This window comes from Sebastes fasciatus, chromosome 2 (assembly GCF_043250625.1).
Source record: "Sebastes fasciatus isolate fSebFas1 chromosome 2, fSebFas1.pri, whole genome shotgun sequence".
Classification (NCBI taxonomy): Eukaryota; Metazoa; Chordata; class Actinopteri; order Perciformes; family Sebastidae; genus Sebastes; species Sebastes fasciatus.
In genome coordinates, this window is record NC_133796.1 from 11,106,325 (window position 1) to 11,176,160 (window position 69,836).

Below are 69,836 nucleotides of genomic sequence, written 5' to 3' on the forward strand. Positions count from 1 at the left end.
TAATCGGTGTTACGATTATGGGGGGTTCCTTGAAAAATGTTCTCCCATATAAGGGGTCCCTTGGCCCAAAAAGTTTGAGAACTCCTGGTGTTTTTTTTACTTCATGAAAGGGGACACCAGTTCCTAAAATGACTGACAGCACAAAATTAAAAGAAGTGAGAAGTTTGTTTTGTGGGTCTATTCAAAGATAAAGGAATAATAAAACTATACCATATTAAAAAGGAGGAAGGCGTAATACTTCAAGCTTATCAGAGTCAAAGGTGAAAACTGCAGTGTGTAAAAACGGACTGCTGGACGTGCTGGTGGGGAGAAAACTTTCTCAGTTTGGTACGAGTGAAGGTCATGCAGTGGGAGAGATGGATTCATCATGTCCTCGAGCTGAGAGATTGCAGCTTCGGTCCTTTGGGGCAGTGCCATGTTTGATGATGTAAACTTGCACCAAAAGCAGCAGAAGGTCATCCACCTAAATACTTGTGTGGGTTAGTAATCTTAACTGATGAAGGAGCTTTGATGCCTCTCCACCATGTGACTTGTCTCTAATTCTAAGAAAGAGTGGAGCAATTGGAGCCGTAAACGCGGCCTCTCCGCCAAAATACAACAACAACATGTTTTACATGCAATCCTACCTCCTCCTGCCATTCAGGGTCATACCATTTCACATGTCCAGATGCTGAACCTACACTTGCATAGACTTGTCTGAAAGAAGATACTTAAGAGATGAGGCTTCTAGAGAGGCTAATGTCTTCCACATACTCAACACAGATAGCATCATCAAGGCCTGTACTCCTAGAGCTAATGTAGGGCAAAAATAAGAAAGGAGACAACACTCATTCTTGAAGTACTCCTGTCATTTGAGTCCAGTCGGTGTGTTGTTGCTAAAAACTCATTGGGTGTTGCAATGAAGGCACTTGAAAGTCTGAGATTATATCACAAAAATGCTCTTACAAATGGCTTACTGTTGTATTTACCCAAGTTGAGTATGTCTGTTGGTAGACACAGTGGTGTTTAACATCTAAATAGATGTGATCTTATTTTCATTTAATGCACACTTTTCCAGGAGGTAGGAGAAACTGGTCTGAACTGATTTTTGTTGATTTTGCTTTTAGGTATAGATACCGCGTTGTAACGCTTCCTTATCATTAGAAGTTTGTCTTCTAATGGTGAAGATCTACTTGAAGTGAACAAATTGCACAACATCACCTCGATTCTGGCTTGTTGCTGTGGGTGTGTCAATGCTTGCAAGCTAAGGAGTAGTTTTTTTTTTTAACATTTGTGTAACAATAATATGGCTGTATATGTATGGATACAGCCATAAGGAACTGTATTATTAATGTAGACCTACTTTATTAATAAAAACCTTTGACTAATTTGGAAATCATTTGACAACAGTAGGCCTGTTAGACCAGTATGAAGATGACCAGCAGAGGAACGAGCTCTGAAAGTATGAAAGAAAGGCGTATTGGATATTCTTTATGGCTTTGAAAGTTCTGCTTGGACTTGGGTAAAGTTATCAGACTACGGTTTCCGACTGAGGAAACGGTGAGTAGCCTACATAATCCATTTTCCCGTCATTTGGACCTTTCAAATTAACGTGTTTTTTTTGCACAATTTATTATTGTACAAAATTTGTTGTTTTTTGTTTTTTGTATCAGTTGTGTTAATAAATATGTTAATTTTCAATTCATACATTTTTTCATTTCATGAACCCCCCTCCCCTCCATTTTTTCTCCTACCCCACAAACACATTTCAGGCATAGAAATTTTCCTTGCTTTAAAGGTGCAGTGTTTAGGATTTGCGGTGAAGTTGCAGATTGCATCCAACTGATATTTCTCGCGTGTGCGCGTGAGAGTGTAGGAGAACTACGGTGATCAACACAAAAACTTGAAAATGCAAATGGCCCTATCTAGAGCCAGTGTTTGGTTTGTCTGTTCTGGGCTACTGTAGAAACATGGCCGCCAGCTCCGTGAAAAGGACCCGCTCCATATGTAGATTTAAATAGATCATAACACGTTTCTTATTTTCAGGTGATACACTAAAGAAAACATACTTATTAATATTACATTCTATTTCTGCCAATGGGTCCCCCTAATTGTTACACATTGTTCCTTTAAGACCTGCATTATAAGCAACCTGGTCTTTCACTATCAATTTGTGTGACCTTATGCCAGGCAAATTTCACCCTCATCTTTTTTCATGCCACTGGTCAGTCCTGCGTCGCCTGGAATCCCATATAATACAATACATTGAAAAGCAATTCACTTGTGCCCCAGAGAAAATGAATAGGGGTGAAGGTTGTGCCACATTCGGTGGGTCTTCATAAGAAAGATTGTGTAAAGAAAGTACGTTTGGCAGAATGGTCTAGAAAATGGTTTCATTTCAACTGTCTCATCCTAATTAGTCCCAGTCATAATGAGTGCATTTCTGCTCAGTGTTTCAGTAACTGGCATGTGCAGATGCCTTCATCACAACAGTACAAACAGTGCATGTCTTGACGTAGAGGGAAATGTAGTTGTGACATTAGCTGATTAGTAGTAATTAGCTGATTAGTGTGCATGACAACATAATAATTCAGTTATATGTTTCAAGAAATGCTAAGTGGCAAACGCACTACAATATATTCACAGTGGCTAAAGGTGACGAGCAAGAAAGTGGTGCCCATTTTAAACCACAAGTTTCAAATCCCCTCTCCATTGGGAAGTTAAGGATAAACATCTTGGCTTTTATGTCTTCCACAATTGGGCAGTTTTATCCATGAATGACTAGAAGTTGGTTGCGATGGAGAATGCGGCCCCAGCCCTCAATGAAAAACACATTTCCTCCAGCCTGCTTATAAGCAGATAGACAAACACCAAATAAAAGCCACAACCAAAGTAAACCAAAGAAGGAGACTCTCCTTCGTGGGAACAAGAGAAACCGTGGCCTGTGTGGTCGTAATAATGATGCAGAGACTGCCATTTCAACAGCTGCCTTTCTCTGCGGTTCTTTTATAATGTTGCTTTATATATATTTTATGAATTCATTTGATTCTAGAGGGAACGGAGCCAAAGGAGACTGTTCAGTTTAATTTGATGTGCTAGACCAAGTTACCGTGTGCATGCATGTATACAATATGTGTGTAAGTGAGTGCATGTGTAGCTCTAACATGATTCATTTGTGGTGAATAAAACCAGCTGTTTCTATTGAACGGTGGCCAAGAACCCCATGCACCAGGGGGAATAGACGGTGTAAGAGACCACGGAGTACAGAGTTACCTAACATCGGCTGACCATCCACTGACCACTGCACCCTGCTTTCCACCGAGGTGACTATTGGTCAGTTCTGATCTCACAACGCCAGAATAACCCTTCATTTCTCTGAGTAATCATCAGAAAATCAAGTAATGCAACTGGCGACCAAGTCACCCTGAATAAAATATCATAATCAGGGACAACAACGTGTTTTCATTCACATAGGGACTTATGTTGTGTTTGATACTCAGTGTGAAATTATAATACCTTATCCTACTTTATGTCATTTAAAAAAAGAAATCTCATATGACATTATTAGTTCAATTAAAGCTGCAGTCGGTAGCTTTGAGCAAATACGATAAAAAGTTATTTTTATAAAAATGTCACTATATTCTGACAGTAGTGCACAAGACAGACAATCTGTGAAACAAGACTCGGTCAAAACCGAGTACATGGCTGGACCGTGTGTGGTCAGTCTGCGAATTTCTGGCTAAATCGTTACACAAATAGTCAGTGGTCATACCTATAATGTTCAATCCAGCGGTACATGTCCACCAGAGACTTTAGAACTAGATCGCCTAGTTTGACAGCTTGGTCCAACTTATTCCCGAGCCAAAAAATTAGGTTCCTCTGTGTCGTCCTAGCGCTCCTAACGACATTTGAAATATTCCACTGTGCCCGAATGAAAACAGCCAATCAGAGCAGAGCTGCGTTTGGGCAGCTGTCAATCACTGCTCACGGAACTTGCTAACCTGTCAAACTAGGCAGAGCTGATCAAATATGAATCAAGAAAGTTTGTGACCTGGCCGCCATGTTAAAAAAAGACGAGACAAAACCAAGCACCGCCCACCAGCCGGATCAAACTTTCTAATTTTACAGCTAAACAGTGCACTACAAGATGTTTCTGAAAACATTTGAGGAGAGATATAGGCATTAACGTAACAGAATATTGATTCATATTTGATCAGCGCTGCCTAGTTTGACAGTTTGATCGGAGTTCACGTGTTTCACAAGCAGTAATTGGCAGCTGCTTTAGAGACTCCTCGGCTCTGATTGGTTGTTTTTTTTCTGGCATGGTGAAATCTTGCAAATGCTATTAGGAGCACTAGGAGGAGGCAGATAACCCTGATTTTTTTCACAGATTACCTGTCTCATTCGCCACTGTCAGGATATAGTGACCGTTTTATATAAATAACTTTTTATCCATATTTGCTCAAAGTTACCTACTGCAGCTTTAATACACTTACAGTTGTGTAGGGATGTATGTGTAGTATGTCACTAAAATGTATTACAGGATTACTGTAGTTTTTTTCCACTAATAGGTTCTATAGGCAGTAAAGTTTGAGCGATAATGTGCAATTTGGCTCCGATTTCATTCGATTACTCATTTAGGGTAGGCTCTAATTTATATTAATGTTATTTTATATTAACCATATGTCAAGCAGAGGAATAAAGACACACCATCTTCTTAGCTGGCCAGTAGAGACATTTCACATTAATATGAAAGACCTGTGAAAGAAATGAAAAATATTCTTTTCAGCACTAATAAAAAGAAACTACCATGTACAGTCAACAGGACTCGCATGAGTTCATTAATGTCCTTAAGGTTGAGATGTTAATGTGCATATTGCAATTCATCATAATAATGTGAAAATACAAACTCTGTACATAGTGCTGGGTTAATCAGATAGCAGTACATGCAGTCCAACTTTCAACGACTAACTTACAGCTCAAGTAATCAGGCTGTGATTGCAAGCATGATTAAAAAAACACAAATAATGAGCGGGTTATTATTATGCAGAGAAAACTGACCTCTACATGGAGGCTATTTTTTCTTCTTCTATTTTTAAGTCCACCTCCCTTCGCCTTTAGCCTATTTTCCAAACCAAATGTGAAAGATAAGCATGTTAGTATAAGGTTTATCTTATTTATTTCACAACTTGCATTTTTGCAAGTCTTTGCTTTCAAAACTGGCAAAACAGAAAATACAGTCATGGAAACATTACACAAACTAATAGACTCATCAACAGTAACTTCAATGAGAAGTGCAGTCAAATCACAGAGAATATGTCTACTTATTTGTATAAAACTGTAATTTTTTGTATCTGATGTGCATGAAACCCTGATGCGATCTTGGATATTGTCGTTCCAAAAGCATTTTACAAGTGTAACCTACACCAAGATTTTTCTCATCTCGCCAAACATATTTGTTATCGTAACAACAGCCCGCTCTTTTCTAACTTTTGCAAAGATCAGAGACTGATTGTCCCAATCTTCCTCAAACATGGGACCTCAGAAATGAATTGCACTGTGGGTCTGTGGCTGCTAAGAACAATTCATTTTCATATCATAATTACGCCGATGACACTCACATTTATATTTACTGTGTCATAAAATGTGTATTGTCTCATAAATATGCCTGATTAAATGTGCTGATCAAATCAACAGGGCCCATAAAAATGGATAAAAGAAAAAGAAATGTTGGTGCCAAAGAAGAAAGACAGAGAGTCAGTACTCAACTTAACTCTGAATTATAATGGACTCAGATCTAAATTTAAACAGCTGTTCGTGTCTTTATTTTCTAAAATACTTGTAATGAGCTTTTCTCTCTGGAGTTTCTGAAAGAGCTCTCAGCAGCTCATCCATCAGGACCACATCACACCTGTCAAATATCTGCACTGACTGCTCCTTTATAAATCACTAAGTAGTTTGGAACCAAAATACATCTTGGCTCTCATCGACAGAGGTTGGCTAGAAGATCTGTGACTCGTTTCAACATTTTTTATATTTAAAGCAAAGCTAAAAGTGCATCTGTTTTCCGATGCTTTTTATTCAATTCTGGGCCAATTTTATATCTTTTCTTATTTCATTCTTATTGTATTTTCTTGACTATCTTTTATTTTTCATTTTGTTTGCAATTTGATTCTCTTTTGTCATGAAGTCGTTGTTTGAGTGTCAATGTATTATGTAAAGCACTTTATAATACATGTATGTGCTTTGATTTTGAGGTAAAATGTTATTGGTATATCCATAGAGTCTTTTTGTTATCCTATACATTTGTCATTAGTCAGCCCAGCTTATTTTTTTAATGATTCATTTTTATTCCACATTAAACATTTTTATCTCATTAACCCATGTCACAGGCTCCAATAGCGCCCCCTAATGCCTGAATCTCCTCCCTGCTCACTGTGATGTTGTGAAACTAAATTATGAAATGTGTATCTTTCATGAAATGTGTACTTGTGTGTACTCAAAATATCTGCATACAGTTGAAGGTAGCCTAATTTTGGTATTCAGGGCACTATTTAAAGGGACTGTTTGTAACTTTTTACACGTATAAATCTACGGGGTCGGGATCCCATGCGCGCGTGCTCGCATATGCGTGCTCGCGTGTGGCTACGCTGTTCAGACTGCTCCTCTGTCTGCTCCTCTGTCTGCTTGCCTTCACTCACATAACACGTGCATGCACTACACACTACACACTGCAGAAGAGTTAGTTTACCTCTGAGAATATCTAGTGAATACATCAGGAAAGTAATGGAATAATAGATGGCAGGTCATGGGACTTAAAAATTATTTTTACGCCATTAATTAAAAGGGATTGTTTGTAACTTCTTACACGTATAAATCAATATGGTTCGGTGTCCCATACGCGCTCGTGTGTGGCTACGCTGTTCAGACAAGACTCCAACACAAACTACACGGAAGCACCAAAACCGCAAAGTTATATCTAGTGAAGCCCGTCTTGCAAAACAGTGTTGGCCGCAGTCGGAGGACGCGAGGGAGACCGTAGCTTTGGTCTCGAGGGCCGGAGTCTCTGCTGTACTCTGCTCCTCTGCCTGCCTTCACTCACACACCGCGCTCATTCTCACTCGCTCAGCTCGCTCCACCTCACGTGCATGCACGCACACTACACACTGCAGAAGAGTTAGTTTAGCTCTGAGAATATCTAGTGAATGTACAGTGGACGTTTGTGCAGAAATAAATGCTGCAGCTCCTCCAGACCAAAAGAGGTTTTCCGTGTCTTGTGAAGTGACGGGGCTGCGCAGTGAGAAACGTTATCGTCTCCGACCAGGTGCCGGTGTCTTCCTCCGGCTGTGGTCGGAGAAGATAACGTTACTTGCTGCTGAGCCCCGCTGCTTCAGCCCCGCTGCTTCAGCCCGGGGCTGAAGCAGGAAAAGCCAGCACTAGGATCAGCATCGATTCATGGAGAGACCTTCGTCTGGTCAGCTAACATTACTGCCAAGCAGCTGAAATATAGAGTGATATTGTGGTTTAAGCTGACGTGTGTCGCCTCACTGTTTTGAGCGATGCTCGTTCATGACTATGTAGAGCGAGCAAGCGCGAGCCCGACGCTGACTTTCGTTGACTTAACGGCCACAGGTGTCGCTGTTAACAAGCATTTCTGAAAGTAACAAATAGTCCCTTTAACTGATTTTTTTTAATTTTTTTTTATTATTATTATTGACATTGTTGTTATTATTATCATCATTATCATGATTGATGCTATACGTCATCACCATCAATGGGCAGTGCGGGTGTATACTCAGTGTCTTCTTCTTTAAAGGCAGGAATGTAGATCCAGAGGGATTAGTGAGAACACACTGGGCTGTAAAACCTCCAGTAGCTCTCCAAGGGCTCTCTGCCTCAGTGCGTAAAGTTCTCCGGACGCACAACTCATCATCCAACAGGCTCCATGTGCGTCTCCTCTGCGGGATACTTCACAAGGATTTCTGATTCATTGGCGTTTTGCTGATGTGAAGGCGTGAAGGTTTTCCCCCCTTGAACACATCATCTGTCCCGGAGCGCAGAGAGGGGACATGGGTCAACTTTATGGTGCGACTCTTTTACCATTTGGTGCTATCTGCGTGGTTTTCCTGTGGGAATCTGGTGCCAGCTCTATCAGGACGACGCTCGCAGTCGACACCTCGAGGTAAGTCTCATGGACCTGATTAGAGGATCTTTATTCTGTGAATGAACGACAGTATGCTCATGTCAACCTCATCCATAATGAGTTTAATCAGGCATTAAGTGGTTACAAATGTTGGGTTTTTCCATCAAAGCCTCAAAAGGTTTCAGAAACAGCAATGCATTTGCAAGTTTTTCCAACTTGAACCACAACGTCTGAATAACAGTTTACTGATGTGGTTTTTAACGATGAATGTGAGATTGAAACTCTCTGTAAACGTCTTTGGGAACATTTGTTTCGGTTTTTAATTTATTTATTTTTTTATACTTTATGTTTTCCAAGGCTGTTTTCATATATGCAATCCACTGTTTGTAATTACAACAGTCTTTAAACCAACTTTTAAGTAGATGAGCTTACAGACAAACCCATCAAGTACACTTAGAGAAAACAACCTCAACATTCAAAACCAAAGCAAAACCAAGAAGAGAAATAACAATAATAATAATGACAAAAATAAAAAGTAGAGTTAAAAAAACAACACAACAAACCAAACAAAGAAAAACACACATAACAATATGGTTTTTAATTTAAACCTTTAAACTCAAGTACTTCCCTGTCAGATTAGCACATCGTGCCAAAAGCCATAATAGAGTTTAGTCTGTGTTTTATTGGGTTTCTGCTCTTTACTGCATACTGTGAGAGGAGCGGGCTGTCAAAGAGGAGACCCCTGGATGAACCAGGCTAATCTAATGTTCAAGGAAATGAAAAAAGGCAAAAGGGAAACTCCAAATGGTTGGAATCGGTCTCGGTGCTGAGAGCCAAATGTTACTTGTGCTGCAGACAAAACATGACAGATGCTATTAAGGTGCCCGGACACAGTGGGTCAGGAGGTGAGGAGAGGATGAGGAGAGGAACACATGCACCCAATATTCAGAGGAGGAGGAGAGGAAACCACTGAGAATCAAACCACTGGTTAAACCCCAGATAATAAGACAATAACTGTCATTTTTCTCGCCACATCATTTAAAATTACAAGGCATCACATACCTGCAGATTTATGCTTTAAAGGTTCAGTGGAAACTCACATTTTCTATAAATACTGATATTATTATTTTTTTAATTTATGTTAGGGCTGTCAATCGATTATAATATTTAATCGCAATTAATCAAATTTTTTATCTGTTCAAAATGTACCTTAAAGGGAGATTTATCAGGTATTGTATAGTATTGTATGTTTAGTTATGATGCCAGTATCGTCACTCTAGCTTTAAAACTGAGCCTGCTACAACCTCCGAAAGATTGATTGTGTTAATGCGTTAAAGAAATTAGTGGCTTTAAAACGATTTGCGTTAATGCGTTACTATTGTTAACTTTGACAGCGTTATTTTATTTATTTTATTGTTTATTTTTGCAGGAACAGCACACAGTTATTGCACCAGAATGAGCTAGAAGCTAATTTGCATATGTTGGCCCTGCAAAATTGATGGACCTCCTCCTGCTGAGTTACATTATTTAGTTTAGACTAAGTACAGACTTTGTATGACAACACTGTAATATTGACATCATCCCTGTAGAATGTCCCGTTTAGTATATCGTGGTCCCGATTTTTTAATAACCAAATTTAAGAAATCCTTTGGAAAATGTTTGTGTTTTAAGGCTACAACAACGATTTTTTTTATTATTGACTGTTCTGCCAATAATTTTCTTGATTAACTGAATAATCATTGGCTCATAAAATGTAGTGTTACAATTTTGCAGAGGCCGAGGTGAAGTCATCTGAACAAACAGCCCAAAACCCATATTCATTTTCTGATATTCAAAGTACAAAAAATATAAAAAACAAAGAAAAGCAGCAAATCAATATACTGTATTAGCCATATTAGCCTGGCAGCCATGTTGAGATCAGTTGAGGAAATACCAAGCTCCGCCCACCAGCCTGAGCAAACCTTCTCGTTTTACAGCTAAACATTACACTACAAGATGTTTCTGAAAACATTTGAGGCAAGAAATAGTCATTACAGTAACAGAATATTGATTCATATTTGATCAGCGCTGCCTGGTTTGACCGTTTGATCGGAGTTCGCGAGTGATTGACAGCTGCCTCCGTTGAATGAACAGCCAATAGGAACGCTCTCTCTCTGAAATGACCTGTGATTGGCCAAAGTCTCCCGTCACAAGCTAAATTAAGCTTGAAAACAGAGCAGTGAGGTGGTGTAGAAGTGTAGTTATCTCTCAGAATACTTGAAATACAATATGCTGAAAGGTTATTAGGGAATTTTTGGCCAATGATGTCGAAAAATTGTTGTTTAATGGATTTTGATATTTAAACGTGCAGTAGGCAGGTTTAAATATCAGTGTTGATGTCGGCCTCAAAACTCCAATGTCAGTCGTACTCTAGTATAATGCCATATCTGTATAATATCGTATAATGTAGCCATTCATGGACAGCTCCCAGGTGTAACTGTTTAAATCTATGAATATGGGGGAGCCCTGGTGGGGTTTAAGGCGCTGACCGTAAGACCATATGTCAATCCCCATCTCTTTCTGTCTCCCCCTGTTTCATGTATAGAGCTATTTGAGAATAGTGTAAAAAAGTGCCAGTCGATAACATTTGTTTCTAATGTGTCTCTTTTTTCTCAGAACGGACTGCCCAGATAACAAGATCTTGACCGTAGAGTATCCCTGTGTCAGAGCTGAGGGGAAGAACAGCACTTGTTTCAGGTAAGACTCCCAACTATAGCTGAGCTTTCCACTGGGTCTAATAAGCATGAGCCGCTGAGTGAAACAACAGGGAGTTACTGTACACTACACATTCATATTTTGGTATTCTGTCTTTCCCAGAACAGTGATTTGCTCAGTTTGACAGAACAAGTGGCTGCTGATGCCTGTAGGGAGGGTTTCTGGGGCTATGGAGCGGTTTCTGTAACCACTAACCCACCCGCTGTGTCATTTCCAGACCTCCACACAGTACATCCCTCTTTGGGAGGGAAAAAATAATAATTTCCTGATGATCATCACTCAGAGACTGAATGATGATCTTCACTGAAGATGACGTTTTTTAAAAAGTGTCGTAATTTCTCAACCAACAGCAGCAACCATTCAAGAAATCACAATGTTTTTTTTTTACTTGTATTCATCACTCTCTTTGATAACTAAACCACACTCTTAAATGTCTTACCAAACTTCATGTTGTAGTTTCTTAGAGTGACACTTTTTTTTGGAAAGAAGTGAATAACGTCAGCTGTGAAGAACATTATTACTTTCCTTGAACTGCAGTTTTACTTTGCTCTGGACCAGCTTGGCTTTGTGACAGTAACGCAGAATTTGAACTTGAACTTTCTCAGCTTGGGTCCAGAGCCAAAATATTTAGGGAAGGCATCCTCCTCGGGGAGTTAGTCCTGCATTATAACCTAAAAAGTAGAAAAAGTCTGGCAGAAGGGGATGTGATTAGCTATTTTTATTGCACGGCATCCATTCAGAGGAAGACAGGGACTGATTACCAAGCACCAAATTTGGTTTAACACTTGAATCATCAGTGGGTTTTTTTGTTCTTTAAACAAGGGCAAATAAAAGAAGGATGATGTAAGAGGGTAATACGGGGCAGTTTTTGAAAGATATGAAATATTTCTTGGAGAAATTGGTTCCTTTCTTGCTCTTCTTTCTCTACATACACTCTCCGGGGGTGTAATTTATGAAAATATCCTTTGATATCATATCGTATGAGCATCTTGGAACATATATGTTGAAGGAAATAAATCAGATCAATGCATACGCTGTGGCAGGTTGTAAGACTCTTAGCACGTGATACGTCATATACACAACAGGAGAAATTCAATGTAAATCGCTCATTTTGACGTTTAGATAACTTTCTTCTGAAGCCAAACTTTGGCTTGGATTTGGTCGTTGGCGTAAGAAGATCTTTTAATAAATGAGGCACCGGGTCTGGTGTGAGGCCAGACAATCTGATCTGTTCACTGTCAAGGTTAGACTGTAACAGGCTCTGCGTCTTGTTTAATTTCTGGCTCTACGAGAGATGTGTGGTGCTGGAGGAGGCGGATTAGATGAGGTTGTGTTTTCCTTGCCATGTTTCTCAAGGCGGTCCAGCACGGACCTGGATCAAATTGATCTTGCAAATAACTTCAGGGCCCACCAGATCGATCCATTGTGTCTGCTCATAAATATTACTTTTGATTCAATTTCAATGAGAGCAGTATGTTGTCCATACAGGGCTGATGAAGCAGCCATTGCATATTTCTCTCTTAGACAGACTGAAAGTTTGAGTTTTAGTTTGTCTGGATGGATGTTTTACTTCTGTAGGTCTGAGGCCAGTTTCACAAAGGAGGTTTACTGACTTGGATAACCCAGGCAGTGAAGAGCAGGCAGAAGTAGACAAAAGTATACTCCTCATTTCTAGTCGTCGACCAATTTCGGAGCTAAAATGATAACCGTTGAGGGAGGATTTTAGCTGCTGTATCTAGCTAGCTAGTTCACCTAATGTTAGCTTCAGTTTGAAAATGCGGACTCCAGCCAATTTGTTTGTTTAGGCCTAAAGCTAAAAACAAGTAAAAGAGGTCTTAAACATGCACTCGATGGCTGCATACATGATGTTATGCTAAAAGAAATTGAGGCTAAAGATAATTCCTCACCAAGAGCAGAACAGCCCTGCTAACGATAGCATAAACTCTGAACCATGACTGTATAAAAGGAGTGGACGCAGCCTCCGGGTCTGAAAAGTGAAGCCAATGCTGAAGTGCCTTAAACCTGCATTCTCTCTAATAGCCAGCAGGGGGCGACTCCTCTGGTTGCAAAAAAAAGAAGTCTGATTGTGTAGAAGTCTATGAGAAAACAAGCCTACTTCTCACTGGATTTATTACCTCAGTAAACATTGTAAACATGAGTTTATGGTTTCTAACATGGTATGCTACCTTGTGATTGATAAGTCGTTACCACGGTGACCTGTCAATCAAGATAGAGGCGTAGCAATGCGTATCCCTCCCCAGCTCCACCCTCTCGTCCAAATATGATAACTTCTAGCTCCAAAAAACTAAGATAAAAGGTAGTCCACAAATCAGTGGGTGACATCAAGGTAACTACATCCACTTCTTTTATACAGTCTATGCTCTGAACTCATCCATGGCCTGTGTCCACTCAGTGGGGAAATACTACACCGAGTATGTGCTTGTGGTGAACTAATGTGAATGATGTGCTCGTTGGCCTTGGAAGTAACTTTTGGTTAGTAGGTAGTAAGGTAGTTAGCTGGACATGCGAACACATGCATCTTATTTTAGAGCAGATAAACACACTGTTCAATCAATTTCTTTCACTTTTGCTCTTGTGTTTTTGGTTTCGGTGAGGTGATACTACTACAGCCCCACGCACACTGCAACGCATGTGGAGATATCCCAAGCTTGACACGCCTGCCGTGCTTAGTTACGGTTGCTCGGCTATGATTGGACAATTGATGTTTTTAAACTGCATTTGACCCAGACCTCCGTCAGTCTAACAGTCTAATCTCTACCCGTGGCTCTGCCGTGTTCAGACAGGCTGGACATTTTCCAATCATTTCTGGTTTTCTTCTCTTATTTCATCACCTGGCACAACTCTCTCGTATTAAAATAATCTGGGAAACAGCAATATTTCTAGAGTTTTGATTGAAGATGACATGTTAACCATTTGGAAAAATTCACACCTTTCCAAAGAAAATGGGCTTAGTTGCTATCAAAACAGTGAAGCAAATTATGGTACTTATGGTACTTAAATTATGGTAGCACTTAACATGAGGCATGACATTTTACAGTGATATTTAAGAAATATTGAACAATGTCTTATGATGATTTATTCATCCCAGTAGAAAAACGCCTGTATTAAATTTGTCCAACGTGTTGTCAGTGCACTTTGACTTTTTCTTCTTCTTGCATGTGGTCGCTTTAAATGTTGCCGATCTTCCCGGTCTCGACGTCGTCTTCTTCTGTGGATAATAAGATTGTTTGCCACATACCCAAAATATAAATGTAATGTCTCTTCAGAGGGTTTTGCGGTGTTGTGCAGGAGTAAACCCTCACTGCTCTAAACAAAGACCTTGCCGACCGCAGGTCTCCTCCTCCTCCGCTGTGGTTTTCACAGCGATGAGGGCGAATCAGCTCGATTTCTACATTTCTATTGTTTTGGCCGTTTCGTGTTCTTATTCTGTCTTCGCTGGAGGTCAGATTTCAGCCGTGCCAATCCAAATATACATGGTTCGTACCCATATTCTGAGTGATGTTGGACTGTGTGTGAGCTTGCATGTTTATGTATGAGTCTGTATGGATTGTCTCTGTATTGTCTGTGCTGGCAGTTACAGCAGGTTTTTGATGATGAGAGTTCATATTCTGCTGCTCTCTGAACCCCGTCTCTCTAAACACTCTCAGCTGTGCGGAGTCCAACTCTGACGGGACTGATGGGCTCCACTAAACTGTAAACCAGCCTTTCGGCTGATTGGCATGTTGTTCTGGTTTAAATACCCTGCATGGCGCATTACTGCAGCAGATAACACCCATAATACCACGTTACAGTATGTGAGCTCAGGCTCTTGCTCAGATTAAGTGAGGGATGATGAGAAAAGTCATATTGACATGATTGATTTTTATTGTTTCCATACTCTATGCTTCTTTTGTTGTTACAATGATCCATCTCTCCCAGTGGGATCGGTATAGTTTTGTGTTGTTCTGTATTGTGGGAGAAACGAGAAATGAGAAATGTCTGGAGCTGAAAAGTATTATTTACATCACCTGATGAGTCACCGAACAGCAGCGCTCACTGGGATTAGCAGCATCTCAAGTGTTCAATACTCAAAAAGTTAGAATTTTCAGTATACAAGTCACACATGGAAGTTTTATGTGGAATGTTTATGGTGAAATAGAGCCAAACAGGCTTAAAGAGGGCCTATTATGCTCATTTTCAGGTTTATACTTGTATTTTGGGTTTCTACTAGAACATGTTTACATGCTTTAATGTTAAAAAAAACACTTGTTTTTCTCATACCGACGGTGCTGCAGCACCTCTTTTCACCCTCTTTCTAAAAAAGCTACAAATGTGAGTTTCCCGTGCCTTTAGAGAATGCTGACATAATTGAGTATGTTTGCAGCCTTTGTAACTCTTTTTTACAGATGTTAGTTTTAACGTTGCATTTTTCATTAATCCATAATTGACTACAACAAACTTTAGCTAAAGTGGCCACAGTTCAGCAAAAGTTACATCGACTAGCTTTTAGTAAGAAAGCCAAACCTTAGTTCCAGCCTCTCGGTTGTGAGGATTTGCTGCTTTTCTTTGTCTTATATGATAGAAAACAGAATTACTTTGGGTTTTGGACTGATGGTGAGGCAAAACAAGTCATTTGAAAATGTCTCCATGGGCTTTAGGAAATTAAGATGGGCTCTCATCATTTTCTGACATTTTCTGAAAAGATTAATCGATTAAAGCTGCAGTGGATAGAACTGGAGCAAATATGATTAAGAAAAGTTATTTTTTTATAAAACGTCCATCTCTGAGCAGCTGTCAATCACTCGTGAACTCCGATCAAACAATCAAACTAGGCAGCGCTGATCAAATATGAATCAATATTCTGTTACTGTAATGTCTTTTTCTTGCCTATGTTTTCAGAAACATCTTGTAGTGTACTGTTTAACTGGAAAATTAGAAAGTCTGTGACCCGGCAGCCATGTTGAGATCAGTTGAGGAAATACCAAGCACTGCCCACCAGCCGGAGCACAGCCAATAGGAACGCTCTCTCTCTGAATTTACCTTTGATTGGTCAAAGTCTCCCGTCACGGGCTAGATTTTTTAAAGCCTGAAAACAGAGCTATGAGGAGGTGCAGACGTTTAGTTATCTCTCACAACACTTGAATTACAATATGCTGAAAGGTTATTATGGAATTTTTGCCCAATGATGCCAAAAACATTCTGCCTACTGCAGGTTTAAGCAAGACAATAATCGTCAGATTAATCGATGATGAAAATAATCGGCACTTGCAGCCCTAAAATGATTCACAGGTGTGATGACGCCAACTGTTTGGGCACATGATCTGTGCAAATAAGAAAAAGGTGCTGATCCAGGTGTAGAGCCATCATCAGAAACTGACATCACTTCAAATGATGCTTGAGAGAGGACGTCTTATAACTCATACAATAACTGTACCGATTCCTCTTTCCTCGCTTTTTTTCAAGTGCATCTCTTTGTTGTGCTTTAAGTGATCTAATCAAGCGAAAACAGTTACTGAAATAGGATCATTCCCATTTCTTCCCACTTCTCCCATTTGACTTTCTCTTTCTTGCTTTCCTCCACAAACACATGCCTACAGTACAACGGAGTGCAGAGTATGTGGTCGGATGAAAACAGTGCTGTATTTGAGAGAAAAAAGGAATGCTTACAATCAGTGCTTTCTTGCCGCCAGAAATATCTCAAGGCTGAGTCACACAGGCTTTGGTCATTTTGGCAGAATATTCGCCTCTGAAGCTTCTCTGCGGGGGTCTCTGATATCACTATTACACTGTTGGCCCTTTCCACACATTTTTGCTTTCAAATTCACCATTCATTTGTAATAGATGAAGTGCTCACACACTCACTTTCCTCACATACAGTACGCCGATACAGCAGTGCGTGACCTGACTACATCGTTATCAGCATCACTAAACATTAGGGTTCTTCATTGCTAACTACCTGCTTCTGATCTTTTGAGCCTACTCTGTATGAAAGAGCCCCACTGGTCAAATACATAATGCCAGCTTTACTACGATTTTAACCACAGCCACTTCCTGTCTTGACTCATTATACCACTCATGCTGGGTTTGCCTCTGCGAACGTGTGATTGCGTGCCGAGTGTTGAAGGCAGGAAGTTCTCTTTACAACTGGCATTCACATGTGTCTCATGTATGGATTGTGTCCATATCAGACAGCCTGTAGCTGCATTCCCTTTCCTTTTTCTGTTGCCAGAATACAGTTTGGACGAGTGTATCCTTGTGATTTCCAGCCTTTAAAACGATACACATGTATCCTGAAAATCCATGTTATTAAAGTATTGGTCTGTCCAAGTTGTTTTTATCCCTGTGTTTCCTGATTGAATGTGGGTGAAAGTTTGTTTCCATCTGTGTGGTTTAAAACCTCTTTCAATCCATCCAGAAATACAAAATTAACTTTTTAAATTTTACCCAATATCTTTAATAATTATGCAACAAAGGATCAAATTGGAAAAATGTGTGCAGTTGTTTCCACATAAAACATCAGAACCAAGCCAAGGCAGATCAAATCACAATTCAGCCAGAATAATCCAACTTTCTCTGCAACTAAACTGGTCTTCTCAGATAAAACTTCACTCCCAGACCGTGTATTGCCCCTAAACAACCTCCACAAAGCAAAAGTTCCTACAGTTATTTGGTGTTAGCCTTGCAAATTTTAAAACCTAAGTTTATTGCAAAAACATTTTTAAAAAATGCTGCAAACTGCATGCTAACTTTTAGTCAACCTCTTGGTTGGATTGCCAATATGATTTTGTAGGACAATGATAGCTCAAACCTACTGACTTGGGTGATCCCCTGACTTTTCCGGGTTTTGAGGTAAATATCTCCGCAACCTTTGGACAACATTCCCATTAGTCTCAGCTGTATTTTGTGTTTTGTGCTAAGAAGCAAATGTTTGCATTCTAACACGCTAAATTAAGATGGTGTACAAAGTACATGGTACTTGCTAAAATCAGTATATTAGTATGCCGACATTAGCATTTAGCTTAAAACGCTGCTGTGCCAAATAACAGTCTCACAGAGCTGGTAGCATTGCCGTAGACTTTTAGCCTTCAGTCATTTATAGTTCAACCAAACAGAGACTGACTCAATATGTTAACATTTTGCTGTCAGTTTAGCCATGTGTATCCAGCCCGTTCTCATTCCCAGGGTGTTAAATACTGAGACTTTGTCACGGCCGACAAGGCACCTTTTAGCGCCGGTATGAAATGCAGCGGGCATTACATTAACTATACTGTAAACCCATCCGCCGCAACAGTAAACGCTCATAGAAAGTGCGCCGGGAGTGTGGTGACGTAGTTTAAAGAGTGAAAAGACACACACTGGGCGGGTGGGAGTGGAAGTGGATGAGTCCAACAAACACAAGGCTTTCATCCAGGAGACCGCTGTTCGTGTCCCGTGCGTCACTTTAAAATAAGCCGTCCGTTCGTGTCCCATGTTCAACAACGTTCAGTTTAATTTTTACTGTACAAACGTATTAGCTTAAAGCCCAATGTAGTTCTTACCTAAACCTATACTATAACTATATACCTATAGTGGTTTTGTTTCCTAATGCTAAAGTGACGCTAAGGGTAACTACAGTGGTTTTGATGCCGAAAATAAAGTGACGCCAAGGAGCGTGACAAAGCGGTGCAGAGAACTTGTTGGTGTATCTGACCACCTGTAGGACTGATGAGTTGGATTGTGGTGTCCTCAGCATTGTGTGTTTCATTGATACCTGTAATTTACAGGTATGATTTATGTGTTTTATATAACAGTCTGATCGCCCACATAGGAGACGATATCAATATCTGAAGCTTGTAAAGTCTCAATGCAAACCCAGAAATGTCAAGCCATGACTTTGTAAAAGACGACATGAGCTTCATATTTGAACTTGGTTGCTTTTAGTCAGTGAATATTGTTGTTGGCTTGACTCAGCGAGTTCAGATCTTTGCTGGTTTTAGTTGTTGAACTGCACGGTTGGGGTTTGCTTGTTTCGCTCAGTGAACCACAGTGTGTGTCTTTGTTGAGCTGAGTTAGCTTTAGACTTTGGGTTTTATGTGATCCATATGACTTTCTTAAAGGGGTTACTGAAGGTTAGCTGTTTTGCTGATCCCGACACATCACTTGTTCCCTTTCTTCACTTAAGAGCTAAAGGTCTTTGCTCATTATATGCCAGCTCATGTAATCATATTCGGTCTTGGACATGAAAGCCCGTCACGACATGCGTGGAGAGTGGATACCAGTGGTTTTGAAGGTCATGCCACAGTGCATGTTTATAGCATCATTTGTCGTGCCAAACAAAAGCTCAGCATGTTTCTTTAGTTTTCTTTGTTATTTGTTCAGAAAGGACAAGGTGGAAATGTTAAAACCTTGTTAACATGTTTGGAAACTCTGAAAGTGGTCTATAAGTGGCATACATTCCCTCCCAAGCACCAAGTCCAAGTACAACCCCCCCACCCACAGTTGCCCTATGTGTCACCCAGAAACATTTAAAGTGTCCATTAATGAGACCCGACTGAGACCGACTCAGGTCCAGGTCTGGACTCCATCTCCGCTCTACAGCTTCTCTCTTTCTAGTTGGACTCAGATTCTCTGTTTTGCTCTGATAGAGACAGAAGCCAGGCCTGCGTCTAGTAGCCTAGTAGCGTATTAACGCCGGGGTTGAGGTCAGGTCAAATGAAACAAACAGCAAGTTTCATGCGTACATGCTAAGTGTTGTTTTGAAGTGCGCGTAATTACAGAACTCACTGACGGTTGTTTGAGCTTTATGCTAACCAGAGAAGGTCAGCGAGGTTAGTGTTGAGAAATTGATCCTGTCCTTGTCCTTGTCAAAAATGATCTGATCGTTTTAGGGCAAAAGAAAATATGACGGGAAACACTTTAGTCTGTCTTGAGTTGCTCTTTAATCTGACAACCAGCATCCTGTACTTGTGTGTCCTGTTTATTCCTCCTCTGAGGACAGTGGTGTCTTTGGATGGGGGGGGGGGTAAGAGGATGAGGCCACAGGGGAGCGTCTCTGGTGTCATGGTCCCACTGAGAGACGAGGATGTGTAGAGTTTCAGCAGTTGAAATAACACTGAGACGGGACACAGAGCCTGCTTACGGGGTGAATGATATCCTGACTTGATCCTGATTGACCTGTTTAACTGACCAATTTGCTGACTGACTGATTCACTTCCTGGGATGATTGATTAACATACTGACAGCTGTTGAGATACAAGCTTGTATGGCGTATAATACATGTGTGAGAGTGTGTGTGAACTTTGCTCCTTGACACCTTCATTGCAGGACTACAGATAAAGTAGCGTTATCTCAGAGTCTTAAGCCCCCTCTCATCTCCTTTGTTTCCTTCTTGTGATTAGACCTGGTTCTCACCTCAACTCTGGATCCCACATGGTCTCTGCACATACTTTCAGAGCTAGTAACCTTCCCACCATAAACACATACCAACACACATATATGTACTTGTGAAACTCAAGTGTTCTTAGTAGTAGTGATGCATCAGTAAGTTGCAAAACAGGCCAACTGGAAACAATACTCATTCAGCATAAAGTGCATAAACAAAAGAGCCATCAGCAGTTCAGAAAAGGGCAAGCAGATTAGATTTAAAATAAACGGAGGTAATGAGTTATCCAGCTAACCAGACACTGACATGACAGTCGTTGAGACTAACAAGACACATGCAGAGTAAACAGGTCAGATAAAGACATGACAGCCACATGAGAGACACAGCGACCCAGAAAATTAGGGATAACATGCTGCTCTAACAGCGTCCGTCACTCTCTAACATCATGGTGACTTCCATGCAGTCATCAGCTTACTGAATGAAACAGCTAAAAATGTGTTTTTTCACCTATTCAACACTTGACACTTCAAACATAGAAAAGAAAGTGTGGGAAGAGGAGGAGAGATGCATGAATAAAGAACTGTTTTAACACAGTCCTGCTCCCCAAAACTGGTTTCACTGCCCAGTTTTGGCCTGATGCTCAGCAAAGTTTTAAAAAAAACAAATCCATCTACTAAATGATGTTTCTCAATATCAGCATTGTTATTGTTTACTGTTGGTTGTACAATAGTGTATTAGGGCCATTGTAGATGCTCAAAATAATGACACTTTTCTTTATATATCACTTTTCTAAACAAAGTTACAAAGTGCTCAACTACGAAAGGGTATTAGGGCCATTGTAGATGGGGGAGGAGGTAATATTCAGAAAATTTTCTGAGATTAAAGTTGTAAATTTACAATAAATACTCACAAATTTGCAAGATTATAAAGTCATAAATTTACGAGAAAAACAAAATAGTTACGAAACAGTTGCTGGTGTTACCACGGCTTTACACTCCACTATTCCAAGTTTTTTTCTCACAAATTTATGATTTTATAATTTGCAAATTTGTGAGTTTTTATTGCAAATTTACCACTTTAATGTTACAGAATATCGAAGAATTTTTCTCGTAAATTTACAACTTTAATCTCAGAAAATTCTCTGAATATTACTCCCCCACCTACAATGGCCCTAATACCCCGTCGTCATTAAGCACTTTGTAACTACGTAACTAAGAAAAGTGTTATTTTGAGCACAAAACAACCCTAAATTTACTATTTGACATCTCTTTAATTGTCATGAGAACTTTGGGAGCTAAGAAAAGTTTGAGCAGTCCTGTATTATACAATCATCCCCCAGCAGGTGTTATTCTTGCTTTTCCATCTCTTTGATATTTTATTTGCTCGAAAGCACAAAAAAGGAAATGCAGACTTGTTTCTTTAAAGAGTCTGGCTGTGGAGAAATCAATATCATTCCATCTGATGCACTTTTGTGAGAAATGATCCAAAAGTTTTGTTGGCAGCTCCTGGACCACAGGCAAACAGCGTAGTGAGGATATAGAAGGCTGATATAAAAACATCATAAAAATCTGCAAAAATATGCACAGCAGGGAAAACTACAGGAAGGTGGCAGATGTAGAAAAGGGAAGAAAGTAAAGGAAAGGAGAGGGGGGGCTTTGGAAGCGGAGGTATTTGTTTGATCCAAACGAAATAAAGTTGCACCCTGGCAGGCCGAGCTGCGCACTCAGTGGGGGATGTGCCTGGAAAACCACGTAAAAGTCTTAAAAAAGAGCGAGAAGGGGAAATCAGAGCAGGGAGGGAAGCTGCTGAGTGTTTTTCTCTCTATTCTGTAAGTGGCTTCCCACCTCGATGAGGACATGTGGTGGGATGCTGACTGACAGACAGAACAGCAGCTCCGCTCAGTAGACATCGACATGATATTCATTTTATGCTCCCTCTTGGATCCCTGCTTGTCTTTTTGCATCCATTACAGTCACTTTCTCAGTTTTTCTCTTTTATCTCTTTCTCCTCTCATCTCATCTCCATCCATCCTGCCCATCTTTCTTCCTTTTTTCTCTGTATCCCTCTCTCCCTTTCTGTCTTATTCCAGTTCATACATCCTCTGTCGCTCACTCTGTGACTCGCTTTCACTCTTCTTTGTATGTCTTCTATTCCTCTCGCTATACCCCTCCTCTGTGTTTTCTTCTTTAGATCAGAAACCTCAGTGATCTAAGTACAAAAGTATATTTGGAATGTTTCCTGATCGATTGGTCACAGATGGCATGAAATGGAGAGCACCTGCTCCAAACACACACTAACTTTCCTCGTGTGTAACAATGCTGTTTAGTCTAACTAGCTGCCTTGTGTATAATCCGATATAACTGCACATGTATACAGTGCACATTGCACAGGAACAAGGGATATCTCCTCTCCCACAGTGCCTGAACTCACCATGGGTGATCACAGAGCAACATTCAGACAGGAGAGGAAAGAGAGGAAAGGATATTTGTGTTGTGCTGACTCAGATTTGAATATATCCACGCTGTCATTTTATCTTGACAACGACTTTTTTCACAGCAGACATTTTGACATGTCATTGCAGGGTAAACACAGGTGTAATTAATAACATTAATTATGGCCCTGTTCCATTTAGGTGGGCCAGGACCCTGGTATAGCGCATGCTGGCTCGCTGGAATGTCTGTGACACACTAAATACAATGTGACCATAATTCAGTTTACCTAGTGTAGTTGCACCCGGGTGAGAAAAGTCAAACGGCAGCTATTCCGCTATTTACACCCGGTAATAGTAGTAGTAAAATAAAAAGCAACAAACTATGATAAAGGTGCAGGTTGTGGTGGATGAATGGATACAGCTCAGGACTTTCACCCAGGAGGCTGGAGTTAGAGTCCTGTGAGAGGTTTAGCCTACTTTTACACTTAGTTTACTTATTATTTACTGTTTTTAAAATTATTATTTTCAGTTCTCAGTCGACAAAAGCTACTTGGTTAGGTTTAGGAAAAATATACATACAGTACATATACACATACAGTATCTAATGTGTGCTTCGGTCGGGTGCAAATAGCATTGTTGGCTATGGACACCTGGGAGCTTGTCTCCGCCATACTATATACACCCTGGTGTAAATAGTCACATTGGCTATTCCGCCCCGGGTGCAAATAGTATTATTGGCTGCTGATAGCATTTGCCTTAATTTTTTTATCAATTACACCCTGCTATGACATGTACATGGCTGCTGTCTAAAAGGGCCTATTGAGTCACTGTCACTGTCATGGCTTACTTAGACACTCCAATGGAGTCCAGCCATTTGTTAATTACATTATTATGTACACATGTGCTTTCCCTACTGACGAAACATGTTTGTGAAAACGTTTTTTTTAAGCTCTTGTCTGCCTGCGTTCTTCTGTCGGCAGCGAGTATGGAAGATCTACAGTGTGTTGTGTTAATAACATTACAAGGTTACACTAGCCAATGAATACTGAATGCAGATGGAGAGCAACCTACAGTAAGCAAGCTAACGTCAGCATGTAACATTAGTCAAGATGAACGCTCCTCTGAACAGAACGACGGGCACATTGTCAAAGACAAAAAGCTTAGGTTATTTTTGTCCAGCTGTATTTATCATACTGGTTAGCTCATATTTATGTGGATGACATGGACTTCTAACTGGCAGTTTCTCTTTCTCTCACTGTGTCTGAGAGACAGACGCAGAGAAAAATGAAGCAGAATGTATCACATCATTGAAGCGCTATTCATCTGTATCTGGTTGTAGAGACAGAGGGCTGCTTTCTGTAGCAGGTGATGAGAAGCAGACGTGTGTGTGTGTGTGTATATGTGTGTCCACATGTTTTCTCCTCTGTGTGCTGTATGTCAGTGTGTGTCTCGCACTGTACACTTCAGGGCCTGCTGGGAGTCAGAGGTCCCCTTCTTACAGGCCATAAAACAAGCTATTACTTTGCTGCTGTTGCTGAAAAAAAACATCCTGTCGTTTTTTTCTCACATGAATTAGAAAATGTGCATCCGTATTTTCCTCTTCCTTCCTAAGAAATGTGCTGTTTGTACATGTTATCTTGTCATCGCTCAATAAAACTCAAACACTTTTCATTTCACCGAGCAGCCCCAGTGGCTTCTCCTCCAGTGATAGGATCAATACAAAAACACACAAACATTAAACAGTGAAATCATGTGCTGAAGCCATTTGTGTCAAACAGCAGGAAACCTCAGACTGAAGAATGGAAGGAGATTATCTGATTTAGGCTTTAAACAGGTAACAAGAACCAGATGTGTGTTTCGTGTGTCTCTACATATGTTTATGAGTAGTACGTGAATATGTTTGTGCACGGGTGCATGTGCAGGTTGTTATGTTGCGTAGATGTCTGGATTGAATATCAGGACATTTGATATTTTTATGTGTGTTTGTGTCTGTCTGCGTGTGTGTGTGTGCACAGGTGCACATAAATGAGATCATCCTTTAGGCTTGTAAACGTGTGCACAAGGGTGGATGCAGTTTTACTTTGTGGATCTCTGGCGGTATGGATATTTGTTAAACCGTAAACACGTGTGTGCATGTATGGTATGTACAGTACATGTTACATGCGTGTGTGTGTTCTGGTGATTAAATTCCCTTTAACAGCAGTCTACTGTTTATCATCCAGAGGATTTTAATAAGGTACTGACAGCCCTGTCTTCAGCTCAGTCCTCATCATAAACATCAATGATAAAGTGACTTTTTTTGCCTCCAGCTAAACGTTAAAATACTTGGTGAAATCTCTGCTCTCATCAAGTGGAAACATCTCGCACATGAGGGCAACACATTCGGACTGAACACGATCCGTTTACGGATTGTTTGCACTGCATCCAGGAGTCCACAGGGGCATCCTATTCAAACTATCACTCTCTTTTCTCCCTTTGGCGTTTTCTCTCTGTATACTTTGGACGGCGATCAACAAACCCCGAGCTGTGGGAACAGCAACCTGTTCATTTGTTTCTCACACTTTGGAGTTGACACTAGATTCTTTCTTTGAGTTTTGCTGTTTCGTTACACCGAGAAGCACTTAACGCCGTCCTCCGTCTTCATTTTCTCAGAGAAAAACTTTTACAAGGCCTTCAAGTTACGCTTCCTGTGTAAGTCGGACCCCCCACAAAAAAACTCCAGTCATCATCTTCCATCTTTTTCTGATTAACGTGCACCTGAACGGCCCTCTGGACAAGCACAACGGCTGTTTTTTTTTAATTTTCTTTCTGTTTTGCGTGCAGTCTGCTCTCGATTAGCTCCTTTCACTCCCTTTATGGCTGCGCTGTCACTGTCGATACCTCAACAAAACAAATCGCCGGCCAATTGACAACAGACTGGAACGACATTGTTGTTGCAGTATTGTTTGAAGTCGGTAAGCCCAACGGGGTGCATGTTCCTGTAGGCACAGAGCTTTGTCTCATTTAACACAATTGAAAATGGAGAAGGTGTGGAGTGTAACAGCTGAGGAGATACAACTGAAAACAGTTATAACTCTCTCAATGCCTCCGGGAGTTTACAACATCAAGGCCATTTAGAAGACTCAGAGGACCTTCTTGCTCTTCTCCGTCCATTCACAGCAAACATTTCGAGGTAGAAAGAAAGTGTCTAAACCTAGACGTCGTCAGTGGGTTGAAAATTATAGCCAAAGTTGAATTGAAGTCAGGTCTCAATGTCCTCTGAATGTGCAGTCTTCAACTTTTAAAAATAATTAATTTTCTATATCCTGACATGCTTTGTGAATAACTGTCTTGCAAACACCTCTTATGTTGACATCAGGACTCAGCACAACCACTCAATATTCAAGAATCACTGCACCCGACATCTGTTCAGATAAACATTTTAATGTAAAATAATAACCAATTACATATTACATATATATTAATTATAATACACATGCAACTATATATGAATTAATCAAAAAGACTATCTCATAATGTCCAGTGTTACCGTCCAACTTCACTTTAACTGGTTGTTTCTTGACTCAGCCGCTGTGTGGAGAATGATGAGGCTTTTTTAGCACAGAGGTTAGCTAGGTTATAGAATGCATTGTGCCGTTATTTGAACATTTTAGCACTAAAAAACTACAGCAACCCACTTGTAACTTTCCATAAATCACGGAGCACATAATGTTCATACGGTGGACGTACGGACATTAATAGATACACAATATTTATACACAGCGCTGTGCTGACCTCCGCAACTCACCTCGGGCACGTCTCTCATTTACTGGCACCGTTTCAAAACTGCCACTTTTTATAACTCTGAGAGTTGCATGAACGCATAAAAGTAGTTTAATATTCTACATTAATAAATAACTTACCAATAAATGTGTAAAGAAGCCTTCTTCGTGTGCTGCTTGAGTTGGCTTCAGTGACAGGAGTTCTCTTCAAATGATGCAGGACATGCACAGTAGATTAACATTTGTACTTCATTTGTACAATAATTCTATGTAACTTTATATCGCTTATTATGCAATTGTAAAGTTCAGGTTGCATATAAAAGGTTGTGTGGTAGACCTGCAGTCAACCCCTGGATCGATGAAATGTTTGCTGGGTTACTTTGAGCCTCCAGTGGTATTTTTAGTCTGGCATAAAAACTCAACCAGACACATCATCATGAGCGATCTGTCGTTAGCCTGACCTCGCCGCTTAGCTGCTCTCACTCACCCTTATCTAGTGCTTACCCATCCCACTTTGGTCACTGTTTCCCTCATTGAGCTTTAAATGTATTTTATTGGCGTTGTACAAAAGATATTATCCAAGTAAAAGTAAGTGTTACTTTTGACAGCTTCTCTCTCTGTCACACACACATCTGGTGACTGACGTGATGCATTCTACCAGTCCACAGCTGGTTGGTTATAATCCACTTATTTTTTTTTTTAATGCCAATATTTGATGCCAAAAATGATACAATGGAAACACATTGGCCTGGTAAATAAGCGATATCGCAATATTTCCTGCGGCTTCCCAGAAACATTCACAATGCGGGCAGCCAGGAGGCATTAACATCTGGTATCAGCAGGCCAGTCAGTAAATCAAAGCCTTTTTTGGCCTAAAACATTACAGATGTTACATACATTAAAAAGCCATCTGTAGAATATTTGTCAATCCGACAGAGAGAAATGTGTTTAGCTGACATGTAAGATCAATAATGATCAATACATAAACTTGATTACACAGGACAGGAAGGCCTTGATTTCAGTCATTCTGATGGAGACTAGCCTAATTTACCTTTTATTTAAGGCGTCATTTTAAACATTTGCTCCCATTTGTCTGCATTGAAATGTAGCTGGGAACAGCTTGTCTGTGAATCTCTCCACATGTCCTCCCCCACGTGTTCTCCGACCGCTACAGCAGGATACCAGACCTCTATTATCAGTGTAGACAGAGCAGATTGCGTGTTCGTCTGTCACAGGAAGCAGCTCAGAGGGTCAGAGATGCCATATTCCTGTCCATATTCTGTCTCAGAGGCCAGAGGCGACTGGGAGAGCCCAAGACATCACAAAATCCTTCCTTTAAACAAGTGAAAATCAGGCAACAATAAACATGTTGCCCTATAAACGTTGGAGTCTCTTGATGGCAGAGCACTTACAAACCAAAACCGTAGCACTTATGGGCCAATTTGGAAATCTGGCAAGCAAGTGTGAAAATGAATCATTCGCCTACGTTTCATTAAAGTCATGGTCAGTGGTTTTGTGGGGAAATCATGTCTGAAGAATGTGGGGTAATTTACAAAATGTCACAATGAGGTGGTGAGATTCTGCATCATACTCAATCATTTAGGAAATCTGGTCTGTGGTATGTGAGGTTTTGTTTATAACGGAACAGCGAACAGGAAGAAAGGGGTCTGGTCTCACACACTTTAAATAAAACAGTTTTATGATTACACTCATTTTCTTTGCTACTCATCATATGGATGTCACTGGCTATTAGAGAAATGGTTCATTATTTTTGGGGTAATTGGGACATGTTTAGCTAACAGCTTTGCTGTGTCCAAAGTGAAGAAAAGGCCCATTAGCACCCCCAAAACTCACTGATTAACACATTTTTATCTTGTTGGTTTAATCCGTACATAAACCCACATGTAAAAATGGCAGTTTGTGCTTATAGGGAGAATTATGTGCTGTGAACAACAGTTGTGGGCAGTGACTATGTGCAGCATCCTGAACTTGTCATCACATGAGGTTGCCAGGTTTAGTGCCATTATACCTGTACAGAAACCTATAACAAAACTGTACCTGGCAACCCAAGCTATAGGCAGAGATGCTGCTCGGAATTGCTGAACACATGGAAAAACTCTTGTTTGCCAAAAATATCTACAGCTACAGCATGAAACTCCCTGTAAAATAAGCAGATTTCCCAAAATGAGCTAGCTAAACAAGCTACAATACACAGGATGAGAAGAAAAATAATTCCTCTTGGCCAATAGGGATAGTCTAAAAGTTTTAAAGGTGCAGTGTGTAGGAGTTGGTGGCATCTTGGGGTGAGGTTGCAGATTGCAACCAGTGGGCGACCTCCGGGTCTGAGAAGTGATGCCAATGTAGAAGTGCCTTAAACTTAAACAAAGTCTGATTGTATAGAAGTCTATGAGAAAATGAGCCTACTTCTCTCTTGATTTATTACCTTAGTAAACATTGTAAACATGAGTTTATGGTCTCAATCTCTAGTTTCAAGTCTTCTTCAATACAGCATGATGTTCATTTAGTAAATTATGGTCCCATTTAGAGTCAAATAGACCATAAAGCAGGGGATGCTTTAGGGCAGGAGTTCTCAACCTTTTGCAACTGAAGGCACACTTGTGATTGTCAAAACATTTCCGAGGCACACCTCACAATATCCCAGAGAGGGATATTGGTTCTCAACCAATGTTGAGAGCCAGTGTGCGCTGCGGCACACTGGTTGAGAACCACTGCTTTAGGCCGTAGCTACCTTGTGACTGACAGGTCGCTACCACGGCGTTGTCCGGTCTGGGAGTTGTCCGTGTTTTCGTCTTAGAACTTTAATCCCTTCACAGTCTGTTTTCAGTTCATGAAAGTTAATTATAACCTTTTTGATCACCTGAAAATATCCACGTTCGGTTGTATTTAGCTGCACCTTCCCTTCACTTCTGGTTGCAAGAAAACAATATGGCGACGGCCAAAATGCCGAACTCGAGGCTTCAAAATGTCAGTCCACAAACCAATCGGTGACGTCACGGAGACTATGTCCACTTCTACAGTCTATGGATATAACACAGGATCCTGAGGTTAAGGTGTTTCTGACAAACCAACCATTTTCTTAAAATTTTAAAATTCAACCCTTCACCAGATAATGCCAGTGGAGACATGACAGGAAATGAGGGAGTGGGAGATGCAACAAAGGTCCCCAGCCGGACCTCGAATCAGGGATGCCGTGGCCCATGGTCGCCGTTTCAACCCCCCCAAGCCATGGGGGCCATATCTAATAATTAATATTTGATATGATGAAACTTGTTTCTCACATCTGGAAGGAATAGTTTGACATTTCAGGAAATACACTTATTTGCTTTCTTGCTAATAGTTGACAACTGCTTGTTGTAATTTTGGAATTTCCATTGCTTGTCTGATTATATTTCTGTGGTCCTGCAATATTGACAGCGGGTAAATTAGAGTAGGCAATGAAAGGTTAAAGGGTGTTTTTAAAGAGGGGGTCCGATGGGAGAAATGATGGAAAGATGAGGCGAGTGGGGAGAGGTGAGGCATAACAGAGGGAAGAAGGAGGAGGAGGAGGAGGAGGAGGAGGAGAGCAGGTCAGGCTGTCTTCTGGTGGAAGTGGTTCAGACCTCCTGTGCTCCCAGTCAAAGCTTCCTCTGTTAGACCAGAGCTCTGATGTTTCCCCCGAGGCCCGGGTCCTGGAAGTGGGCTGGCAGTTCATATAAACAGAGAGGAGGTGCTCACGCTCGCCACACTAACACCTTCACATATGTATACTCACAAGAGTTTCAAAAAGAATACACACACACACACGCAACACTAAAAGAGCTGTACATGTGGCTGTGCGCGCAACACCTTCACACCTTTAGGAGGGTGGTGATGTAGAGGCTGGTTTTGTTTAATTTGGAGACCGAACCTCCGAGATCACGAGAGGATTTGGGGGAGTTTAGGACATTTTTAATATAAACATTTGAGACAAATTGGTGGAAAAGTACAAATTAGTTCAGCCTTCTTATAAAGTAGTATAAACGTGCTTTCACGGGGGATTTAAGAAACACACAAATGGCTTACACAACACCCTATAAAGAAATCCCTTAAAATCCCACCTTGAAGAGACAAAAACAAAAAAAGCTCAACATCCGAAATGACTCCCAAAAGACTATATATATATAAAGAAAGGACTTGGCACTCCTCCACAGATGTGTTTTATTGTTGGTCTCATCATGCTAATGTGTTTCAGCGTGATCCATCATCACACCATCACACATAACACGACCGGCCAAATCTCTGAACTGCTCGCTGCTGCGTGGGTTTGCAGAGCAAATAAATCAATTACAGCACAGTTGATGAATACAGCATGCTGTAATTGTAACACGTATAAGCCACATCAGTAAGAGGCATCCATCAAACTGACAGGACACACGTATACACACACATGGCCGGTCTCCTGTCCTGGCGTGTCAAGAGGCCATTGACCTCCACTGAGCTCCACTTCCTGAATTCCTCCCAACCGGAGTCCCAAGAGGGAAACTCGAAGCTGACAACAACCTTCATCCCTGTCTTTTAACCATCCTCCTCCTCCTGTCAATGTCCTCCTCCCTCATTTTCTTACTCATTTCCTCCCCCGTTATCTTAACATCCAGATCATCCCACATTTTTTCAATCTGAGGCGATACACAGGTGATTTATTTCAGAAGACATCAGAGGAGATGGATACTGAAGCATAATCTCCCTCGCATGTAGAAACTCTACCTACAAACTAAGAGAACGACACTCTGTAATGGGTGTTGGACTCATAATGCATAGTGACGGCATCGTCTATGGAGAGCATCATCCATACTGTACCCTGCTCTCAGGACCCCTGCACTATCTGGGCTGGGGACTTGGGGAGGTAGTGGGGTTTTCTCAGGGTGCTATAATGAATATCCTGTCTTTGTAGCGCATTCCTGCCTGCGAATGCACAAATAAATCACAGTAACTCAGGATGGGAAACCATAACAGCGAGCGTTCCCCCCCTGGAAGGAGACCCCTCGCTAAAGTACATAATCTTCAGTGTAAAGTGATCCAGGCCCAGGCCTACCTCTGGATCCTGTCTCGGTGTTTCTTCCACTGCTGCCGTGCTGATTTTGGCAGCGGCTGCCGCAGCAGACTGGGATCGTGCCTGCATCCCTCACTGGGAAGGTAGCTGCTGGGTCAGCCACCACCAACACAGGGGGGGACTGATGAGAGAAAGTTGGTACCCAAAGACTAAAGAGGAGGATGGACAGGGGTGGAGTTTGGGATGCTTTGAATTGGCTCAGGCCAGTGTGGCATGCGGACTCAATATGGAGTCGTAATCATATGCTAGAGGTTGCATTAGCCACCAGCAAGACACACAGTCGGGCCATGTCAGAGGCCTGTCAGGGGTGGCTAATATGTTTTTATCCTGCTCCCAAACATCAGGAAGAATAATGTCACTGCTCACTAGAGATTTTCTCCCTCTGCAAGATCTGCATCAGAGCCAATCAAGGCCTTTCTTATGGCTTGGTATGAGTTATGTTATGTCCATTATAGTTCCAGTTCTTTGTTTATTGTAACTTATCGCGCTCTGGGTACACAAGCTGTCAAAAACAGCAGCCAGCAGTCACAGTTAATGATATCCACATTGACAGTGTGTCAGCAAAAGCCAAGACAGGATGTCCAAATCCTCTCCAAACCTTTCTGTCATCCAAGTTTTTTTCTTAATGCAGAGCAAAGCAGCTGTGAAACATATGCAGATTGCTACTAATTTTTAATATGGGCTTACAAAGCCAGAAGAGTCAATACTGCAGGTCAGCCTATACAAGGCAGTAGATACAAGCTACAGGACCATAAACTGACATAAGTACAATACAGAACAGATAGACTGTCAACAACACCTCCTTACTAACAATATTATGTTTCATGTCCACCATTTAGTACAAGGCTTTCAATTCAGTCCCTCATGTGGCCATATACTGCTTTGTGGAGAGTTGTGCTGGTTGGCTAACCCTGTACTCCAACCTCAGAGATAAATAGTTAGATAGAATCAATTTCACGCAGAAACAAATTCATGTAAACTACAAGCTCAAAGGTTTTCTTGTAAACAAACAAATGTCATGATTACATTCATTGTTTTGCACAAAAACTCATCGTGTGTCACATAAAACATTGGCAAAGCTGATTTTTCTTTGTCTGAATGTTTGTTACATAGACTGTATATAAGAAGTGGACGTAGTGTATGTTTTGAAGCCTCGAGTTCGGCATAGGCTATTGGCCGTCACCATGTTGTTTTTTTGCAACCAGAAGTGACATGAGAGGGTTGAGCTAAGTACAAACGAAAGCTAGGTGCCCAAAATGTTCCAATTAACTTTCGTGAACTGAAAACACACTGTTTCCGTGGTAGCAGCCTGTCAATCACAAAGTAGCCACGCCCTAAAGCATACCCTGCTTTATGGTCTATTTGACTCTAAATGGGATCATAATTTACTAAATGAACATCATGCTGTATTGAAAAAGACTTGAAACTAGCGATTGATGTTTACAATGTTTACACAGGTAATAAATCAAGTGAGAAGTAGGCTTGTTTTCTCATAGACTTCTATACAATCAGACTTCTTTTTGCAACCAGAGGAGTCGCCCCCTGCTGGCTATTAGAAAGAATGACAGTTTAGGGCACTTCTGCATTGGCTTCACTTTTCAGAGCCGGAGGTTGCTGCCTGGTTTATTAGCTAGCAGTCTTCTTATTCCCTGCCTTTGCTTACACATTGATGCGCATCTTAGCACATTACTGCCACCTCTACGTCAGTGGAATAGTGTTACACCATTGGCAGACTGTGTATTATTTACATTGACGACAATGAAGGCTGCAGACCTCATGTATGCAGTGTTACGGTAGCATTTTGGAGTGTTGTAATCTTGGTAAAGAAAACCGTGTGAAGAGTCTTGAAAATGTGAACTCAGTATAGAGAAACGCATGTAACCAATTGTAAAAAAAACTATCAGACAGATTTTAAAAGTGCCTGTTAAAGGCTTTGAACAATCCTCCTGGCCTCACCAAGCCTTGCAGGGGACAGAAAATACTCCTCTGAATGTAATAAAGATGGAAAAGGCATACACCTCATCAGGTTTCATGGACAGAGGGAGGCCAACAACATGTCAGTCTGAGGAGAAGAGAAGAGAGAGACAGAGATTATATCAACAACTAGTGAACCAGTGGAGAGCACCGTGAAACAAGAGGCCTGAATATAAATCGACATGTTTCAAATCACAGACTCAATGTAGCGCGAGTGAAGCAAAGTGCACCGAGAGGACATGAAGAAGGAGAGAGGAGGAGAGGGAGCTTGCTAGCGTCATAGATCGCTCTCACTAATAAACCCTGACTGACATTAAAGGGCTGTACCCAATTACTGGATGATATCCCAGCCCTCACACACACATGTTGTATGTGCAGATGTGAACACACACACACCGTTAGATTGTTGAGGGTTTTTGAAGGTAGGTTACTGATATTTTTTAATAAAGGCTGCTATTATTTTGCCAATATTTTGTGCTCATATTCAATTTTTGTCCATTTTCATACCAAAATAAAACTACTACAATTTATATATACTGATAAAAGAAACACGCTCGTATTCCCAGCAGATAAACTTCTACACACATGTACACATGAGTCAGATTCCACTGAGTGTAATGTGGTGTTTTAGATGTCATGTCATGTTGACCGGGCCTGTTGCCTGTCTGACCGACATACTTCCACATTCCAAAACAAAAACACACGGGTCACCTCTCCCCTCTGCCCTCTTCTGCTTGTCCAGAGGCCCCGTCCTCCCCGTCCTGTCCATCACAAACACTCAGGGGAGAGCTGCTGAGGCTGCTGCGTTTCTGACTGACAGACGGCCTGTCCATGTATGTGCATGTGTGGTGTGTTGCGATGAGATCACTTGGCTTTCGCTGCTCTGTGGCTCTTTGATACGAGTTGTTTTTCTGCTCTTTGCCACCGTCTTGAGTCTGTCTCTGGCTTTCACGTCTTTATCTTTCCTGTTTACTCTGCAAGATTCAGTTGGTTTGTTTTGGCTTGTTTGACCAATGTGCAAATTTGTGATGCTTTACCACTAACATTAGGATGAGAGGGAGCTTAAGACTCTGAGATAAAGCTACTTTATCCTGCAATGAAGGAAGAGCAAAGCTCACATATACTCACACACACATATGCATCACATAGGCTTACACACGCCACAAGCTCGGATGGTGTTAGCATGCTGATGTCAGCATTTAGCTCAAAGAACTGCCGTGTCTCAGTCAAGCGACAACCTCCGGTGCAGAAAAATGACGCCAGTTCAACCATTCACGCTCACATTCACACCTACGGGCAGTTTAGAGTCAACAATTAACCTGCATGTCTTTGGACTGTGGAAGGAAGCCGGAGAACCCGGAGAAAACCCACGCTAACACGGGGAGAACACGCAAACCCCACACAGAAGGGCCCCAAGCCGGGTTTGAACCCTCTTGCTGTGCACCGTGCCGCCCAATACAATATATAAGAATTAATAAAGCATAGTAAAAACATAAATGGCAAGAACATAGGTACAACCAGAAAAAAATCAGAGCTTAGGGAAAAGTTTGATCTAAGAGGAAGTGGTTCCAAAGTTTAGGAGCCGTGACCTCAAAGGCGTGATCACCTCTGGATCTGTAGTTTCGTCGTGGGATGACCAGGAGGAACGGAGAGCTCTAGGAGTTGAGTGGGGGCTGAGGAGGAGGGATGTGTAGGGGGCCGCTAAGCCGTTGAGAGCTTTAAAAACAAACAGCAGGATCTAAAAATGAATTCGGTAGTGAACTGGAAGCCAGTGCAGGGTGGCCAGGATGGGGGTGATGTGGGCTCTTATTCTGGTTCCAGTGAGCAGACTAGCAGCGGCGCTCTGAATGAGTTGCAGGTGGGACATGGATGTCTGGGAGATACCAGAGTAGAGGGAGTTGCAGTAGACGATCCGTGAGGATATGAAGGCATGGATAACTATTAAGGCCATACACACCAAGCCGACATCAAAGAATTAGCGGCAATGATGGCCGACTGTCATTTGAACGCACTGCAAAGATGACAGCCGACGGCCAGTTAGCACGTATGTTCTACGCCTGCGTGACAGGAAATAACTCAGGCGGTGATAATCTGTATTTGTCATTCAAAAAGGGAAACCAGAAGACCGAGGACTGCAGATATACAAGCCGTTGTTATGATACGTACATGAAACAAAGCAGCGTTTTCCGACCATTATCACACCACTCTCACTCACCACTTAGCTTCACTCCAGATGGTAATGTCGTTGTGAAAATATCCGTGTATTGGAATGATCAGAAGAGATTAAGAGGAAAATTAAGAAGAGGCTTATGTGTTTGCCATCTAAGGTTGACAGTCTGTGTTTGAATAGAAATGGTAACTTTTTGTGTCACATCAGAACCTGATCGACTTGAAATAAACTTTTTAGTGGCAAACTTGCATCTGCAATGCATTATCCCAACCGAGATGACTGATTGATGAGTGACATCTCAGCTTTCACTCTCCTGTCTCCACCTCAGCTCCGTGCCCGGCCTTATCCATCCCTCTCAACACTCCCAGCTACAAGCTGCAGATTAAAGCTGCTCTCATCTGGATCTCATCAGTTTAGGCCGGCCTCGCCGTTTTATAGGTTATTTTTCATTTAGGAGAAGGAGGAGGGAGAGGGGGGGATCTCAGAGTGATTTAGGGTTACACTGCATGGAGGCTGGAGGAGAATAAAAGCAACTTGTTGTCTTGAGGGGGCCGTGAATGAGGCAGCATGCTAACTCCCCTCCAGTAACAGCATGCAGTTTTTAGGAGTCGTGTATTCTTTCTCCTTTTTCTCCAAGCATGTGTGTGTGTGCTGTATTTGTTGCGTGGCTGTGCTGCTCCAGTTTCTGAGCCATTTCCTCTCTGTTTTTCCAACTGTAATGTCTGTAACATGTGGTGGATTGTTGCGGGATGGCTGGACACTGTGTCATTGCCAAACACGGTAAATCAATTCCGGGAGAAATCGTTTCCCAATATTCATTGCACAATGCTGTATTTCAAAATTACGGCATCTACTGAACTGTTACGAGCTTACATCACAAAAGCAATGACTGTAAAAGGAGTTATACGCTTGAGTTTCGGTAACAGTTTGTAGTTTAGTTTGGTCAGGGTTCAAGTACTGGTCAAGGAGCAGGAAGAGAAATAGAGCTAAATCAGAAAAAGTAGGGCCTAAACTTCAGCTACTCTTCCACTTATATTTACATGTATCAGTGGACTTTTTTTACTGTGTGAAAACGAGCAGAAGCCTTCAGACAGCTGGAGTGACAATCTGCTTTTAAGTATTTGCAGTAACTCTACTGTATATAATCTGGCTGCGGTGCTACAGTATATACAGTAGCACGGGTCAGTAACCTTTTCTATGATGAGCGCCAATTTACAAACATGAAGACAACCATGCACTGATAGTTACACTATAATTGGAAGTTTGACATTGTTTATGATAATAGAGTTGTAGTTCCTCTCTCAGTTATCATGTTGTAATGTACTGTAGGCTACTAATACGTAAAATGTTAACTGGGTTTACCATGCGATCCCTGTCAATCACAGCAGTCAATCGTTACGTCTTGCCCACTTTTTATAGTATCAAATAACTAAATAAAACGAAACTTATAAGAAGAATGAACACCTGAACAGACATCAGCATGATAAGAACCTAAAATGACTGAAACCTTCTTTTGGAAAAATTCTACTTTGACTTTTTAGTTTGGCCCATGTCCCATCTGCTAACATGGAGGGCGCGGGATTTATGAACTATACTGCAGCCCCCAGGGGGCGATCAAGATGTTTTCGCTTCATTTTGGGGAGCTGTCATGTTGTCCATCTTTATAGAGTGCTCCAGGGATGACGTATTTTTGTAGGCCAACCAGGAAATAAGCTCTGTGTCAAACAAACATTTATGATACTTACATGTTTTGTTCAGCAAAATACACTTCACGAAAGAACATCACTTCTGTGATTTTTGAAGTGTGAATGCAATCGGTAGAAGTAAAAAGTCAACGTTAGGCTATAAACAAACTACACCATGATCACATGAGCGTGAGTATACACAACGAGGCTGTAAAGGCGGACAAGTCAGCGTGATGACGTTTAGTGGTCTCATTTAGACAAACACCTTTTTTAAGACATATACAGGCTTCAAAATTCATGAGTGGGATATTTGCTGACGTATTTTATTTCGTAGAACAAAACGTTAACCTTATTTCATTCATCTAACTAAAATCCCATTCAAAAAACCCATCGACTTCCAGATGAGGGAACTAGAAGTGCTAAAATGCTAACTCATTTCCGGGTTTTAGGACTCATTCCTGTAGCACTCTATATACAGTCTATGATGTGTACAGTTTCCACCATTTCAGTCATGCACCTCTCAACAGTTCTTGTGTACAGAAGCAAGTCTTTAATCCTGATGATGTTTTATTTATTCTGCAGTCCATCAAAGTAAACCTCTGCACTGTTGATGGAAGCCTCCTTTATGTATTCAGTGAATGTTTAGGCAATACACTCTGAAATGTAAGAGATTTTTGATGCAACTTTTCTAAACAATATTTTGACACTGCCCTCTTGATTGACAGTTTTATCAGACTCATCTTTAAAGTTTTTCTCGTGCTTAGATTAAACATTTGACACACTACATTTTCCACAAAATGCACATTTGGCTCAGTCTCCTCTTGCAACAAACCCAAACTCTGGTCATAAAAGGTCTGCTAGATTTGCCCACTGTGTTCTGTACAAATCGGTGAGGTGTGGTCTCCTCTGGTGGTCACTGGTAACAGCACCTTTGCTGTTGCACGGCAACTCGAAGACCACTCAGCATTACTGTAATTTTGTAATTTTGTAATTTTGCTGGTTTAATCTGTTTTTATCACTGATTTAATTTAGCAACTTGTAATTATGGGACCACACTAATGAAATATTTAACAAAGTAGTGACATATGTCAATGTGGTAATATAGTATTTGTTTTTTCTCGTGCCTCTGAATTTAATTCTCTGGTACAAAACATAAAACATCTGATTACTTTTTGTTTTGTTTTCCAGGAGGAAATGCTGTGACGGATTCAGGTTTGTGATGGGCCAGTGCATACCTGAAAGTAGGTAAACCATACACACTATCCTCTAAGTCTGGCTCATGAGCCCTCACATCTGATTCGCATGCTCCAAATCTGATATCATTTCTCCACTACAGCAGTTTTTAGATTAAAACAGGCTGCACAAAAAAAACACACACACAGCCTGGAGACCACATTTGTTCATGTGGACCTCCAAAGACGTCCAGATAATGCATGTCCTATGGGCGACTTTTGTCATTTTAGAGTAATTATGTTTAAGGAGTCGTATCAGATAACTTGCACATTGCAGTGCCCTGGAACAAATAACATAACAGCCAACAGGAGAAGAAAGTGCCCACAGGTTTGGCACAGAGAACTGCTGCCACATTGTTGTGGTCATCCATATAAAACAATCTGATAATTGTGAAAATTGGGCTTACATAATCATGATCAGGAACACTTGTGAACAGTATTTGACAAACAGGTTTAGTGTCTGCAGCGTACTTGGAGTAAAGCCTGGCATATGCCTCCAAAGAATAACAGTGAGTCACATCGGCCACTAGAGGGCACTGTTCCTCCATCAACACAACAGCCTTTACAGGATGAATGTGCCTGAAAACTCATATTGTGTATATTTATATATATATATATAGACACAAGCACATATATGACCACGCCAGTTTACCACACAGTCTGATGTTGTGTCTTGAGATCAATGTATTACTTGCTGTATATTTTCTGTATACTTGATATTTACTGCAGCGGTGCCTGTGGCCTATCGATAAATAATATAATATATATATATATATATATATATATATATACATATATATATATATATATATATATACATATATATATATATATATATAGGTGGTAATAAAGACTAGTGCTCCTGGGTGATTATTACAGTAATGTTGGTTTTCAGACAGCGATCCTGTAATAAATAAGTACACATACTCTCTGTGTCATTTCTCTCTCTGTAGGTGTGGATGTGTGTGCAGCGTCGCCCTGCGAGCAGCAGTGTACTGATAACTTTGGACGAGTCGTCTGCACATGTTACCCCGGCTATCGCTTCGACCGAGAGAGACACCGCAACCACAAATCTCCTTACTGTCTGGGTCAGCAGTACACTCACACCTTCTCATATCTCCCGGCTCAATACTTTTGACTGTCATGTCTTTTACTGTCATGAGTTTTATTTTCTCACCCACTTCATCACATAGTGAGCCACTTGCATTTTAAAAGAGGTTCCTCAAACAAATAACTTCCTTTTTGCTTCTTTTTAACATGTTAGAGGAGATTTTTCAGGATTTTTAACTGGAAAACAGCGCTCTCCTCCTGTTTTGTGAGATTTCTTTCAGATTTTCTTTGTAATCATTAACATTTTTTTCTCTCCTTCTCCTCCTTCACGCATACATACAGACATTGATGAGTGTGAGCTCCCAGACAGCAGCAGCATGTGTGACCATGAGTGTGTGAACACGGTGGGCAGCTTCCTGTGTCGCTGTCACACTGGCTACATACTCGCACCGGACCAACGCTCCTGCATCCCTGTACACAACTGTGAGTTTATAATGTTTCAGTTGAGATTTACAGCGTCTGGATGGAAATTCAGGAGCAAACTCAGAATGTGTGCTTGAAAAAAAAAATTTTTTGTCTTGCAGTGAGTTCATCGGGGAAGTCAGACACCCTGATGAGTGCTGGTACCTGCTCGTTCACCTGTCAAGATTTTATGAACATGAAAACTAGTCTGCTGCAGCTCAAACTAAGGCTGGGCAACACACAGTCACCCAACCAGGTAACAGAGACCACCTCAAACTGAACCAAACATACTACAACCAGTGTGTCAACATGTTCGGCATATAGGAGACTGAAAAATAGATGTTTAGATTTAAGGTTGACATTATGCAATAATAATGGGGAACTGCACATGCTGCCTTGCTTTTCCTCTAATTGGCCTACATAATCTTTCCTATGTGTGTGTGTGTGTGTGTTTGTAGGTACCTGGCCTCGCAAACAACAGTGATAAGCCATCTCTGGGGAGGACAGGAAAAAGTCCTGACAGCCCTTGTCTTCCTGGTCTACACGGCCTTCCAGGAGCTCCTGGGGTCCCAGGTAATGTTGATATACGGTAACTGTAAGGTTGGAAAAGTTAAATTCACTGCAGGCTCCAGATATGTGCACAGGGAGAGTTTGTGATTAATGCAGTCATGAATTATAGTTGTTAGAATAACAAAAAGGAAGAGGGTAAAGAGACAGAGAAAGAGGAAGCTTTATAAAATAAAAATGTGCTGGGAAAAAAGTCAAATAAATAAAAATTCTCTACACAAGAAAAACACTTAGTTGGGGTAAGGGAAAAACATCATGCTTGGGCTTAAAATAAGTAAAACCCGTAGAAACAACTAATTAAAGCACGTCATAAACGTCAATAAAAAAACGTGACAAACATCACTAACGTAATTTACAAAACAAAACACAGGTCAACAACGGTCTTGAACACGGGTCTCCTGGTTAAAACTCCAGTGTTTCTTGGGCCCATCCACCCTCCATAACACTAAACACCTAGTGCACTATCGTGGCGTTTATACGCCTTTTCGTGCAAACAGGCTGATATAACATTAAAGTAGTAAAAATGAAAGTAAATGCAAAGCAAGTTGGTTTTGAATGACCTTTCTGAGGAGCTTAGAAATAAATAAATGCTCTACAGTTCATCACTCTGATGCTAATGACTAGCCCATTTTAAATAGATCTCTTTATCGCTGTGTCCATCTGTCCTCACCAGGGCACCCAGGAGAACCGGGGAAGAGAGGGGACCCAGGGGACAGGGGCCCGCCTGGCCCTCGGGGTCCACGGGGAAACATGGGACCCTTGGGTCCAGAACCTGACTTGAAGCAGATGAAAAGAGGCCGCAGGGGGCCAGTGGTAAGGAAACAACTATTCCATAAAGTAGGAGTTTTTTCAGTTTATTTCCCACGGGAGCCTCTACTTCAGGACATCACATCTCAAAACCTGGAGGTCACATCCTCAGTGTGTCTAATGATCCAATGTGTCAGCAAGTCTGACGAATGTGGGTTTGGTGCCACTGGTTTTACGTGAACAACTGTGTATAAGTATATCCACTGTGACTTATTAGCTTGACAAACCTTCTCAAATGTGTCTTATCATTCATACAGGGACCCCCTGGGGCAACAGGAAGAGATGGACTAAAGGTCATTATTTCATCTTTATTTTCCTCTTATGTGATTTGAATGATTCCCCTCTTCTCATTTCTTTGATTCCTTCCCTCGCCTCCTCTCCTCTCGTCTTAGTCCCTCCAACATGACATGCAAGCAGTGGAGGCAAGGAAGAGACCCGAGGAGAGAGGAGTCGAGGCAACAGGCATTTAACGATGCTTCTGAGCCGTAATTTCAAAACGACGTCAATTAAATATGACTCGGGCACAGCTGCATCACCTGTCCATTGTCAAGCCGCTTTTATACGTCACGGGTGCCGAAAGACTTCCGCAAAGGATACACCTGTGCATCCTTGCTCATAGCTCCTCTGGCAAGCCTCCTCTCTCTCCTCACTCCTCTCCCCTCGAGATGCATTTTAAGAATTGAGAAATCCTTCAAAATGGTACGTTGAGAGGAGACGAGGAGGCACTCAATAGAGGAATGAGAAGAGCCCTTGTCTTTACATGTGTCTGTGTATGCATGTGTGGAGCTACACTGTTGTCAGCTAGTGTCTACATACTACTGTCACTGAGTGAATGGAGTCCACTAAAGGCATGACATTGGCTGCTCTGAGGTTATAAAATCTAACTACATGCAGTTCTGAGCAGCTCGCTCTGCCATGTTTCTGGTTTCTTTGTTTCTTCTTTACAAAAATACGTTGACATAATGATTATATGTACACTAAAAACACTGTTAGTCCAATAATAATCCGGTTTTAACCTGCTTGACATCCAATTGAATGGTGTTCAGGACACTTATAGAACAAAATGTTCTTAATTTATCTGAACCAATTTATTTTCTGCTGTGCAGATTGTACAGCTTTTGAAAGTGTGTCTGTTGACAATGGGTTAATTTGTGCCGTTTCTCATCTACAGGGTGACAGAGGAGCTCCAGGACCCATAGGTCCACCTGTAAGTTAATTTAGACTGAAAACACATTGTAAATCCACATTTTTAAAGCTTTGAGGAGGGGTTAATTGTCTTTATACATTGAAACTTGACCTTGTTCTGTGGATTTTTTATCTACAAATTGCATCATTCTATTAATAGTCACCATAACAATAATTTCTTGAAGCCAAAAACAGTTCTGTTTATGCACAATGTATCTGTAATTTAACTATGTTTTAATTATTGCATTTTGCAGCCGTAGTGGCCAGGTTTTCTCTCCTGGATCAAGAGCTTTCATCTCATTTTATTTTCATGTTTGAAGCAGATGTAGTAATTAGTGTAATCAGTGAGGGACTGCAGCTTTTAACTTGTCGTAGCAGGAAACACACAAGACAAATGTAATTAACGATGACTCAGTAGTGTCCCAGTAAGCCATGACAGGGAGCCAGTACGCACAATACAAGGACCCTTGAACTAACTCACCTAAATAGAATATAGTTGTTTTTAATATTAGCAGTTTGACATGCCAACATGTATGCTGTGAAAAAGGGTTATTGGGGCTCTCTCTTCCCAAAAGGAAACCCAGTTTACTGATTGTCAAACTTAGTGAAAAATGTCATCTTAATCCATTCCTCCCTTCGTCCTATGTCCCCAGGGTCCGCCCGGCTCCTTCGACTTCCTTCTGCTAATGATGGCGGACATCCGCAATGACATAATTGAGCTGCAGGAGAAGGTGTTTGGGGAGCGGCGGGGCATCTCCCTGGACAGTCCTCCTCATTCCAGCGGAGAAATGGATTTTGTCGAGTGGGGCTCCGGACAAGGAGATCTCCTGCTCAGCACCTGACCTTTGACATCCCACCCGCAGTAACGGTCACTCAAACCCAGCAAAACAGACACCGAACTTGACTCTTTGTTTCTTTGTTGATAAAGGATGCTGGTGGTCAAAGTGCCAACATATAAATAATCCCTAACCACGCAGATGGGACGAACTGGGCAAGTGGAGCCTTGCTTGCATCTTTGACACTGCAACAGACAGTAAAACAGAGAGATGGAAAGAAAATTCAAGAAATTGGACTCTCTTAACCACTGGAAGCACTGTCTGGCTGCTTTTCACATGCTGTGGTGTGAGTGTGCAGGGCATAGATTGAGAGAGATGCAGTGTCTGCCTTTATGTCTGAGCCTCTGAGCTGAACCACTTCAAACGATGAACTTTATCGTCTACATCTCTTCCTGTTCCCGAGTCTGCCCGTGGAAGCTCTGCTGCCACTGACAGTTTGCCTGCAGGGCGTTGGACCCGCATACAGTAGGCCTCCCCTGTACCTGCCTGCAGTATCCAAACCCTCAAGTCTGAGCTCTGCAGCTATTCTCTACTCTGAGGCATCTTCAGAAACTAATTCATGAGATTCATGAGGATTACAATCCCAATCCTGTACTGTTGGACAAAAACAGTAATGTCTGATGTATTTTTCTGAGATTGTACAATTAACTCAAGTTCAAGCATGATAAACAAAAAAACATTTACCACAAATGTTCATCTAGATATAATCAAAGAGAGGTTAAATATGTAAGACATCCAATCTTTCGACAGTACATGTACAAGGTTGTAGACAGTTTTAAATTGAAAGGATAAAATGGATGTATGCATTGGGAAAGGTCCAGGGAGACAAAGAATCACTTTTTAAATTACTTTTGTAACTCATATTATCAGGCAAGTTGACTGTGAACATATTTTTAATCAGATTAATGGCCTGAAGGAAACGTTTCAGGGGAATAAGGGTCGCACATATTCTCATACTTTCACTTAGGAGTTGACCAGAAACAAGAGACATAAAGAAGGAAGGCTGATTGAAAGGTTTCTTTTTTACTGTGAAGCAGTTGCCAACAAGGACTCGCTGCTCAATAAAGGTTTGTCTAAATCTAGAATGGAATTTTCTTTTAGTTAACGGATCATCAAGTTTCAAAGATGTAATAAACATTACTTGTTCTGATGAAAGCACGGTAAAGGGAAATCCGCACATACATTTATATACTTATGGGAGCACAGTTGAGACCATGCTCACTGATGGTTTCTTGTAGTCGTGCACAATGTATACAGCTTGATTAGATCAACTGGGGCTCTAATGTCTTGATCAAGGGAATTTTGATGTTGGCCAAATAGGGAGAGATGAGACCTGCATGTATATTTTCAGTGAAAACAACAGCAACACTACCGACAGAGCTAACCGTGTTAACCTGGGGGGGAACTGGAAGGTAGGTGCTACGCCTCTGCAACAGCACCGTCAGTCGGGACGGCGTTATCAGCTGTAACCGCCGTATGAGAGCAGTGCAGAGCGGCGGCCGTGAGCTAGCCGGTAGGGCACGCTCACATGCAGGAACATGCACTAAAAGGCACGCGCTGCCGGCCCGGGTATGTCAACAAAGCAAGGAGAAATTCAGATTACGACAGACACAGAAGGAGAGTCACTTCATTCTCTGCTTAGGTGGACATTACTCCTCTATTTCTTCGACATAGTAAATAGATGTTAGCTGCTATATTAATGCTCTGGATATCAAATAGAGCATGTTTAAAGCAGCCAGAGAATTTTAAAACATTGATGCCATAAGCAGAAAACAGATAGACTTAAGGTAATCGAATCCCAAAATGACCAGGGAAGATTTTTGTGTGGATTGTGGACATGTAATACTCCTCTCCTCCCTCTTACAACCCAGATTGCCTCAGTAGCACCTCTGCTGATAAGAAAAACTTTGGACAAATAAACGGTTAAAGCTAATTTTTTTAACCACCCTGTATTCCTCCTGCTACCTGAAGTGAAGCCTCTCCACCAGCAGAGGGTGCTAAATCACATATAATCCCCCTAAAAGTTGGGCCTCACCACTGTATCCCTCTGAATACCAACCAGGTGAGGCAACCAAATTCACAGTTTTCACTGCATTACATATATAATTACCATCCAAAAATATTCAGTTACCCAAACACGCAAGTTATGTCAAATAAGTAAATCATGTTGGACTTTATGTGCGAGGCACATGCCCCCCCGCTCATTATTCTCAGCACTGTTGAACTCTAGCGTGGCTGAGTGTCATTATGAAAGGTGTAAGTATCAGAGGTTAGAGGTCAAATGCCTGGGTATAAACAGCTGGAGGGATGATTATAGACCACAGGTTGTCAGAGGGGGACCTGCCTGGGCTCGTAGCCACCACCAAAGAGAAGGCTCTGCGTGATTGATTTGCTGCGCTCGAGTTCACCCCGTCTGGTCTTTCGTTGTGTTTGATGTTTTGATCCTGAGGTCTGAATAAATTCTGCTGTGCTCCTGTGTGTGTGAAAAAGAGTGTGTGTGTCTTTGTACTGATAAATTTATGCCTGAATAGATATTGTGTGAGTATTTTGTCTGTTCGTGTTTATCCTTATACCTATATCAATGTGTGTGTGTGACTTGACAGGCTTCTCACCTAACAGCTCCGCCCCCTGCCGTGCGGTCACCGCTCACAGTAGAGTCGTTGCCGGGGCAACCTGGATCAGGAAAAACAACATCAAACAATTTAAGAACCGTGTCAGTGAGAGAAAGGCAAGAGAGTGAGAGAGATTATCTCATTTCCTTCACCACTTGTCATGCAAACTGGAGGCTTTCCTCTCCGCCAGTAGGGGACAGCAGAGACGAGGTCAACAGAGTGCACCAAGCAAAAAGTTCACATAGCACCTGCGACAATAGATCTGTCACCTCCATCGTAATTAGATCAACAATAGGAGAGAAAAAACTTCCTATTTTTAGTAAGGCAAACATTTAATTATCTTACTTTTACAACCTGTATCATATTTCATAAGTGTCAGCTTATAAAATTGAGTGATGTGTATTTTTTATAACAGGTTTTTTAAAAATATATATACAATCTATACATAAAACTCATCATATCTGGGACTATCTATGACATAACAACTTTCCCAAGTGTTTTCATCCAGGCCGTTGGGGATGCCAAACTCCGTTGATGTTGTACTGTGAGGAGAGTCGTGTAACTATTTGCTGGCATCTTTATATGAGAATAAAGATACAAGAGATACAATTTGGCCAGATGTTTCCTAGTATGAGAGGAATTTCTTGACTGGCACACTATAGCCATTCATAAATACACCTCACGCACGACAGGGTTGTCACTTCAAACAGTCTGGGCCTCCGTGTGTGAGTGTGTGTGGGTGAAGGATTTTATGAGAGTGGCCTTTGTGCATGTCTGTTCGTGGGGTTGTGTGTAAGGGAAGCACATTTATACTGTATGTGATTTAAGAAATGCAAATGTGTGTATTCGAGTGTATGCTCAGGTCAATTAATGCAGTTATTATGTTGTCTTCTGTTGATGTGTAAATCTGTCCTTTCGGCTGCCTTCAGGGAGGGGTCAGGGGTCGGGGGTCAGACTCTGAAGTGGTTCATTATTCAGTGTTTAGCTCAAGGATGAATCAACAGTTCAGAACGGGTCACAGAGAGCCTCCAACTCACTGCGCCCCAATTGGTATCAAAGGACCGCACTAGTGTTTTTGCACATTTAAAGGGACTGTTTGTAAGGATCAGAAATTGCTTGTTAACAGCAACACCTGTGGCCGTTAAGTCAACGTCCTGTTGCTCGCGCTACAAAGACATGAACGAGCATCGCTCAAAACATTGAGGCAACACACGTTAGCTAAAACCACAATATCACTCTATATTTCAGCTGCTTGGCAGTAATGTTAGCTGACCAGACGGAGGTCTCTCCATGAATCAATGCTGATCCTAGTGTTGGCTTTTCCTGCTTCAGCCTCCCGATCGCGGCCGGAGGGAACAGGGGAGACACCAGAGTTTTGGTCGGAGACGATAGCGTTACTCACTGCAGAGCCCCTTCACTGGAGGAGCTGCAGCATTTATTTCTGCACAAACGTCACTAGATATTCTCAGAGCTAAACTAACTCTTCTGCAGTGTGTAGTGTGCACACATGCACGTATAGAGGTAGAGCGAGCTGAGCGAGTAACGAGCGTGGTGTGTGAATGAAGGCAGGCAGAGGAGCAGAATACAGCAGAGACTCCAGCCCTGGAGACCAAAGCTACAGTCTCCCCCGCGTCCTCTGACCGTGGCCAACTGTTTTGCAAGACTGGCTTCCCTAGATATAACTTTGAGGTTTTGGTGCTTCTGAGTTCGCGAGTGATTGACATCTGCTCAAAGACGGCAGGCTCCAGCTCGGCTCACATTGTTTGTTTTCCTCCGGTCTGTTAAATCTTTCAGATGCCATCAGGAGCACAAGAGGACACAGAGGCACATGATCTTTTTCCGATTACCTGTCTCATGCACTACTGTCAGGATATAGTGACCGTTTTAGAAAAATAACTTTTTTTAAATCATATTTGCTCCAAATTTACCCACTGCAGCTTGAAGCATTCAAGGTCAATGCCTAACCTTAAAGCCCCAGACACACCAACCCGACATCAGAGAACTAGCAGCAATGAAGGCTGCCTGTTGAGTCACCACACGTCGCCTTTATCTTGGCCAAAAGGTAAAATTCGAAAACATTGCAAAGCCTACAGCCGACGGCCAGTTAGCATGTACGTTCTGCGCATGCGTGAGAGGAAATAACTCTTGGGGTGGTCTGTATTTGTCATTCAAAAAGGGAAACCGTGGCATTAAAGTGGCGTTTGCCGACCATTTTCGCACCACTCTCACTCACCACTTAGCTTCATTCCAGATGACCATGTCATTGTGAAAATATCTGTGTATTGGAATCAGCTGATGATGAAAAATGAGAAGAGCCTTCTGTGTTTTTCCTCTTGACTTTACTCATTGTCTTGCTTTCCTCAATTCCGTTTCTCTTCTCGTGCACTGATTTGTTTAAACTGAACAGCCGATCAGAGTGATTTCTCTGACCTCTCTCTCAATTGGCCGAAAAAACTCAGACACAGGCTGATGGGCGCTCACCGACAGCCCCAAACTGTCCGACGGCCCCAAACTGTCCGACGGCTGACCGCCGGCTTGGTGTGTCAGGGCCTTAACTATTCATGGTCAGTGCCTAACCTTAACTATTCAAGGTCACATTGACTGCTTAAGGTTAGGCACTGATCTCAAATAGTTCTCTTAGTCTCGCGAGAGTTTTGCAAGTTTTTGCACGAGGGTTACCTTGTAGACGTGACCGCAGGAGGCATGTGAAGAGTGTTCATTACCTGCATGTCACAACTACAAGTGACCCCTGACATGCAGCTACCTATAGAGGTCACCTACAGGATTGATTTTTGCTTTACATCTGGATCACACAGTGTGAAAACTGTGACCTACAAAAATGTAACATTGCTCAATCACAACACAGGTTGGAACAGCTTCAGTCAGAGTCTGTGAATCAAACCCACAGGCACAGATAATTGGGACAGTTGGAGGTGACACAGAAATATTTTAGTTTATATAATCAGATTCAATGTGTCAGCAGAAAGGGCGAGGAAGTTGCCCAGCCCGGCAGCTGAACCGTTGAAATTCCTGATCAATATTTAGATGTTTCCAGGGATCTGTAACCGTTGCAGGGGTTAGGTAGAGCGCAGGTGTCTATCATCGCTAGGGTATGCAGCTGCGTGCATCGAGAAGAGGCAGCACACACGCATATTGACTTGTCTTACTATCTAACGTGCAGCCACGCACGCACACATGGTCTCCCGCACGAAACACAGACATGCCAGAAACACCTGACAGGTGCAGGCGTGGTCTAGCTGCAAGACACGCTATCTTGACACGCTAACTCATTCTTAAATCTGAGTTACGTGCCTGAGGCTCTGAGTGCTTAAGCACCCTAGTTTACTCTCTGAAGCCTGTTCCTCTTCCAGTCCTTGTCTCTGGGCACACCCTCTTCCGATTGTAGGCCGACTTCTGTCATTCTGTTCATAATGGAGTTGCTAAGAGGCCTGAGAATCAGAGCTTGTCTGATGAGTAATGGACTTATTAGCTGTGTCAAAAGCATACCACCAATCCCATGATCACTATGTATTATCTGTTGTCCTGCAGGTGGCGGTTTAAGAAGCCACTGCATGAGGCTCTTTGCAGAAACACTGATCCCTGACATTACAACAGTGGCTAATCTGATAGTGTTTCAGAGGAAGCTGTAATTGGTTCTTGTGTGTTTGAGAATTTGTTTCTGTGCAGATCCCTGAGGCACACATGCAAGCTCCGCGAAGGCAACAAATCAATGGTTAAAACACAAAATGTGATGTCTGCAAGAGCACTAGATTTCCACATATTCTCAGAGTTGTAAAAGCCTATATGACACAAGCATGATCTGATTGTCCGCAACAGGGCCTCTTGGCAGACTTCACACGGATACAATATCCCATCTGTCAAGAATGCATATCAAAGAGCTGCCAAACGCTTTTACTTTGCTTCGCAGGGAAGTTGCACTTGATTGGCATTGTTATGGCAGAATTGAATAGAAAAATCTGAGAGGGCGGATTAATGGCAACGCGTTGTGTAAACTCCCCTGGCCCGAGGCACTTGGTCTCTATACACCTTGGCTTCCTCCGTCGTTTACAAGCTGTTCGCATGCACGCAGCAGAGCCAAGAGTGTGAAAAACCGGATGAGCAAGTTCACAGCTCTCTTGTCTTTTAGGGGGGGAAAAAAGAGCGTTGCCTCTGGTTGCAGAGTTGCCTCGCGTGAGGACAACAGCTTCATCTTTATAGTCCTACCGACCTCCTGACCTGGCCTTTGGCAGCAACACTTTAACAACTTGCTTTTTTTTCTTTTTTACATGCTTAGAGGCATACAAATTCTCAATGATAGGCTGCATAAACATATATGCTGTATACTTTTGACTATTTGGAGCATCGTACCATGAGAAACGCATCTCTGCACAGTGATCAGCAACAGGAAATAAAATCTCCAACCCCGGCAGTGTTAGTAAATGTAGCCATAACTGGACTAAGAGGAAATCTGATGAAAAACGTATCTAGGCTCCTGGGACACAATGTTGAATTTCTAGAAAAGTTTTATGTTTGTGAAGTAATGCAGGTACATCCAAAAAGTAGGAAATGTTGTTAAAGATGCCAATCATCTACCAAAAAAAACATGGACCACAGACTGAATATAAGAAGTGGACGTAGTCACCGTGACGTCACCCATTGGTTTGTGGACTGCCGTTCTGAACAAGCCCTCAGGAAGTGCCCCGGTCGTCAATCCGGACGTTCGTAGTGGCCAAACGGCAGTACTGCAACTTCCACGTTAGTCACGTGATGCATTGGGCCCAAAAAACTTTTTCCCATAGACTTATATTGGGAAGGAGACGTCTGTAACTCAGGGGATAATTTTTTTTTAGGTGAATCAACTTCCCAGTAAGAACACTCTAATAGCCCTTATTTAAAAAATGTAGTTTTTAAATTTGTAAAACGCACTAACTGCTGAATCCAGAGTTATTTCCCTTCCTCCGTTCATGTGAGTGAGACCCAGACCGAGGCTGGAGCGCAAGCTGTGATGACGGCGTGACTTTGGGACCCCGTGACCAAGTCATGTGACTGAGTGGACGCAACTCTGCCAAGATCCAGGTACTTTTCCAGACGGAAGTCGAACCATTTAGGCTTCATGCGCCAATGAGCAACTCTCATAGAAATGAACGGGGCCTCGCCTCCAACGCTGTAACCAGTTCTTTTAATACATCCATGGTTCTGAAGCCTCAAGTTCGGCATTTTGGTGGTAAGCATCTTGTTTTTTTCCCGTCGCCATCTTGGTTTTTTGCAACCAGTGAGAAGAAAGGGTGGAGCTTAGTACAACCGAATGCTGAATACGAAAATTTTTTGGCGACCAAGATGTTACAATTAACTTTCATGAACTGAAACTAAAGTTCTAAGACAAAACACGGCAGTGACCCGGCAGCCATGTTGAGATCAGTTGAGGAAATATCGAGCAACGCCCACCAGCCGGAGCAAACTTTCTCATTTTACAGCTAAACAGTACACTACAAGATGCTTCTGAAATCATTTGTGGTGAGAAATAGGCATTACAGTAACAGAATATTGAATCATATTTGATCAGCGCTGCCTAGTTTGACTGTTTGATCGGAGTTTGCAAGTGATTGACAGCTGCCTCCGTTGAATTAACAGCCAGTAGGAACGCTCTCTCTCTCTGAAATGACCTGTGATTGGCCAAAGTCTCCCGTCACGGGGTATATTTTTTAAAGCCTGAAAACAGAGCCATGAGGAGGTGCAGAAGTCTAGTTATCTCTCAATACACTTGAATTACAATATGCTGAAAGATCATTTTGGACTTTTTGCCCAATGATGCCAAAAACATTCTACATACTGCAGGTTTAAAAAGGAAATTGGAAACTTTCAGACATTCAAACTAAAGCAAAGATGACCAAGTGTCGTGTTTTTGAAGTTATTTCACCTGTAGCGTTAGCTTTATCAACAGTCCTGATACTTTACCTGAAACATTACAAACTTTCGGTAGTGAGAGTAAATGGTGGCGTCTTGGATGGAGAGATCGGTACATAATCAGAAGGTCACTGAATTGATGCTTCAAGTGTCTTTAAGCAAGTCCTGTACCTGTTCCACATCAGCACTCACACAACTTTTGCTCTCTGTAATATACAAATATCAATAACTGATAAATTGGTCATAACATGACCATAATGAATATAATTCTGGTGCTTTCACTTCAATTCATCATAACATATATTTATTTGCCAATTTCACAGCGTCACAACATGTTTATGTGCACATGATGAACACTGATAAATGTTTCGAAATTGACTCTGTTCTCACAGCAGCAACTCTTTGCACAATGTTACCCTGTCAATCAGTTCCCTGTCAGCAACATAATAGGAGCATTTTACACAGACTTGTTTTATGATTTAAGAAAATAATAATATTGCTTTAATGACGTGTGTTCCTACAGTCTTCACATTCTTAAAAACAAATGTAAGTTCTAACGTACCCTGTCAACAGTGTTTGGTTTTGCAATGGCAGTTAATCTCCTATGTTTGCTTCCCACTTATGTGATATTCTGGGGCCAAACCACAGCTGGGTAACTGTGATGGCATGCCGACCGACCACTAAATCAACCAATGGCACTCATGTGGGCAAAGGACCTGTTAAAGACACCTAAAGCGTTCAGGTTTAACCCTTGTTTGCTTTTATCTCAGTACAAATCACTTTGATTGTCAAGGCTGATAGATGCGCAGCCACTTACCCTGCTGACACTGGTGCAGAGAGATGGACAGACACACACACAAATACAGACACACACACACACATGCACAGCACAGCATCACAAAATGTTGTTTTTGGCCCCGGCAGACTCAGTTTTCTGGCATGGTATTGGTATCTATGATAGTGGAATTTCCAAATGGCCTGCTTTGGAAAACGGGCTGATAATTCAATTAGAGCTTGGCAACCAGTGTGCAGACACCAGTAGCATTACGAAATGACTCCCACCATAACAAAGGTCTTGCTTAGACAGCAGCTGCCTGGGACTGGCTGGAGAGTGGCACGGAGACTGGAGTCTATAATGCCCTTTCCTGAACCGTTATTCATCCAGCAGCAGACGTTCACAGATTTACACTGCTGGCCTGGACACCAGGAGCTGGTATTTTTCTGTCATTCTCTCTTCCTATGATTGTATTCCCCTCCTTTTACATGCACTGAATACTGCTGAACCTTCCTCATAGACTACAGCAGTGTTGTAATAGATTATTGAAAGTGTTTTTTTTACATTCCAGGCAATGGTTTTCATGTGAAAACCAACTTGCAGAGACTTGATAACTGCTTGATCTAGGCATTCCTTTAGTGAATTAATCTTCCTAAAATTTTCATCAAACTTACCTCACTGACACAATCATTAAAACACAGTACAAGAAAGATGTAAAAAGGGTGTGGAGGAATGTGAATTTGGCAGATCCTTGCAGCAAAAGAATGGTAATTGAACGATTCACTTAATGCCAATAACAATAATAATAAACGCAAAAAAGTAGTAGAGTCAAAACAAGAACAACATCCAGTTTTATCTGAACAAATACAAATCATTTTTCTGTCACAACAAATATAGACAGTATTACTAACACCCCAAATCTGAGAGCAACCACCAACCTATCAAGATCCCAAATGGTATCCAGTCACACGTCAGGCACTGTTAAATTGTTATTAATACTTTATATTTATATTTATATCTGTAAGCAATAGAGAGTTTTGTATTCCTATCATTTCACAATCTGATGACTGGGAAGAAAACCAAATATGTCAGAGTCAACTCAGCTTTCCCCATGACCGGCTAATAAAAATACAAAATGGATGTTTGGATTTGGTTCAGCAGCAGTCTAAACATGTGTGCAGGTGCAGGATGAGCATTTGCACCTGTAGATTTTTTTGTTATTTTAGTTTTTTCTTTGTACAGCAAAAAAACACATACAGAGTCAACACCAACCTAAGACGTTTAACACCATTAGATCTCTGCTGGAACACCTTAAAAGACAAGGAAATTACAGCCTTTTTGTAACAACACTACTCACTTTGATTTTTTGTCAATTTACCCACACGACATAAACCCTGAACTCAATCAACAAACTCAGTCACGCAGGATGAAAGCCGCAGTGTTTGCATGTGTAGATGCAAAACACCGCCAACCTGTGATCAGCTGTTGAAGGTGTGGAGGTAAACATTATTTCATCTATGTGAATGCGTAATGTGCTTGTGCTTGCTTGCATGGGTGCTACTGTGCGTGCACATCACCAGGTGTATAGACTGGAGGTGGGGAGTATATGGCAGGAAACTTTACACTTATAAAAATGTTTGACAGACAGTTAAAAAGGAGTTTTGATTTACAGTCCATCATAGAAATCAGGGAACATCAACAGCGTTTTGTGTCTCTTTGATGGATTCACCCTGAGGGGCACAGGGGCATTTCCACAGCACTTAAATCTATAAAATGTTTGACTTATGAAAGTAAATTGAGAAAATGAAAGGAAATTGGTGATACCAGTCTATTAGATGGTAATGGTTTTGAGGTTGTTTCAAGACTGATGTTTCAGCTGTGGACTTTTCTTTCTCTCTGTCTTTCTTTTCACACAGAGAGAGCATTCCCATCCTGTTGATAATAGTTAACTTAAGGTAACTATAGAGCAGTGCCTGCTGGGTCATGACTGTTTGTTAATAAAAACAAGAGCATGTAATTAACCCTGGCACTGCTCTCAAGGGTATTTATGTTTTGTACTCAGCCCTCGGTTACTGTAATTTAGGTTACATTTGCCATTGCGGGCATATTTCTCTGTTGCATAACTGTGAATCATACATACTGTGACTCATACAGCTTATTGAAGGGTAATAGTTATACTGATGTTTGTTTGGGTAGAAGCAGCCAATTGCTGATATTTTGTTCCAAAATGTATCAAATTTGAATTTGGAAATTTTCATCTCATTTCATTCATTTTCACCTTTGAGACATTCTTGAGGAATTAACCTTGAAATTAAAAAAAATGGGATTATACAGATATGGTGTAGGTGGTGGGGGTGTGTGTTCCTCAGATGTTCTGGGATCAATCTTTCCGGGAACCAAGTCTCATTGATGGTCAACCAAGTCATATTATGGTGATTCAGGGAGACCTATAACGTATTCTCATACAACGGTTCGTATCATATTTTACGAAAAAGTTATTCCTCCTTTTTCGTTCGTTTTCCTACAAATTTCCAGCAACACGTGTCAATTTCCGCTCGTTACATGCATACAGTGTTTTCAAAACAAACTTCCGTCTTCACAGGAAACAACTTCCTCGAGTTTATGCAAGAAAGCTACTTGGTTAGGTTAAGGAAAAGATCGACTTGGTTAGTTTTAGGCAACAAAGTTACTTAAATTTGGTAAAAGATTGTGGTTTGGCTTAAAATAGCTCCGTAAGTAGCATTACTTAAGAACGTAACTTACCTGACAAATAAATCAACATTAACATCTGGTTTCACACGGGACACAACACCAGTCTCCTGGGCAAAAGTCTAGTATTTTTTTACCCACCCATCCACCCCAACCTTCTCCCTACGCGGCGTTCGCTGCTATTTATATTTCCTGGTTTGCAATTACGTTAATTACACACAAATTGATTTTGTGGGATATACACGAATTACAGTGCATTACTTTTCGTAGGTAAAGCTACGAACAGTGTATGAGACCAGCCTGCCTAACCATGCAATCTAGCATGCAAAGAGTTATTGTTAAAATGTTGTACCCAACTGCTGAATAATAGCAGTGATGGAGTTTGTCAAGGTTGGACTGAACTCAACTAAACAGAGAAGAACAGTATTAACATCAGTATTAATCATGAAACAATGGCCTTGCATTGATAAAGAGAGTGGTGGTCTTCATTGTCAAACAAGAGTCTACAGCCATGCTAGCAGGAGGCTAAATGCTACGTCAGCATGCTAACATGCCCACAACGGCAATGCTAACATGCTGATGATGTTCAGGTATGTTTACCATGTTAACCATCTCAGTTTAGCATGTTAGCATGCTAATATCTGCTAATTAGCCAACTCGGTCTCATTCCGCGGGTCATGAGGACACATTTTAGCCACGCAACAAAACTACGGTAACGTCCGTGGTTAGGTATAGGCAACAAAACCACTTAGTTAGTTTTAGGAAAAACGTCACATTTGGGTTAAAATAAGTACGTAAGCTAAGTAAAAATACATACGGAAACAACGTAACAAATAAGTATGTTAACTAAGTAAAATACGTATGGAAGTAATGTAACATAAGTAGGCTATGGAAATACATCAAAAACGTCACTAAAAAGCATGTGACAAACTTCACTAACGTAACTTGCAAAACAAAACACTCCCCTGGAAGACCGGTCTCGTGGTTGAAAGTCATGTATTTGTTGGACCCATCCACCTCCCAAACCTGCAATATTTCAATTAAGCAATATTTCTCGCATTTTATACTACGTCACTACCTCTGAGTGTGGCATATTTACGTGGATGTATTTACATTGGACTCAGTACAGACCACACATGGCGTGCAAATGCCACGCCAAAAGCAAGACAGGCGTTCGTATTGCACGCTAAATGCCTTGCGCAATATCGTGGCATTCATACGCCTTTCCGTGCGAAGAGAATTAGCACTAAGCACTTTTGCAGGTTCTTGGTCATAAACCAAAGTATTGGGCCCCACCCATCTACACACCTGTTCCCACATCCCTCATCAACCCTGTAGTTACCTGACCTTCCCTCCTCATCTGCATCTCATTCCGTCATCAACCTCATCTACTGGCCCATGTTCATTAATTAGTGGTCACACCATCATAGCTGCTATGCGGTGCTTGAAGTAGAAAAAAACAAGTGTCAGTACTCTCTTATTCACATGTTGCTGTGTGTATTCACCGGTATCAGCAATCTCTTGCTCCTATTTATTTGTGTATTATTATTATACTTGGGTTATGCATCTCCTATAGTAGGCCTACAATATTCCAATAATATTCCAACTGGAACATTACAGAGTTAAGGTGCTGTGTTTGTATATTTACTCATATTGTTAATACAGTAGTTAAAGGGCTTTTCTGTGTTATCTGTAGCCTATAGTAGGGTAACATTCAGGTTTTAGTAGCAGTGTCCCCGTCAGTGAATAAAATATACTAGGAGATATTGGGTTTGGAGCTCATCCCCAAAGAAAATGTGAAGGTTTTTGACTTATAACTATGCCATTTTACATCATTTTGCACCATTATTATAACTATAGATAACTCCAAAAAAGCTTAGAGACAAATTTTACCATAGTTGAATATTTAAATATTTTATTATTTACACTTATCACAGCCTTCGTCTGAACATTTAATTCTTCTGTAAATGTTTGCCCTAAAAGAGCAGATTCAGAAAACTTTTAAATAATGTTTCATTAAATATATTTATTCACAACTTAAAAAAAAAGTTATGACGCTAACAGTTGACTAATTAATTCACATAAGGGACGTGAGAGACGTATTGTATCGATAAATTACAGTAGCGTCGGCTCGTCCAGATGCTCTCAACATTGTTTACACATTGCTCATATGGCTTATGAGGGGGCGGCGCAAATATGCCGGCGCTGCGCTGCTATGATAGGCATTATGAATCTCCCAGAGAACCTGATATGGAGAGGGCAGTGAAGAGTACCGGCAGCTTGAAAGAAGTTCCGGTACGCAAGAAAAAGTCACGGTACACCAAGGAGTAAAATGAAGAAGGGCCGGTACTGCGTACCGGTGAGTACCGTCGGCCCACTTCGAGCACTGATGCTATGTTTCTTTCTTGCCATGTGTCTTTTGTTTTGAGTTTCTGTCACTCTGCCCCTTGACCTGAACCTGTGCCTGTCTGCCTGCCTGTACCTGCTAGTACGCCTATACCTTTAATAAATCATGTACTGGATAATACTGAACAGGCGTCGCTGCAGCAAGGCATTCATTGAGCAAGACATACATTCCCTGCTTTCCTTTTTCATTAAAAGTAACTCATTGGAGTCCTTTTGCGCAAGATCAGTCTACAGTTTTGGCTTTACTCACTGAGGTCTGACAAGGCAACACTTTGATACGGCTATGCGAAATATTCACTTTTCTCCTTCACATCACTCTTTGGGCTGTCACGGATGTTTTTCTCTGATCTTCAAACTTGTTTGTGAGTTTTGAAACGCATATCTGTCAGGCTCAGTCAACTTTGAATCAGTGTTTCTCAGATTTGAATCTTGTAGTGAAAATAGATCTGGCAAGACATAGCCTGGCTTTGCACGTTATATTTTTACCATCTGATAATCACACCAAATAAACATGACTTGTTCAACCAAGCGTGTTGTGGTTACTAATATAAAATGCAGTGCAATATCTGGGTTCATTCCCATTTGCTTCGCCTCTGGCTTCATTGAACACAACTGGTGGTGTTTTATGGGTGGTAAGCCCATTAGAGATTGTGTTGCCACGGTCATTCCCCACTGAGTGGCAAGCATGCAAACATTCAGCATCTGCCAAGTGAGTTCACATTGAAAATAAAAAAGCAAGGAAGCACTGCTATAATAGTAAACACTGTTGTGCAATTGACTGCAGAGAAAGATGCAGTCTGTCAAAGTCTAAAGAGAAGAGAAGGTCACTCTAATTCAGCGAGACTGGTGCTGAAACTTGAATATGTACATGAGAGTATTTTTGGACTTCTTCTCAATGTCTCAGTCTTGATTGCCAATCAGCTGTTCTCTGTGTGTTTAGTATTAACACTTTTTAGGGCACTTCCCTGAACATAAACAGAATATGCTATTGGCCACATTTCAACGTCCGTTTCACTGGACCATTGTCTTTTTTTCTTTGATTTGTGTACAAATTTCCCTTATTTTTCGTGACGCTCAGCACGACTTGCAGCATATTTTTTATGCGTTTTCCTACAAATGTCCAGCAACACGTGACGCATGTGTCAGTCTTTTCAAAATACTTAGCAATTCCTTAGTTAGGTTTAGGAGAAGATCGCGGTTTGGGTTAAAATAACACCAGAAGGAGCCTAAATTAAGTTTGGAAGTTGCGTGATAAAAACCACTTAGTTAGCTATGGGAAAAGATCTTGGTATCTTAAGTGCCGTAACTTAAGTACGTAAGTTACGTGACAAATAAATTTACGTTGACTTTTGGTTTCACACGGGACATGAACAGCGGCCTTTTGACCCACCCATCCACCCCGACCTCTTCACTTTGTGGCATTTGCTGCTCTTTATGCTTCCAGGTTCACAATACGTGGATTATATAAGAATGTCTATGTACACGAATCAATACATAAAATTTCCTGACTATTTCACTAACTGCTGTGCAACTGGGCTGAGACACAGAATGATTACAGTTATAAACCTCTTTTTGGTATTATCGTTTTATTTGAGCAAAGGACTCAAGCAAAGTGAGTTTTGATCAGGCTGTTCTCATACACCATTTGTAGCTATACCTACGTAAAGTAATGCACTGTAATATATATCCCATGAAATCAATTTGTATGTAATCCACGTATCGTGAACCACAAAGTATAAAGAGCGACGAACACCATGTTGGGATGAGGTCTGGGTGGACAGGTGGGTCAAAAAACACTCGATTTTCACCCAGGAGACCGATGTTTGTGTCCCGTGTGAAACCACAAGTCAACGCTGATTTATTTGTCCTGTAACTTCCATACTTAAAGGGACTTTTTGTAAGATTCAGAAATGCTTGTTAACAGTGACACCTGTGACCGTCGTTAAGTCAACGAAAGGCTCGCGCTTGCTCGCTCTACAGACATGAACGAGCATCGCTCTAAACAGTGAGGCGACACACGTCAGCTAAAACCTCAATATCACTCTACATTTCACCTGCTTGGCAGTAATGTTAGCTGACCAGACGAAGGTCTCTCCATGAATCACAGCTGATCCTTGTGTTGGCTTTTCCTGCTTCAGCCTCCCGAATGCAACCGGAGGGAGACACCAGCACTCGGTCGGAGACGATAACGTTTCTCGCTGCGGAGCCCCTTCTGCAGTGTGTAGTGTGCGCGCATGCACGTGAGGTGGAGAGAGCTGAGTGAAGGCAGGCAGGCAGAGGAGCAGAGTACAGCAGAGACTCTGGCACTGGAGACCAAAGCTACGGTCTCCCCCGCGTACTACGACCGCGCCCAACACTGTTTTGTAAGACGGTCTTCACTAGATATAACTTTGCGGTTTTGGTGCTTCCGTGTAGTTTGTGTTGGAGTCTGACTCTGAACAGCGTAGCCACACGGGAGCACGCATACGCAAGCGTGCATACAGCGCGCATACAGCGCGCATACGCGAGCGTGCATGGGACACCGACCCGGGTGATTCATACGTGTAAGAAGTTACAAAACAGTCCCTTTAACTTACGCCACTTCCGTTGTTATTTTAACCGAAACCACGATCTTTTCCTAGCCTAAATAAGTAGTTTTGTTGCCTAAACCTAACCAAGTTGTTTCCTGTGAAGATGGAAGTTTATCTTGAAGACTATGCATGTAACAAGCGGAAATTGACACGTGTTGCTGGACATTCGTTGGAAAACACATGAAAAAATTACAATGATGAAAATAACTTTTCGTAAGATATCATGTGACTGGTTGTATGAGGACACGTTGCTATGATACGCTATTGGTAAACAGCTCCCATGAATGTACTGTAGAGTTGTCCTCTGCCCTACAACTTGCAGGCTGCTACTGCCAAAGAAAACAACTTGTCCTCACCATGAAACGTCTTGAATGACAGACAGGAAAGAAGTCTTTGTCAAGCAGCTGCTGTCATTCACAAAAAGTTTTCATTCATCTGCGCATGGGAGTGTCTCCAAGATTGTTTATGTGCTCACTGTGGAGCCCGCAGCATGAGGACTGTAATTTGGAGAAAAACAAGGATCTCTGCAAAGCTGGCATTACTCAAGAATCCTTCCGCTCAGTGTGTACTTTAATATTGAGTAATTTATTTAATTGTGACACCTGTAAAATGACACACAGAAATAATATGCAGTGTTGTCTACCTCTGCCATCTGTATTAGCCAACTCATTAGCCTGTATGAGGACCAAAATACCGTATTCAACAGAATTGTTGCAGCCACTTCCACCTCTCTCCACAACAAATATCTCCCTAACATGAAATCAGTATTTGCAAGTCTGCAGAGGACCAATTTTGCTGATTGCTCGAAAGCATACGTATGAGTCACGCTGTGGGAACTGGAATGCGAAGTGGCATACCTGCACATTTACTAACTTGCCTTTGTGCATGTACAAGAAATTGAGGCGTTTACTTAGCAAGGACATTGTTGGTACCACACCCATGCATGAACATCTTTATTCCTTTGCTTTACTGACCTCTTTCTGCACTCTGCATGCCGTCTTTATGCACTGTGCATGTAAAATGTAAAAATTGTTTTAGATATTTTGTGTTGCAATCACAAATATTTTATTTGGAGTTCATTTACAGATGTCTAAGCCTAGTTTAAATATCTCCTAAGCCCTTTGTACATTCTTTATGTTATTGTAATTTGTCACCAAGATAAAAAACTTAAAGGGATATTCCAGTTTATTACAACTTGGATCTTATCTTCCAAGTTTTGGCCATCATTATAACACTGTTCTCACCAAAGTAATTGCTGGGATCTGGGAACACGGCAGAACCACAATAATCCCTTGAAGGAATAGCTCAACATTTTTAGGAAATACACTTATTTTCAAGAGATAGATGAGAAGATCATTGTCATGGCTTTATCCTAAATATGTAGTTACCACCAGCAGCTGGTTATCTTAGCTTGACATTAGCATATCACCAAAAAATCCACAACCAGCACATCTAAAGCTCAATAATTAACTAGGTATATCGTCTTTTAAATCTGTACAAAAGAACAAAGTGTAGGTGTTTGCCCATTTTTAGTCTTTATGCTAAGCTAAGCTAACTGAATGCTGCCATTAGCTTTTTTTTTTTTTACTGCACAGACATGAGGACGGTAGGCCTATCAAGCTTCCCATTTAAAGAGTGATTTATGTTGGTCACATTCACGAAGGTCGCAAGTGTCTGCATGCTCGAAGTGATGTCACTAGATCACACACAGCCTTTGGCGGGGCTTCCGTGTGACAGGTTTTCGCCCGTCCGTGCACATCCAGATTTAACTACGCGGATACAGATGGGTGGAGAAAATGGAAAACTTTGAGGAGATTTGAAAATGTCTGTTTGCCGCGAACAGAAACCCGCACGGAGTGTAAAAGATCATCTCGTCACGATTCCACGTCAGCTCATGTCCGTGCGACCGTCCCAGTGGAAAGCATAACCGAAGATTAACTCTTGGAAAGAAAGCAAATAAGCGTATTTCCCAAAATGTCAAACTATTCCTATAGTGGCATAAAATCTGGCTGGAAAATTAAGAGTTGTGACTATATATTTTGAATGAAACTGTCTGATAAAATAAACACTGAATGGCAGCACTATGAATCTTGCAACTTCCTAACTCACACATTGTTGCATAACGCCTACGTACAGTATAGCAGGATGTGGTGTCTTATTGAGCTCTTACATAATGGGTCAAGTTGTGTCATTGTGTCATGACTAGAGGGACTATACAGGCAAACTCAGAGGGTGAATCATTTGTCAAATTAAACGGTATTTACTTGCGGTGAGTCTTTTTCTCTGATTGCACGCACGATCACAGATCATGATGTAATAATCAAGGTTTTTCCAAATTGCGCCACATTTGTCTTCAGCAGCTCAATAAGCTCGCGCCGAAACATGAAATGCGGTCTTGGCTTCAACTGAAGTGAATGGGAGACGGAGTGAACATTCACAGAGACTGGCGCTAATGTCTTATCTATACTTATCTTACTATCTACAGCAGCTATAGTATCCACCTTTTCTGCTGACGTCAGCACCGGGTCAGCTGCAACAAAAGGGCTAGTGTTTATTTGACACATGAAAAAGACTAAAGACTAAAACCTCTTTACTAATGAAATGATTGATACCATTGGAAAGCTGATTGATCCGACAGTCTACTAATGATCTTTGGAGTTTACTGTGCCATTTTAAGGCAGTTTGTAACATACTACAAGTATCCAAAATGATCTCGGTGTATCACATGAACATCAAAGACACTCAGTCCGACAATAAAAAGCTACGGTACAATCACCCGAGGCCAAGCAATGACGTATGAGGCAGGTTTTTGTGTGGATGTGTTACAGTTATGATTGCTCATAAATTACATTTGGAAGCTGAGAACTGGCTTGAGATCAAATCAGAAAAAAATGTCTCACCTGAGAGGCAGGGTAATAGGATGTTGGCAGAGCTATTTGTGACTTAATTTGACGTGGCACTGGAGGGCAGACTGTGTGAACACTGTGTCCTGTCCCCACCACATGGGACATGACATCAGCAGCATTCCCTTGTGAGATATTCTTGTCTTCCACAATCCAAACTGTCTAATCAAATGTGAGCACTCATCACCTCTCGGCTTTTATTAAGCATGCTTGTGTGTGAATGCAGACAGCCTGCAGACAGCCTGCAGAGCGCGGACGGAGCGGATTGGTGTTGTGTTTCTATAAACGAAGGAGGAGTGGAAAAGGAGTCAACGGGAGGGGAGCCAAATATTTGTTGTGGTGTTTACGAGATGCTCACCTCCCAGAGATGGGCGGATGAGAAGCAGTGCTGCCCTGTAGGGATAAAAATTGATTTAAGCCAGGTTACACCCATTGGCAACAAACAACTAGACCAGTTATTCTCACACACACACACACACGCTCATGTCTGGAGCTTGTACACACATACCTACAGCAGCGAACATGCACACAAGCGTTGCAACATACTGTATACGTATGCCAGGTGTGGCGGCTCCTTCAGCGGTTGCTATCGTGTCTCTTTAACATTCCCGTATCATGATCACCATCTTTAATCTCCTGCTGTGTGAGGGCCTGCGAGCTAACAAGCTGTTGGATTACCGCCTTTACTTATCACACATGCCAGCACGGCACACAGCAGCCAGCGCTGCTTACTCACTTCTATTTATGATTGCATTATATATACATGCATATACTGTGTATATATATATACATCATCATTGCAAATAACTTAAAAAACAAAATGTGAAACTGCCCAACTGTACATCAATATGGGCCCTGTCTGTCACACACAATAACCCCCATGTCCACATGCATATGCACACATGCAAACATACACACATACATGCACAAGCAATTTAAGCAAGTTAATCCGCCTCCTTGTCATTCGCTGTGTTGCATAAAAAAAGAGCATGTCGAGACACAGAGGGATCAGATGCTGGAGTGCTTCACAATGCACATGATTAAATCTATCCCCGCTGGTACAAAAGGAGGGCCGGTGGCTGTGTAATTTACACTGCTTGTCCAGCGGCTAAGTCAGCACTATCCATCCAGGGTGTCGTCATCCTGCCCCCGTTCTCCCACTGCGTGTAATGAATCCAATGTGTCTGAGCCCTGGCATGCACAAATGATTAACTGGTGGCAAAGAGACCTGATTAAGGAGATAAAGCTTGGCACACAATAGCCTCAGTGCTACACGTGTACCTGCATAACCAGAGCTTCCTCACGCAAGGGAATTATTCATGTCTGCCGATCATTCTGTTGGGATTCTAACACCCTCTATACACGCGTTTCTTGCGTGCACGAGACAGAGAAGGTGTATCAGCTTGCATGTTGAGTCCTTTTGTGTGATTGTTTGTTACCTTAGAATTCAATGACAGTATGAAAAAGAAGCACTATTATCTGTTGCAATTTAGGGAAAAGTTTGGGTCACATTGATGGAAAATGAAACCATTGAAAGAGACTGAAGGGTGCAGAAAGTTATGTGAAAAATCTTTGCCAAGGAAGAAGTAAAAGCAATAATAACTCTGCGCTATAATACACAATATGAGTTTTAGAAAACCTAACCAGGGGGTACCAACCAGTGGCGGTCTTAGGCTGTCTGAGGGGCAGGGGCTTCCACTGGAAGGGCAGCCAGAAGGGCACCTCATCATGTTTTATTCCACTGGGAGGGTACCCAAGAGGGCACTTTATCATGCTTTCTCCATTTAAGGGCACTCTAGAGGGCACTTTATCATGTTTTCTTCACTGGAATGGCACCCAGGAGGGTTCCTTATCATGTTTTCTCCACTGGAAGAGCACCCAAGAGAGAACATTATCATGTTTTCTCCATTAGAAGTGCACCCAAGAGGGCACTTTATCATGTTTTCTCCACTGGAAGAGCACCCAAGAGGGACCGTTATCATGTTTCATCTATCAAAGGGGCATCCAAGAGGGCACTTTTGCTGCTTTTCTTTAACTAACAGAGCGACAGGGTGCAATGTGTAGCGAAAGGAGGATGTGGCAGCGCACTGTTGGTCGTTTTTTGTAGCCGGAGATGGATGGGACACCCGCGGCCACATGGAAACAAGGTGGGCTTAGAAAGAATCCATTATCATACATTATCAGTGGGTCTGTTAGCGGCTGGTAATAATCATTGACATTCACATTGTGTCCTCACATCTGCTTAAAAAGCAGATTCCCACCATGGCATGGTGATCATTTGGTAACAGAGAAGAAAGTCCAGACCAGCTGCTCCTCAGAGGAAATCAGATTCTTTCACTATCATCATGAGGAGTCACAAGTGTCAATATACAGCAGCACAAACACAATGGTGGTTATTACAGCTTGCTGGTGGTTGAGTAAGATTTAATCCAGGTAACCACAGAGGATCTGGCGTGCATAGTTGCACTTTGTTAAATGAACAAGTAAACTGAACTGGAAAGCCTTCGTACATGCAAATCGAAATACATGGCCGGTACTGGCATCATTGCCATAATTGGAATAAAACTATATTTTTGCTGTACATTTAAACGTATCTGCCGATTAAACTGTCTATAATGAAAGTAAAACAGACAAATAGAACATAGATAAAGGGGGTTTATGTGATTTTGGAGAGGTATATGTTGGTGTGGCTCTACCAAATAAAGTGACAAAATAGAGCACAGCAGTGCCATCCACTGTTGATCTAAACTGATTTTTTTTTTTTTTTTTTCACAACTTAACTTCTGCCAGTCTCCCATTTTGGCACATGGCGAGATGCCTGGATACCAAAAAACATAGGTGAGGGAAAAAAAACTCACTACACTTGGGGAAAGTGACCTGTCATCACCTGCACAACCTTTCCAGGGTTGTTGGCCTTGGTAGACCCCCTGGGCGCTCCTAGGTGACCAGGGTGTAAGTGTGGAGTTTCAATCTCTCAGTCCAACCAGTGAATGAGAAAGTGGAGGCAGATGACGCCAAAGCATCATCCTTCTCTAGTGCCTTTATCTTTTGTCAATCTTTTGTCCCTGAAGCCATGGTTGCTGCACATGGAGAGGTGCAAGGACAAGGAGGTGTTTGTTTTGTTGTCATTCACCAGAACGAGGGAGTCAGTGATGACTTCTCCAACACTAGTGGATGTCCTCTCCTGAGAGATTCAGGAGGATGTTTTTCACTAACCAGTGGCTGTTAATTTTGGCATCTTAGCCCAATATCAACAGGTTGCTCCCATGCTCACGCTGGAGTTGCTCAGTTGAGGACCCTGACTATGGTACATAGCATCCACCTCCACTTCTGTATACTACATGATTTGAACAGTATCCTGGTTTTTGACCATCTGCGTCGGTGCAAACGTCTTTGACTGTCCAGCCAGTCGGTCATTTCAGAGTTTACTCAGCAGTTTAGAACTGATAAACTCAGTTTGGTTTCTGACTGCCTGGATACTGCTGTATTTACCGCTCTGCTACATTTGGCTTCAGCTTATTACATTTTTTGTTTTTTTTCCTACAAACCACAGCTACCGTAATAAGGCCTGAGGACACATAGATAGCAGACTGATCAGAAACCTGGAGAAACATGCTTCCTGAGTAGTACAGCTAGCACGCAACCATTAAAAGAACTCTTTTCAGGTTTGTGAAACCAGGATAACTGGGATATCAACATGCACGGAAGAGCACTCACACTCAAAGAGTTTATGTGTTTATTTATTTTTTAAATCCCTGACTGTGTTCTCTAGTTCTGGATTTGGATAAAAATCAACAGACTCCAGTCTCATCAAATTCTTTGTGCACAACAAAATAGGTCACCCATGTCTGTCTGTTTTCTTGTTTTTTTTGTGGGTAATTTTTTTTTTTTTTTACAGAGCAATCTCATATGAAGTTCAGAGACACTGTCCTCTCTAGAAAAATGGCAGCATTATTCGCTACTTCAAACACTTTAAAACAACCTATTTTCTGTTCAAAAGCAGGAAATAGAAATGTTCTTATAGTGCAGCGAGTATGGACGATGGATGTACGATGTGTTTGAAAGAGGAAACATGACTGGATTGAGGGTTTGTGTCCTGTCTCAATGTTAGTTTGCTTACCTGTGTCCACAGTTGCCCCTTAACCTTCACAAAGTTCCTCAACTTGTTTTTTTCCTATGAGGAGCTGATGTACGAGGCTTTCATTTAAGCTATTCTTTAGAATTATTTCAAGCTAATTTTGTTTCCTAATGTTATGCATTATCTCAGCGAACTGACATTAAAAAAAAAACACTAACCGGCCTGGAAACCTATACTTTAAGTGAGGGTACTCATCATTAGCAGCATGCATTATGAGGCACACCCAACCTTTCCGCCTACAAATGCACAGTTGGCCTACTCATGCATAACTGAAAACTTTTTTTTTTTCTATCTTTTCTTTTTTTTTTTTTTACACAACTTGTGCGTGCTGTCTAAAAAAACGGCCGATGATTGTTTTGATAGAAAAGGGTGACCGATACCTCCCTCAGCTCTCTTTCTGTACACAACCTCCCGACCCTTGGCTCTGTCCAAGCAAACACAGTCTGCACGCAATGCACAATGATTAACCCGCAGATCGTCTATTGAGGGAGGTACCACTCTGTGGGCAAAAATAACTGGCCCAGTTTTCCTGTCTACTACAACATGCACCCTGTTGCTCACTTCTTTTTTATTCTTTCTGTGCTTTTTATTGTTGCCTCTACTAAAGGGAAATACTTTCCTACCATGCAGTACCCTTTTAAGTTCTCTCAACATGGAAATTTGGACATGGATATTTCTGGGAAAACCCCCCAAAAACTTGACTTGAAGCACAGTTACACAGGTAAAGTGCAAGTAATGCACATACAGCCGGTTTAGCCTGCATTGGCTACTTTTACCATCAAGCTCACTTAACCAGCTAAAGTAAATAAAATAATAATAGCCTAATAATGATAAATAAAACAAATTGATTAAATTAAACAGGTTTCTCATTGATTACCTACGCCAATTGTTGAAATCACCAATCTCTAAAAGTGTTTTGCTTATAATGGTAGTAGCACTTACGTCAACAACAAAGTGCTAATTTGATCAAACTTATTTTATTTTATCTACAACAACTGATTATGCTAATTTCTCTATTGATTGCCAATTGACATTCCACTGCAAGCCATCGGCTTAGCTCAGGGGTCTGCAACCTGCGGCTCCGGAGCCACATATGGCTCTTTAGCTCCTCTCCAGTGGCTCCCTGTGGATTTTTGAAAATAGAAATGAATAACTGTTTTTTGTTTACATTTTCATTTTTATTTATCATTGTTGTAGGTCTATGGTACGACGGAGTATTAGAGCCACATTGAGGAAAAGAAATAAATCTAAGATTTCGAGAATAAAGTCCTAATATTACAAAAATAAAGTCATAATATTATGAACATAAAGTCATAGGTTTACGAGAAAAAAAGTTGTAATATTATAAAGTAGTAATTTTACGTGTATTTTTTCTTTTTTCTCGTAAAGTTATGACTTTATTCTTGTAATATTACGACTTTTTTCTTTTTTTTTTTTTTTAAAGTTATTTTTTGGGGGCATTTTCCATTTTTTATTGACAGGACAGTGGATAGAGTCTTGAAAGGGGGGAGAGAGAGAGTGGATGCGGAAAGGGCCACAGGCCGGATTCGAACCCGGGCCGCCGCGGTCAGGACCAAGCCTTAATACATGGACGCCCGCTCTACCAACTGAGCTAACCCAGGCGCCCTTACGACTTTTTTCTCGTTAAGTTATGACTTTATTCTCGTAATATTACGACTTTTTTCTCTTAAAGTTATGACTTTTTTATCGTAATATTATGACTTTTTTCTGTAAATCTCAGATTTTTTTACCCTCAATGTGGCCCTAATACTCCATAGTACATTTGCACTTTGGCCCTCACTGCATTAGACTTATATACTATATACTTAGACTATAAACTGTGTTACCTTCATAACAATGCTCAAATGTTTTGTGGCTCCAGACAGATTTATTTTATTTTTTTTTGCCTAAAAAGGCTCTTTTGATAGTAAAGGTTGCTGACCCCTGCCTTAGCTCATGCTTTGTGGTCCCCAGAGAAAAGATCAGAGTGAGACCTCTTTGCTAACATCATTCTCTGTGGATTAACCAGTAGATGATGGGCCCTGCTGGTTTGCAGAGAGAATGGAGGTTGTGGTGGGAGCAACGTGCATGTGTGCGAGCGTGCGTGTGTAGTGGTGGTGGGGGGGGACAGAGGAGGTTAATTTGTATCATGCATGACTTGTTTTGCGTGCCAAGCTTATCCATATCTTATTTCCCTCTAGAACAAAAAGGAACCGCTACCAGAACAAAAGCAGCAGCAAAACTATTTATCCTATAGACAGAGAATAAATGAGCTAATAATGAGGAGTAAGACTGACAATAAACTGATGATATCAGGAGTGAATCACTGTGCT

The 69,836-nt window shown here is 41.5% G+C and overlaps 1 protein-coding gene across 1 annotated transcript; it reads left to right on the forward strand.

Moving 5' to 3' along the window:
• The first annotated feature begins 7,790 nt into the window (after window positions 1–7,790).
• Window positions 7,791–45,975, forward strand: LOC141783951 (collagen and calcium-binding EGF domain-containing protein 1-like). Its single transcript, XM_074661580.1, has 11 exons — window positions 7,791–8,161; window positions 10,778–10,858; window positions 38,536–38,588; window positions 39,533–39,667; window positions 39,972–40,112; window positions 40,214–40,347; window positions 40,550–40,664; window positions 41,332–41,471; window positions 41,723–41,758; window positions 42,637–42,672; window positions 43,304–45,975. The coding sequence occupies exons 1-11, from the start codon at window positions 8,049–8,051 to the stop codon at window positions 43,490–43,492; spliced, it is 1,173 nt and encodes a 390-aa protein (XP_074517681.1). The 5' UTR covers window positions 7,791–8,048; the 3' UTR covers window positions 43,493–45,975.
• The last annotated feature ends 23,861 nt before the right edge of the window (window positions 45,976–69,836 follow it).

What these genes read in the sequence shown, in the direction of transcription:
- LOC141783951 (XM_074661580.1), top strand. Translation starts at nt 8,049, where the DNA reads ATGGGTCAACTTTATGGTGCGACTCTTTTACCATTTGGTGCTATCTGC. An exon ending in CTCGCAGTCGACACCTCGAG is followed by an intron (nt 8,162 to 10,777) that starts GTAAGTCTCATG and finishes CTTTTTTCTCAG; the next exon opens with AACGGACTGCCCAGATAACA. An exon ending in AGGAGCTCCTGGGGTCCCAG is followed by an intron (nt 40,665 to 41,331) that starts GTAATGTTGATA and finishes TGTCCTCACCAG; the next exon opens with GGCACCCAGGAGAACCGGGG.